Consider the following 72089-nt stretch of genomic DNA (forward strand, 5'->3'; position numbering starts at 1 on the left):
AAACACTAATAATTTGCTGCATGCAAAAAAATCGATCGATACAACAAAAAATTGTAAAAAAATAGTTGAAAAACATTTCCCAGCCAGTTTTAACAGAATATTCCACAATATTTCAGCTGAAAACAAGAAATTTTTAGTAAATTTTCTGAAAAAAATATTCTAGCAGTCGACTGCTAGAATTTTTTTCGGCCATTTAACCAACAAAAATGGCAATTCCAAGTATTTTTTTAGTTAATTTTAATTACCGGTGGTCAGCAATTTCGAGTTAACAAAATCAACAATCGATTGTTGAAAAAAAAGCTGTGTAAAAAATTAACCCATACTTTTAGTTAAATTAACCAAGATTTTCTTATATTTGCCCCGGCCGGTCTCTCCGTGTACTTTCTTCCACATGTGAACCTTCCTGTGCATGTCTCTCATGCGTTCCGACACCGCAAACTGCACTCTGCAGTTTTCCGCCGACTCTTCTCTTCTAGTGGTGTCCTCTCTTCCGGCGGATTTCATGCTTCTTCTTCCTTCCTTCCGCGTTGGTTCCAGCTGAGGGAAGCAGCTGGCACTTGGGTTTTGGTTTTTATCAGTTTCCATGTTGATAAACCTTGTTTTCAGGACTCCTACAAAATTCAACTGTGACTCGGGCCTGCAAAGACACAGAGGAGACTACACAGAAAAAAATATGTGAATTTACTCGACATGGAAAAAATGAATCACATGTGAACTCAGTTCATGTAAACTTGAGATTCGACGTAAACGGTTGAATCACACGTAAAATCATGTTTTTACGTATAATTTGTTGCAAATTTACATCAAATTGCATTTAAATTTAAATGTTTAATGACGTGCAAAAGTGATGATGTAACATTCGGAAATATTTTTTTGTGTGTACATACTGCGTGGGGCGTCTTGGTACCACGCAGGCTCCGTTCAGACCTGGATAATTCTTGCTCCTCTCCAGACATACATCCCTTGGCACGGGTCGCTTGACACTGTAGATTGGGGATTGGGATTTGGGTAAGGAATTGGGGATGGGGAATGGGACGTGGTTCTCTGTATGGCTTTTTGCGAGATGAGAGCAGAGGACAACAATCATCTCAACGTTTCCACTATACCCGGGCTAACGACCGGCAGTTTCAGTTCACGATGATTTCCCTTTATATGTTAAAAAAACCACTTATGATTTTGGCACATATTCCGTTTGTCAGCGTTTCCTGTCATTACTGGCGGGAAAAATCTACGTCGAATCAGCTGTGCAGACCTAATGTGTGACAGGAATGCAGATTGAGCGACTCCCACGCGTCGATGACGACAGCTCTAAAGATGTTGAAGGTTGAAGAAGATGCTTCTGCTGCTGCTGCCGAGTGACCTCCTCGGTCGACGCGTACATGACCTACACAGAAAAAAAAGTGTGAATTTACACGGCACTGAATTGTTGTTTTAAACGTAAACATGCGTAATGTAAATTTGAAATTCAATTTAAAAAGTTGTATTGCATTTAAACAGCCTTAATGTAAAATGAGATTGAATGTAATGCATGTTTTTTGCTGTCAACTGACAAATTTGAATTAATGAATATTATGTAAATGATAACTTCATGTAAAAGTAGCTTAACGTAAATGTTAAAGTCACACAAATTTAATTTGAACTGTTGTTAGTTCATGCCAATGACAGCTCAGTATTGTTGTCGACTGCGGGTGAGGTGCGGAAGTGTTTTGCAGACAAATATAAGTCTCGGTGTAAATTCAAGTAATTAGTCAATAAAATGATGTTAAAAAGCAACACACGATGGTTTTGTTAAAGATTATAACATGGGTTTTCAAGTCAACATTTTAAGAGCAGGAAACTGAGAAATTTCAAAACAAAACGAAGTGTTGGAGTAAATTCTAGCAAAACAATGCCAAAGGGCCGTAGCGGGTTTGTAAACAATGAGTGTATCCCTTTCATGCCAAATGTAAACATTCTCTAGCGTGAGAGGGATACACTCTTTGTTTGTTTGAAATTCAATACTAATCAAAATATTATTGGCTTTTTGAAGGCTATCATCAGCAGCACAAGTAAATTCTCCTGTCCGGTGATGTCCTCCGTTTGATCGGACGCAAATCTGTCCGGAACAATCAACAACGAGGTCTAGTCTTTGAGAACCAACGCTCGGGAGAACAAGCCAGTCCCGGTTCTGAGTATAGTTAATTCCTAATCGTCCGGAAGTCCCGGAAGAAGTTTGTTTATCTTCAAGACGAGATCAACAGCGGACTGCAAATTTTGATATTGGACTCCTTGGACTAAACGGTATCACATTCACAAAATAATATTTAATTTTCAGCATATAAAAATTCCCTTCCCGATCCTCGTCCACAACTTACTGCATCATTTTGTTACTGATCCTCGATCAAAACACGGCCCCTCCGCCGGAGTGTATTCAAATTTGCTGCTGGCTGGTTCTGGTCGTCCATCGTCGTCTTGCGGGGGAACTGAATTTGGGAAGTTGGCCATCCGAATACTGTTCCATCGAGTGTTCCGCAGCTGCTCGACGGTAAAACGGGTTTGCAGGAGAACAACACCGCCAGGAACTTTGCACACAGTCCGGAACGTTTTTGTTCGTGCACACAGCTTTTTTCGTGTTTTCGGTGACATGTTTTTTCACTTGTTGGAACAAACATTTTAAAAGGTCTCTTCCTAATAGAGTTTATCTCACTCAGTCAAACGCAGGTTGCCTTAAGGAGTGAGCAAGATGCAAGGTTTAATCCAACTGGCAGTGCCCATCTAAAATGTTCGTCGCGCAACCGAAAAATTGACAAGTGCCCAAGGTGTTGACATACCAAGGTGCATGTAGCTAGTTGTCGGAGTTAAAAATCTTCTTGGATTAGGGTGATCTTCTTGGAGATACATAAGAAATCCAGAGTTTTTTTTTAAAAAAGGTCCAATAAGGTATTGTCTTTCATATGTTTATAGGACCTTATAAAAAAAAGTCGAGACATTGAAATTGAGTCCTTAAATTGAGCTATGATTGCTTATTTTATTAAACATTATCAGAATAATTTTTCTGAGCGCAGTTACACTTCTAATATGAACAAAAAGTAGATCTTTAAATGAATTTTGAAAAAAAAAAATTGGTTGTGGTCTTCGCAATGACACTTTCCACGCCAACAGAGAGATTCTATTTATTTTTTATTTTAATTTGAATTTATTTCGATGGTTATTTTGTAACTTTTTTCCTTCATTAAATTAACAACAAAGGATTTAAAATGGATTTTTAAATCATTTTGGAAAAAATAACTTCGCAACACTTCTTGACAGAAAAGGTTTAAGGTTTAAGTATAAAAGCAACTCTTCATTGTTGATGTACCTGAAAATATTGTTTGAATAGCGAAAAATTTCAAAATTGACGAAAATGGGTCAAAAAGCTTAGTGTGACTTTTGATATATTGTAAAAAAAATCTCTTTGGTTTTCGTAGAAAATTAAAAAAAATTCTTTGAACCTAACTAAAAGATCAAAAATCAAAAGTTAAGAAGGCCGTTGCAAACATGTTTCTGGCCGAGGGGTGCGTCACTTCCGCGCTAACCGAGCGATGATGCTTCCTTTTCAAACCTTTGTAGCGTTCACTTTCACCTTTCCGCTTTAAATTGCTTTAAGGTACCACTAAAGCCGAAATCTGGTAAATTTTCTTAAATTTTGCCAACACTTCAAAAATGTCGCGCAACAAAAATTGATGTTGCAAGGTACCCAGTCAATACATTTAGATTTCTGAAACGGAATCTAACTAGAGTCGTATACGAATTCCGTTTCAAACGCAGCAACCGGTTCTGTGCTCGAACTGGTTGTTGTAGATTTGTTGAGATATCCTAGGTCGTCCTGAACTCCCTGAAGTTGAGCCCTGTGGGTCTACCGCCGTAACAAGCAAGAGGTTGATAGATTTCGACCCAGAATCATATGCGAATAGCTTCAGTGGGTATGGTTGACTACTTTGTTGATATGTTGGGATATCCAAGGTCATGAAGAACTCCCTAGAGTTGAGGCCTATTGGTCTACCGCCGAAACAAGCAAGAGGTCGATGGATTTCGACCCAGAATCATATGCGAATAGCTTCAGTGGGTATGGTAGACTACTTTGTTGATATGTTGGGATATCCTAGGTCATCCAGAACTCCCTGAAGTTGATGCCTGTGGGTCTACCACCGTAACAAGCAAGAGGTCGGTAGATTTCGATTCCGGAACATATGCGAATAGCTTCAGTGGGTATGGTTGACTACTTTGTTGATATGTTGGGATATCCTAGGTTACCAGAACTCCCTGAAGTAGAGCCCTGTTGGTCTACCGCCGTAACACGCAAGTCGATAGATTTCGACTCCTGATCATATGCGAAAAGCTTCAGTCGGTATGGTAGACTAGGTCGATAGATTTCGACTCTAGGTCATATGCGTCAATTATATTGTAGACTAATTTGTAGATTTTTAGAATATTCAATTTTGTAATTTTGTAATTTTGTAATTTTGTAATTTTGTAATTTTGTAATTTTGTAATTTTGTAATTTTGTAATTTTGTAATTTTGTAATTTTGTAATTTTGTAATTTTGTAATTTTGTAATTTTGTAATTTTGTAATTTTGTAATTTTGTAATTTTGTAATTTTGTAATTTTGTAATTTTGTAATTTTGTAATTTTGTAATTTTGTAATTTTGTAATTTTGTAATTTTGTAATTTTGTAATTTTGTAATTTTGTAATTTTGTAATTTTGTAATTTTGTAATTTTGTAATTTTGTAATTTTGTAATTTTGTAATTTTGTAATTTTGTAATTTTGTAATTTTGTAATTTTGTAATTTTGTAATTTTGTAATTTTGTAATTTTGTAATTTTGTAATTTTGTAATTTTGTAATTTTGTAATTTTGTAATTTTGTAATTTTGTAATTTTGTAATTTTGTAATTTTGTAATTTTGTAATTTTGTAATTTTGTAATTTTGTAATTTTGTAATTTTGTAATTTTGTAATTTTGTAATTTTGTAATTTTGTAATTTTGTAATTTTGTAATTTTGTAATTTTGTAATTTTGTAATTTTGTAATTTTGTAATTTTGTAATTTTGTAATTTTGTAATTTTGTAATTTTGTAATTTTGTAATTTTGTAATTTTGTAATTTTGTAATTTTGTAATTTTGTAATTTTGTAATTTTGTAATTTTGTAATTTTGTAATTTTGTAATTTTGTAATTTTGTAATTTTGTAATTTTGTAATTTTCTTATTTTCTTATTTTCTTATTTTCTTTTTCTAATTTTCTAATTTTCCTTTTTCTTATTTTCTTATTTTCTTATTTTCTTATTTTCTTATTTTCTTATTTTCTTATTTTCTTATTTTCTTATTTTCTTATTTTCTTATTTTCTTATTTTCTTATTTTCTTATTTTCTTATTTTCTTATTTTCTTATTTTCTTATTTTCTTATTTTCTTATTTTCTTATTTTCTTATTTTCTTATTTTCCTATTTTCCTATTTTCCTATTTTCTTATTTTCTTATTTTCTTATTTTCTTATTTTCCTATTTTCCTATTTTCCTATTTTCCTATTTTCCTATTTTCTTATTTTCTTATTTTCTTATTTTCCTATTTTCCTATTTTCCTATTTTCCTATTTTCCTATTTTCCTATTTTCCTATTTTCTTATTTTCTTATTTTCTTATTTTCTTATTTTCTTATTTTCTTATTTTCTTATTTTCTTATTTTCTTATTTTCTTATTTTCTTATTTTCTTATTTTCTTATTTTCTTATTTTCTTATTTTCTTATTTTCTTATTTTCTTATTTTCTTATTTTCTTATTTTCTTATTTTCTTATTTTCTTATTTTCTTATTTTCTTATTTTCTTATTTTCTTATTTTCTTATTTTCTTATTTTCTTATTTTCTTATTTTCTTATTTTCTTATTTTCTTATTTTCTTATTTTCTTATTTTCTTATTTTCTTATTTTCTTATTTTCTTATTTTCTTATTTTCTTATTTTCTTATTTTCTTATTTTCTTATTTTCTTATTTTCTTATTTTCTTATTTTCTTATTTTCTTATTTTCTTATTTTCTTATTTTCTTATTTTCTTATTTTCTTATTTTCTTATTTTCTTATTTTCTTATTTTCTTATTTTCTTATTTTCTTATTTTCTTATTTTCTTATTTTCTTATTTTCTTATTTTCTTATTTTCTTATTTTCTTATTTTCTTATTTTCTTATTTTCTTATTTTCTTATTTTCTTATTTTCTTATTTTCTTATTTTCTTATTTTCTTATTTTCTTATTTTCTTATTTTCTTATTTTCTTATTTTCTTATTTTCTTATTTTCTTATTTTCTTATTTTCTTATTTTCTTATTTTCTTATTTTCTTATTTTCTTATTTTCTTATTTTCTTATTTTCTTATTTTCTTATTTTCTTATTTTCTTATTTTCTTATTTTCTTATTTTCTTATTTTCTTATTTTCTTATTTTCTTATTTTCTTATTTTCTTATTTTCTTATTTTCTTATTTTCTTATTTTCTTATTTTCTTATTTTCTTATTTTCTTATTTTCTTATTTTCTTATTTTCTTATTTTCTTATTTTCTTATTTTCTTATTTTCTTATTTTCTTATTTTCTTATTTTCTTATTTTCTTATTTTCTTATTTTCTTATTTTCTTATTTTCTTATTTTCTTATTTTCTTATTTTCTTATTTTCTTATTTTCTTATTTTCTTATTTTCTTATTTTCTTATTTTCTTATTTTCTTATTTTCTTATTTTCTTATTTTCTTATTTTCTTATTTTCTTATTTTCTTATTTTCTTATTTTCTTATTTTCTTATTTTCTTATTTTCTTATTTTCTTATTTTCTTATTTTCTTATTTTCTTATTTTCTTATTTTCTTATTTTCTTATTTTCTTATTTTCTTATTTTCTTATTTTCTTATTTTCTTATTTTCTTATTTTGTTATTTTCTTATTTTCTTATTTTCTTATTTTCTTATTTTCTTATTTTCTTATTTTCTTATTTTCTTATTTTCTCTTTTCTTATTTTCTTATTTTCTTATTTTCTTATTTTCTTATTTTCTTATTTTCTTATTTTCTTATTTTCTTATTTTCTTATTTTCTTATTTTCTTATTTTCTTATTTTCTTATTTTCTTATTTTCTTATTTTCTTATTTTCTTATTTTCTTATTTTCTTATTTTCTTATTTTCTTATTTTCTTATTTTCTTATTTTCTTATTTTCTTATTTTCTTATTTTCTTATTTTCTTATTTTCTTATTTTCTTATTTTCTTATTTTCTTATTTTCTCTTTTCTTATTTTCTTATTTTCTTATTTTTTTTGTTATCTTTGTTTTCTTTGTTTTCTTTGTTTTGTTTGTTTTTTTTTTGTTTTCTGTTTTCTTTGTTTTCTTTGTTTTCTTCGTTTTCTTTGTTTTTTTTGTTTTCTTTATTTTCTTTGTTCTCTTTGTTTCCTTTGTATTCTTTGTTTGCTTTGTTTCCTTTGTTTCCTTTGTTTTCTTTCTTTCTTTGATTTGATTTCAATTTTACAATTTTACAATTTTAGAAAACACACAATGCGTCCGACGTGATCTGGTACCGAAATCAACGGACACTTCAAGCGTTCTTTCCACTACTATAGCAAAGAATCTAAAACTTACCTTCGGCCATCGGCCAACCCTTCTCCGGAAGTCGAGCCGCCACTAGCTTAACGGATCAATGGACACTTCTGCGTTCAAACTCCCGTGTGTGGTATAAACACTACATCTTCGTCCATCAGCCAATTATCCTCTGGAATTCCAACGACCTTCTGCTGCTGCCAACGTTGAGCTGGTACCGGAATCAACGAACACTTCAAGCTTTTTCCCCACTCCCGTTTGTAACAAACACTACATCCCATCTTCGGCCATATGCCAACTCTTCTCCTCCAACTCTTCTTCGGAACTCCAACCTCGAGCTTGTGCCGGAATCGATGGACACTTCTGTGCGTTCTTTCCACTCCAGGCGGTAATAAAGGCACTACAACCCTTCTCCGGAACTCCGACGTAGAGCCGGCACCAGCTAATCGGAAACGGACACTTCAGTGCCCTTCACTTTCCATTACCACAGGCACTACAACACATCTTCGCCAATCGGCCAATTCTTCTCCGGAACTCCGACGACCTCAGCGGCCAACGCCGTGCTGGTGCCGGAAGCAACTTATTCCTCGGCTACTGGCCAGCTCTCAAAAACTTCTCCGGAACCGTCGGCGAACATCCGATGCCGTCACTTTCCCCGTAATCAACCCGATTTTGCAAAACAACTTTGTAGATTTTGCAAAGCAACGACAAAGAGCAACATCAAAATGTTGCAAAACAGCACCTGCAACAAAACAAATCGCAGCGCAACCTAAAAGTGCACACTAAAAAGCGGTAAAGAAAAATTGGAATGTAAAAATATAATAACTTTTCAACAAATATTGCCAAAATTTTGAACATAGCAACAAACAATGTTCGTCTAATGATTTATTTTATTGCCCCCAAGACTGCAATACCATAACAGTATGATTTTCGTAAAATAAAGCACAACTTGAGCAGCCAATGTGATTTTGCGTTATTTTTTCCACAGTGCATGATACAAAATGCTAACTTGGCAAAGATGCCGACATGGCGGCTTGGTCCCGGAACACGGAATCTTTTTATTTCAAGGTGGTGGCCACTTAGGAATGGAATTCCGGCAGTTTAGAGGAACCGTTTTATTCGTTGAAATGTCTTCTTCCCGGAGACATAAATATGAGCTAGATCTATAATGCCGTTTCAGAGCAATGGAGCTTCAAATAGTTGAAGATTTTGAATCCCATACTATTTTATTTTTTTCACCGATTGAACCTTATTGATTCCAGCGTCGTGAAGAAAGTACTGGACAGATTTTCTCCGTTTTGGTGTTGATTTGTTCGTCAGACAATTCTCTACCCGTAGACGTACAAATATAAGAGTTTGACAAAACTAATGAAGAGTTCTAGCGTTTTTCGCAAAAAAAAAACTTTGCGAAATTTCCGGCTTGTGTGGAACCTTAACGCGCGTTAACCGCGATAACTTGCTTTTTGGCTTACCTTTTTTTGCGTTCACACATCAGACTGCTCGATTTTTTTGACAGCGAGAACTGTCACGAGCGAATGACAGTTCTCGTTGTCAAATCAGTCGAGCAGTTTGTTTTGATATTCGAAAAAAGCTTGACCGGTTGATGAATTACGACTAGATATTCCGGAACAGTAAGAACCGCCGCCGGAACCCATTCAACTTTCTGAGAGTGATCAGGACCGGAACATGAACCCGTAAAAAGTTATCCGTTAAGATGCGGAATAGTGAAAACAGGTGACCTACGCCCAACGCTTTCCGTTTGTCCGTAAAAGCGCTGAATCAAACCTTGACGAGTAGGCCCCACGACCGAGATCTGCTAGGCCTAGGTGACCTGGTTCCACTTCTCCGCATCTTGACGTCCGTTTCGGTGGCCATTTCGGGATCGTCCACTTTGCGAGCTTTTAGTAAGATAGTGAAATTCTGGGACAAGGCTGCTGTAATCGTAGATGGACCATTTTTGAGCCCAGAAATGGAACCGGTTTCACCGTTCCGTACAATCCACCTGCACTGACACCACCGGCCCAGAATCGTCTTGATCCGGACAGCATGCCTTATTCGATTCAGGAAATAAGCAAGAATCAGCGGTTGGCGAGTTGGGACCGATTCGATGCACGGCCTACATGTGTCCGAACATCCAGTTCATCGACGGCGGACGTTGTTCCAGTGCCCGGAACGTACGACTTTGTGATCAGGACTACTGCCGGAATAACACCCCGAAGGTACTGGCGATGGTGTTCGTGATTGACGTGTCGTACAATAAGGTCAAGTCCGGGCTGGTTCATTTGCTGTGCGTGGAGTTCAAGAACAACATTCGTCACTTGCCCGTGGATGAGGGACAGGAGCGTGCCTCGATTAAGGTCCATGAAGCTTCATCACTTACAGCCCCAGATAATGGTCGTCGGAGATGTCCAGGTAAAGGTTAACTTCTTAAAGCTTACACAGAACCTAACCTTCTCCTCCGACAGGAAATGTTCATGCCCTGCTGTTCACATCCTTCTCGGGCCAGCGCCAGCTGCGCGTGTTTAATCTGAGCCTGAAGACGTGCAACCAGTTGGCGGATTTTTTCCGCAGTAGCGACCTGGATACGATCAATCTATTCTTCGGCAAGCAGGGCCTGTTCAAGCTGCAGGTGAACAAGCCGTAGGCAATCAAGGACAGCCTGATCATGAGGGTCACCCAGATTCTGGCCTGCTACTGGAAGAACTGGGCATCGTTTAAGTCCGCCGGCCAGCTCGTCATGCCGAATTGAGTGAAATTGCTACCGCTGAGAACGACGTCTTTTCGAGGGGAATAAGGACCTCACTCTGGACGACCGATCTAACGTAATCTACTTTGTGCAGCGCAGGTGCTGACATCCGTTCCGGAATTTTACTCGCGGTTGACGCCGGTGCACGACGTCAACGTTGACGTCTCAAATGTACCCGCGGCCATCCGGTGCACGGCAGATGAGATGATGGAAGTTGGTACTTACATTTTGGGTAAGAATTGAGCACTGAGTTGTACAACAGAGTTCCAAGCAACTAATCACCATCAACTTCTAGCAGAAAACGGTATTCACATGTTTATGTGGCTCGGTATGGGCCTGTGGAGGAAGCGTCTGCATCGAGCTGGCCGACGTGATGGCTGCGTACGGAAAATACGGGTGCTGCGGTTCGATTTTGTCTTCAAAATTATATTTTATTTATTTTAAAGCGGCTTTACATTGTATGTCAATAAAGTATCTAAAACTCGTCCAGTAGTCGTCTCTTCTCCCTCTCCCTCTCCTTCTTCCGTCACCGGATCATCTAGATTCAAGTCGGATACAATCCGCGCTTTTGGCCGACTTTCATCTTCACCGCCAATTCGACGGTCCGGATGTTCTGTATGTGCAAATGTAACATCCTAGAGCAGAACCAGAAACTGTTTAAATGTAATAAAACACTAATTGAATTGGAATTGAATTTTACTTTATACAACTCGATTTATTCCAGAATGTTTTGTATTTATTGATCCTGCCGCGGCGTCCTTTATAATCCGCTCTTTGCAATCCTGCGGTGGAATTCCACACAGCTGGCGTTGGATCTCCAAATCGTGGTCCAAATTGAAGATACCATCGTGCACCGACACCACCAGGTGCCAAGTTCCGCTTCCTCCTTAATCGCGACTTTCTGCTTCCGTACTGCGGCCTCCGGCTTACTTTTCGAGCATAAAAGACGACGCCTGGAATCCGGACCGACACCCGACAAATTATCCACGCACACGGTTGGGTCGCACTGGGCGTACGTTTCACCGGTGAGCCGCACTAAAATAACAATGCCCAGCAGGATGTGTCAATCGTCTTCCGGCAAGTCAACTTCCTCCAAGTTGATCCTTCGGGGTCCTCGCGACCGGTGTTTCATTGCCTTCGTGATATTTGGTGCTGCCTGAGTATTGCGTTCACTCCCGTGCACTTGCGCAACTTGGCAAACGTTTCACGATTGGCTGGGGGACGGTCACAATCAGGGCAAAAGCTGTAGATAGATACTTTGATGGGCCCAATCTAGGCTTATCTACAGCCAAGCGCGTCGATTATCAGCCTACAAAAAAATCATAAATAAAACCTGTTAATCGCACTACTAAAAAAAACCTTACCAGAAAGCTTTCCTCCTCCTTGAGTTTGAGCCAGGATTCTCCGCCAAGCGCCAAAGTTCTTTTTCTTTGTGGTGCAGCCGCCGATCACACCCATCACACCTGAAATCCGGTCCGGTCCGGGTCCGGTCGTCAAAACGTTCCCCTTGTTCTGTGGAAGGTGGAGCCGGCGATCACACCGGCGAAACTTTTCCGTCCGTTGATAAAAATAACCACAAATTTTGCTTTGTTTTTTTTTTCTTTCTGTCAAAACTGCTTGAAAAAACAAAAACAAATACCGAGTTGCCAAACATAACCAAAAACTGCTCGACGGCAAGGTTGCAAGATAGATTTCCCTGGTTCAAAAGTCGAGCAGGCTCTGGTCGCTTTAACTCGCTTTAACGCGCGTTAACTTGCGATAACTTGCTTTAAGGTGGCGTTATGTGAAAACTCGGCACGATGAGTAGCGTTGATGCTTTTCGAGTTCGTTTTTGAGCGTTTTAGTGTGTTATCGCGGAGTGACGTCCCCCTCGTTTCTGGCCTTTGTTCAAAACGGATCGAAAAATCAAGGGGCGAATAAAATATTATTTTCCAAAACTTGCCAATTTTAATGGAACCGCCATCAGGGACAGTGGGTCTGAGGGTGAGATTGGGTCATACAAATTTCAGCATTTTTGTATGACCCAATCTCACCCCTCAGACCCAATGTCACCCCTGATGACGGAAGTAAAATTCTAAACAACTGTTAACAACGGAGTACCCGACGCGATTGGTAGTGAGCAATGTATTTCTTATGGAGCCAACTGTCAAACTACCACTCGAATCGGGTATTCCCAGTGATCCCCGTGCACCGCGTTCAACCGCGTTCTCTGTTTTCTGTACTCGATCAAACACCAGCACCGCGTGTGCACGCGTACAAGCAAACCTAAACTCTGCTGGGTACAGGCTGTACCCGTACACGAACCTCAAGTTTAAACCGAACCTTGCACCTCGGGTACAAACCCCGTGCAGGAGGACGACGCAGAAAAGAGACAAAGATATTTCCCTCACGCTCCCTCTGCTGTAAAGTGGTGTTTCATTCTCCGCTGCAGTCACACTACAGTGTTTGCCACAGAGAGAATGAGAAGCAGTCATTTTTTTGTCTCTTTATACGCTCTTCGCTCGCACGGCGTTGTACCCGAGGTGTGCACCCCGTGTTTACACCGCGTGTAAACTTGAGTGCGCCGTGCGGGGAGAACTCGAACATGGTAGCCTGATGTGTTTGAGGTTCATCTGCATTGAAAACTTGTACGGCGTGTACGGCGTGCGCGCGTTTCGGGAAGACTGGGTATTCCATTTGAAATGTGCTTTTCTGCGTTGTTTATCATAGTTAACATGTTTGGGCTCGTTTGAACATATTTTAAATTTTATTTATTTTTATAGAGGATTTAGAAAAAGATAGTAATTTGGACTATTTGGCAAGAAAGTCTTTCAAAAATTAATAAAAATTTTAGAATATACGTTAACACATCTGTTATCAACTATATAACATTTTATTTCATTGATATATACAAGGAAACTTATTTTTTCGTGTTCCGTAACATGTTTTCTAAGTTCACATGTTTTTAAGTTCACAAATTTTTGCGCGCCCAAAAATTGATGTTCATTATTTAAAAGCAAAAAAAATCTCGTCTTTTGCAACCAGTCTCATTAAAATTGATGCAGGGAATCATGAGATATAATCGATTTTGTTCTTCAATCCGGCAGAAAGGCATACGATTTTAGGCAAGTAGCCTCCTTTTGGCGCCTACATTTGAAACACAATCGCGCTGCAAAACCAATCCAATCCAAGCCAACCAATCCTTCCCAAACTTTAGGTAGTTTTTAAGGAACCCAAAAGAAACTGAAGAAATTCTCACTAAAATTGGATAACTTTATTTTTTCCATACAACCATATTACACCCTAATGCTACATTTCTTGCACTACCCTTAATTGGGTAACCGAACTCCGACAAATTCCGACACCATTCTCTTTTACCGGTCTAGAAATGGGCTACGTCATTGATTGAAAAACGTCAAATTTTGTTTATAAACAAACGTCTGAAAAGTGAGCACATATTTTCGAGAAAAAGTGAAAATCAGGTAACTAGGTAAATAATTAGAACTATTATCAATGATAACCATAAAAACTGTCTTTTGCAGAGCAAACATCTGCCAAAGAGTTCGATCCTTCACGAGCTTCGAGTGAAAGAAGATTACCAGGGCGATTCAGACCGGCATTACAGTAGTGACGGAATATAGATAGAGGTCATCACAGTAATTTGGAGGTTGATGCAGCTTGGAACCACGGAAATGATTAGCGACGGAATGAAAGGAGAATAAAAGGTAGTTGTGGCCTACGGGATCTACTTTATTGGTATGTATGTATCTGCGCTTGTCGCATTTAGGCCAAATCTTTGAAACTGACCATGAAGCCAGTTTTCCAATAGTTCTATTTGTTATCTTTTACAGAGTGAATTCCTGTCACCAACCGAACGGCAAAAAGATTTCTTCAACTAAAACGTATTTACTTAAAGTGTGCTGAATCGCAACAATTGCTCTTACGTGGTGAAATACGCTCGAGGACCGAAAATTAAAGTTGGAACAGTTGTAAGTAGGAAATATTCTTAAGAAATTTCAAATAGATTAAGTCATAAACATCAACTTACTGTTTTAGCGTGTGATATATTTCAACTTTCAAAATCTGCCGATTCAGGAAACCATTTGTCTGCATCGTCTCAGAGCTGCGGTAGTAAGATAAGAAATGTGCCAAAACTTGATACAAGCCTCTGATTCCGGCCAGATCGCTACTAATCTGTTCAACCCGGATCGAAGCAAGCAAACAGGACCAGCCGAGACGAAAGCCCAGGAAAAATTACAAGTCTTCCATCTCACATCCCCTAACAAGTGCATTAATTGTTATTGAAATCAGGTAAAAATAGCCCGTGTTGCTAAAATCACCGTCTGCTGTCACCAGATAACAGCAATCTTTGCCAACTGCACGGCTCCGTTGAATTTTGTTTTTGTTGTAATTTTCAAACACTATTTTGTTGCATTTAAATTTGAGTTTTATTTTTTCTCATATCTGATCAAACGAAAATCCAAAAGTTACCCTAAGCAACAGCAAAACGTTTGAAATTTACATCAGATTCAAAATTCAGCGGAGCCTAAAAAAAATTGTCGCTCCCGTAAATTTACATTATTCTTATCGGAAATGTACATGATTCCAAAATATTTTGCCTTGGATCATTTACATCGGATGGCATGTAAATTTCCAATGAAACTATTGTAAATTAGCATCATTAACGACATGCACTTTTGGTACATCATAAATGATGTAAATTTACCCGATTTTTTTTCTGTGTAGTCGTTGGCATCCGCCTGCTTGTCGTCCCCGCAGTAGACGGTCGAGTCGCGGAAGTCCTTGCACTCGAGACATCTTTGTTCATATCAGCGCCCCCTGGCAGACGGAACCGCTCGACGAGGTCAGCGGGATAATCAATTCGCGTTGCTCCGGTTGGCCGACGAGCCCCGGTTGAAGATACTCGCCGGCTGGGGCGTCCGTGGGTCGGCGTCGTACAGGTTGGCGTTTCGCGAGCTCAAATCGTGGCAGCCCTGCCAATAGATCGTGGGGCTGCTAGTGATGTGGATGGTCGATTCCTCCGGCCAAGAGATCTTGTGCTGGTGCAGGGTAGCCTCGATCCGAATTAGCGTCCAGGTTAATCTAACCTGCACTGCAGTTCATGCACTTTATACTGTCCGTGGCAAAAAGGGAGTGGTTACGGTTTCAGAGTTAGATTTACCGTTTCACCTAGAAATGAAAACAACATAAACAAAAATGTAATATTCATGAAGTTTCAACTTCTCATACCGGCTACGTACCTGATAACATTGATAAAGTTTGATTTCTAGTTAAAAAACTGTCTTAGACACACTAAGCTACTTATTTGCTGCAAGTTAAGAATTTTTTTCCTGGCTGTAAAATTTGACGTTTGTTTTTAATATCATTTTGACATTTATAAATCAATGACCTGTTAAAATAGTAGACTGGCTTTCTGGATTCTGTCGGAGTTGGTGTTTTTTTCGCATCTACTCAATTTCGGGTAAATATACAGCTGTTTATTGCGAGATTTAATCACTCAATTCTTTGCTTCAACTGACAGGACGTTAAACCCGCCAAACTTCAGCGGTGTAAAAATCAGCAAGATGAACTGAATTTGCAAAAAAAAAATTATAAAAATTGAAATTACAAGCCTAGGTTTGGATGAAAAAAGTGTTTTAATAGTAGTTTATGCAACAAGTTGCAAAAAGAGGATTTTTTCAGCACGAGTCGTTAATAAATACGAAGAGTGCTGAAAAAATCTAGTTTAGCAACGAGTTCCATACAACATTTTTTGCAATTCCGAAAAACACCTTTTGAGTGAAATTTCAAGTCTTCAAGTTCAAGTCATGTATTTTGTCAATAAATTGTTTAAATAAAAAAAATGTTGAAAAGTGTTACTTTTCGAAACAAGTGCTAAAAAGTTCAACTTTTCAGCAATATTTTTGAAAAGTGTTGCTATTTGATTCTGTTATTTTTGATACAGAAAAGTAGGCTACTTCGTCATTCAAGAATGACAGGAAAAATAAGTAGTTTCACGACGGAATTGCAAAAAATGCATTTCACTCGCGGCCAGCTGCTTTACAATCATTAGTTTTCAAAATTCGAGGCATCGACGGAATTTTTTTTAGGCGAAAAAAAAACTTTTAGTTTTCAAAGTAGTTCAAACATGTTAAATATGATTATAAACGCAAGAGAATTATAATTTTGAAGTTTTTTTAGAATATTTTTTTGCCCCCCCAATTTTAAAGGGGGGCGACATAAACTTTGAAAAATATTTGCAACGGCCTTACTTTGTTTCACTAGATTTGGGCCATTCTTGTAAGAAAATTAAATGAGTACAGCTGCTGACAAAAATACTTTAAAAAAAATACCGTCAACTGCAGTCTGAATAGAGACAGCATTTTCTAAAGCACTTATAGCTTAACATATGGAAAACGATGCACCATTATTGTTGTTTTGTGTCTGTTCTATCCGAAACTAGTCATATCCAAATATTGTGCAGTAACAACGCAACAAAAGTTTCCTAAAAAAATAATACTCATTATAGAATATCATCGTTGACTAACCAAATTGGGTTACTTAGCTTGTCGGAGTCGCGTGGATTAACTTTTCAGCATTTAAAGATTACCGTGCATTGTACTCCGACAGTTTTAACGCTTTGTTTCTGTGTTCTGTCCGTTCTGTCATATTCAAGTCAGTGACAAGAAACTGAGAGTGGTTTCTGTAAATTTGAAAATAAATATGAAAATTCTAATTCGTGAGTATTTATCACCGTATCGTCCCGCCCGTGTGGATCAATCGGACCGCGCACTGGTCTCACAATCCAGAGGTCGCCGGATCGAGTCCCGCGGCGAGCGCTCTAAAATTCTTTGTGTAAATATGGGTATTCGGCGCCGTCGCTCCGTGCCATAATTTCATACACTTAGGAGCCCAGGGCGGCGAAGTCCTTGTAGATAAAAAGGAAGACACTAGTGGTTGGTACTAGCAATGGTGGCCGACAGCTATAAAGTCAATTTCTTTTTTTTTTCGAGTATTTATCACCAAATTCAGCCACTAGTGCCAGGATGACCATAATACCGCGAGATATTCTTACCACCGAGCCGGGACCGTGGTGTAGGGGTAAGCGTGATTGCCTCTCACCCAGTCGGCCTGGGTTCGATCCCAGACGGTCCCGGTGGCATTTTTCGAGACGAGATTTGTCTTATCACGAATTCCGTCGGACGGGAAGTGAATGTTGGCCCCGGACTAACCTAAAAAGGTTAGGTCGTTAGCTCAGTCCAGGTGTAGGAGTCGTCTCCCTGGGTCCTGTCTCGGTGGAGTCGCTGGTAGGCAGTTGGACTAACAATCCAAAGGTCGTCAGTTCGAATCCCGGGATGGATGGAAGCTAAGGTGTAAAAAGAGGTTTGCAATTGCCTCACCAATCAAGCCTTCGAACACCTAGTTTCGAGTAGGAATCTCGCAATCGAGAACGCCAAGGCAATGCTGTAGAGCGAATAATTTGATTTTTGATTCTTACCAGTAGGAATGAGACAAGAATCTGATACGGATGTGAACCGAGGCAAAATTACCCGCAGCAACTCCATCGGTCACGATCGTGCAAAATATCATCCACCCGGTCCGGATGTTTTGATGGCTAAAGCTGAAGGAACTTTCGACCAAGCGATCTACCGGACGATGATGTGAAGCCACCGTTAAGGTGCCGTTGCCTTTGACAAACTTGCCCGTACCGTTCGTGCCTCCGCCGACGAAGAAACCCGGAAAAGGATGCTGACGGAGTTCGCGGCCACCGCAGCAAGAAGCAGCTGGTAGTCAAGGAAACTGAGACGGCACCTGCTCTCAGGGGACAGTGTCAGCAGCTGCAGAAACTAAAATTAATTTTTAAGTATTAATCAGAACCAAAATTTACTTACTCGTTCATCCCGCTGCGATTCAGCCAGGAGCATTGGAATTCTGCCCATAAACATCAGATTGCTTCGGAAGAATCAGCTTCCAGCAAGAATGTTTTGATTTTGATGAGCTCGGACCGGCACGATGAAAACAACTCTTGCATTTGCATTCCTACCGTTGTTGACAACCTCCGGAAGGCCATTCAAGTTTTGTTTACAGCAAAACATGTAATTTGTTGTACATTCAAACTTCTACAAAAAAACTGCTTTGTTTGGCATTTGTTGGCATCTTTTTCATCTATTCAAAACAAATCCATTAACAATCATAATTGAGTGTTCTTTTTTACTTATTCGTATACAAAATGATCATCCGTATAATGATTCGTAAACAAAATGATACATCCCTTATGTTTCCAGCCAAACTGGCCATTTCTCTTCAAAACACTCCAGCACCGTTCCCCACCAACCGTAAATAATAATGAACTGTCAATAACAACAGCTAAGGTTTCCACTGAAATTTGTGTTTCTTTCACTTTTACATGGGGCAAAATTTACGATGAATTATAATTTACATGCTTTTCATAATTCAAATTTTGGCAAAAGGCAACAAATTCAATATCGTTTACATGAGAAACACGCTTTACGTTTAATTTCAGTTTACATGAACCCTCTTTAGGTGTGATTTAACACTTTACGATGAATGTCAATTTTAAATTAAGGTTATTAAAATGAGAAACATCAATTCAGTGTCGTGTAATTTTACCCTTTTTTTCTGTGTAGACAGCAGTGGGAAAGGACGCAGAAACAAGGTGAGTTGTCAGACTTTAACCAAGCATTGCAATTTCTGAAAACCGAGTGCCAAGTCCTTGAACGTTCCCAAAATTTCGCGCGTCTTGAGCTCAGCAAAGGAGCAAAGCGCCACCAAGCCATCTTGCCCCAAACCAACCCCAAAATCTCATACTGCCACATCTGCAAAGGTCGCCAACCTTAACAATCCAACATGGCGAAGGGTTTCCATCGTGGTTCACTAAAGCTACCTGAAGCTATACCGATGGTTAATACACCCATATAGACCCCCGTTGATCAGGTAGATCATCCGGTCATAACTTCCGGGAGTTTCTGGAGGACCCATAACAATCCAACATGGCGAAGTGTATCCATCGTGGTTCACTGAAGCTATCTGAAGCTATACCGATGGTTAGTTCACCCAAATAGACCCGTTGATCAAGTAGATATCTAGGGCATGACTTCCGGGAGTTCTTGGATACCTAGATTTGTGGATGGTCCCTTACCCGTGTTTTGTGGATGACCCCTTATATAAATATTTCATTTATATGTAAATAAAGTACATTAAAAGAAAACGCTCCCCGATTTGCGCTCAAACCCCGAAATAACGCTCCCCCCGTTTGCGCTCAAACTCCGATATAACGCTCCCCCGAATTGCGCTCTCCCCCGGTGTGCGCCCCCCCAAAAAGAGCGCACATGGGGGATTTAGTGTACTACAAAGCAAAATAATGCGGCTGATACTAAAGTGTGATCGATTGACGCCTCGACGGAGCATGCTCGAATGTTTGCAATGGATGTCGATGAAGCAACGAATCGAGTACAATACCCTTGTGTTTGTTTATCGTATGAAAAAAAGGATGGCGCCACAATACTTGACGGAAGCCATGGTATGCGGATGGGATATCTATTGCGGGGAATCGGATAACCTCTTTTCAGCAGAGTGGACCAGTTTTACTTGGTAATTAACAGCTAAAAGCTAATATTTATTATTAATTCAGCGTTCATCAAAGTGTCTAGAGTTTTTTTACATTTGGTTTCCTGATTTGCCTATCCAATTCACCAGCTACGTGCGCGATTCCAAGTGCAGAAACTGCAGGTAAGTAATTTTATAATTTAGCGAATTCATATTGATTTTATAACCTAATTTTGTCAATAACTACTAACTTGATCTTTTCTTTCCTTTCAGGACTTTTCTCGGCCCTTCTGGACAACTTCACCGCTCGCCTGTGCAGAGCTCCTTGAGCCGCCGCTCACAACACGTTTGCAAATTAACTAAGTTTCAATAATTAGCATAATTTCACACTGGCACGATACAATTTATCTTCGAGCAAAAATCCAATTTTACGTTCCTCTTCCTACGCAATGTTTACATTCGCTCATTCCGCTCTGTCAGTCATACATACTCACAGCATGCCTGACTGTTACCCACTTTGGGTTCGGCCCATACGAGGGGTGTACGTACGAGGTATTTCAACCGAGCGCGACGTCTCAACATACCCCGACCCGTTAAGATGGTCCGGCACTTCCGGTCCATGCTTACACACCTACTACCAATGCGCGCTCGTTGTGCAGCCCGCTGCATCGCCTTATCTCGTCCATCGATCGTTCTGGATCCTGCTCGAAGATCTGGATCCTGCTTGGCCGTTCCCCCAACACCAACTGCAGTGTCCAACTCCTCAGGAATCTTTCGTTCTTCGTCATCTGCGCCGACGAATCGACACAGAATGCGTAGATCGTTGCCGAGCTGTTGTTCTTGCGAGCACCTTTGGCAACCAACTCCGAATCTAAAGCAGCTTCCTCTTCCTCCAGCATCCGCAGTCCTAACTGCTGCTGATCCAATTTCGGCACGTACTCGTACTTTCGCTTACAGCGTCGATGCGGCACCTTTTCGTACCAGTCCCACACCGTGCTGCCACGACCTGCTACAGGCCCTATCTTTCTCCACCCATCGGTGTACCTCCACCCAACTGTTCCGCGCCACGGATTGCTTCGACGAGTTTTTGTTGTGAGTGACGCTGGTTTCCTACCCATCATCAACCACCGCTCTTTCAGCAGCAAACTCCTTTCGCGCTCATCCGTGCGCACGATCAGCTTCTTCTTTTTCGCTTTCAACCAGACCACCTTCTTCGCTGCACCCGAATATCCACACCTTCGACTGGTGTCGACAAACGCGCTGTCGATCTGTGTCTGGCCAAAGCGATTGATTTCTTCCTTCACTGTCGTTCCACAGCTCAGAAGTTGCCTAGATCCTTTTTCGGTCGTCGTGAGACTGTCTTCTCCGGAATCTTGCAACGCATTGCTCTGCAACGGCTGACACGTAGGCTTCTGTGGAAGTTGCCGCTTCTGGTCTACAGTTTGTTGCCCTGAAGAAGTCCTCTGTAGTAGCGTTCCTTTTCCTTGCCCTACGAGTTCTTCTTCCTTCAACTTTAGCCGACCATCCATGATGAGGATGTGGACCGAAACTCGTCCACATCCTCATCATGTCCGTCCAGCAATATGAACGATTCCGCTTGTTCCGGACAGCAGGAGTCTTTTGGCTTTTGCAGTGAAGCGTCCTGATACACCAGATCGTTCGCAAATGAATTCCCGGAAATGCCATTCGGGGACGTTGGTACCTCAGCAGTTAGAGCGTTTGTGGCAGATGCAGGATTGAGACTACTTCCAGATCGAGTTGGTACCGTCGTTTCCTCAAGATGAACTTCTTACTAGAGCTCCTCAGATTCGCATTCCCGAGAAAAACTTGCCAACGCGCGAACTGAACCGGATGTACCAGCTGGTGGCTCCATGTCGACCACCCTAGCACCTGACCCTGATTCCGTCACGAAAAGTTTCTCCAGAACAACGTTCGTCGTCTCCGCTAGTTCCGCCATCGTACTTGGCTAGTGCTTGGCATCATAATTGGGCAAATCTTTTAGATTATATTGCGGGAATCGGATAACCTCTTTTCAGCAGAGTGGACCAGTTTTACTTGGTAACTAACAGCTAAAAGCTAATATTTATTATTAATTCAGCGTTCATCAAAGTGTCTACAGTTTAACTTACATTTGGTTTCCTGATTTGCCTATCCAATTCACCAGCTACGTGCGCGATTCCAAATGCAGAAACTGCAGGTAAGTAATTTTATAATTTAGCGAATTCATATTGATTTTATAACCTAATTTTGTCAATAACTACTAACTTGATCTTTTCTTTCCTTTCAGGACTTTTCTCGGCCCTTCTGGACTACTTCACCGCTCGCCTGTGCAGAACTCCTTGTGCCGCCGCTCACAACACGTTTGCAAATTAACTAAGTTTCAATAATTAGCATAATTTCACACCGGCACGATACAATTCAAGCGAACAAAACCAATCAAAAGCCCCACAAAACACCCAAGCTTTCTTCTTACCCATTCCAAAAAAAAAAAAAAAAAAAAAAAAAGAAAAAAAAAAATAAAAAAAAATAACATATAGAACAGCCAATTAAAGTTTCGAAGCATTTAGCACAACAATGTTTCGAAGCATTAATGGTAAGCTTTATATATCACTGTAGAGTAAGCTTTTAATGTTATGTAATATAACATTAAAGCTTGACATTTCTTAAAATGTTTCAAAACACTAACTTAACACTAGTGAGGGCAATAAAAGTTTGGCAGTATTTCGTGGTATGTTTATGTTTGCTGCAGGTAAAATCGTTCGGCGCACGGTTCAGCGTCTATAAAAATGTGAGTCAATTATACTTAGCTTAACTGGGCTTAGTATTAAACTATTATTTTTCCAGAACAGCTCCTTATCGTCGCAAGATACAATTTTCTAGTTACGATGGCTTCCTGCAAAAACAAAACTAGAAAGGCCGATCGTGACGAGGCTCCGCCCTACGCCGCTTTGTTGGCTGCTCAGGACGTCGCCGATAAGTGCAAGTCGCTCGGAATCACGCTGCGTGCCACCGGCGAAACCGCACCAAGACCCCGAGACCGGGTGCTCAGTCGACGCACCGTGCTCTGTCCTGTTCGTCAAAGATTTTTTTGATTTTTTTAGTGCTATTAGTATAAACATAAATAAATGCTCTGTTTTAATCTGGCAAGTGTTTCAGTTTTTCCTGAAGTTGTTCCTCAAGGAAGACTTAGTCGGCAAAAATCATCTGAATAAACATATTTGAGGACGGACGAGACGGTTGGCGCAGGGCATCTAGGTGAAACATCTCAGTACACGCAGTTTAGAATCTCGAAAGCAAAGCAACACAGCAAAAAAACAAACAAACTTTCAAAATCGTCATCCCAGCGTAAAAGCACTCTCCCAAGAGAGAGAAATAGCTGCGCAAAGCTTTTTGATTTTTCTATTTTTGTTCTGTCGGTAAAGTAGTATTTTGACGTTTTACCGCTGTATAACCCCTGTTTGAAAAATGTCGCACGTCGTACGAGCTGTCGCGCGGTTTTGATTTTACCGTTTCGATATCGATTGGTCGAAAGGACGACAAACGGACGACAAACACTCGACATGCCCGACATTGTTTTTTCCATCGATTTTCCTTCAATTTGACGTCACGATTTTCGTCGACGCAGTTTGACAGTTCTCTTCAGTTGGTCTTGTTTGGACTTGATCAAATCAGAGAAACTTTGAACCGAATCGAACCAGTTTACGTTGTTGAAAAGTTTCGTGTGGATTTTGGCCGGTTGATTGGTAAGTAGCGTTGCTTTTTTGCGATCGACTTTATCACAGCAATATTTATATTCCAGATTTCCTGATTTCGGCCTTCGTGGTGGAGGTGGAGGAGAACGGGTCACATCGTTGCTCCGGCGGGCCATGCCGGAAGACGGGAAGGGGAGCACTCAGTCTGTGATCGAGGAAGCGGATTGGTGTTTATTGGGAGGTGGCGATGCGTGGTTTTTATACGGTGAGTTGTGTTTTTGAAACGATAGAGGGGTGTGCATCCCATTAGGACGACGGAAAATAAATGAGGACGATGAAAGTGTGCGGGGGAGAAGGGGGTGGGGGGGGGGACTGGAGAATTAAAAACCTGAAACCATCACAAATTCTAAACAATAATATTCTATTTTTTCAATTCTGAATCTTTTCAATTCCACAATTAAAATTTTCTAAGATTCTAATAAATATAAAATAATACAATTAAAAGGTATGGTTTCGTTCAAAAATATGATAAAAATTCAAAATATATAAAAATTATAAAATTATTTCTATTCAATTCAATTCTGATTATTTCTTTGGTTATCTTGGTTATCTTTTAACACTACACTCAAACCCCGATGGTTTGACACCAACTGTTGTCAAACGAACGAGGTCACTTTTTAGTTTGACACCCCTTTTATACGAAGTTCACACACACTGCCAAACATTTGTTTTGATAGTGTGCGTGAGCCCCATGTTAAAAGTGACAGTTTGTCACTTTTTAGTTTGACTTTGAAAACATGAAAATAAAATTATAAAATTATAAAATTGTAAAATTATAAAATTATAAAATTATAAAATTGTAAAATTATAAAATTATAAAATTATAAAATTATAAAATTATAAAATTATAAAATTATAAAATTATAAAATTATAAAATTATAAAATTATAAAATTATAAAATTATAAAATTATAAAATTATAAAATTATAAAATTATAAAATTATAAAATTATAAAATTATAAAATTATAAAATTATAAAATTATAAAATTATAAAATTATAAAATTATAAAATTATAAAATTATAAAATTATAAAATTATAAAATTATAAAATTATAAAATTATAAAATTATAAAATTATAAAATTATAAAATTATAAAATTATAAAATTATAAAATTATAAAATTATAAAATTATAAAATGGTAAAAGTCAAAAATTCCTAAATTGTAAAATTTTAAAATATTTAGATTCTACAAATCATAACTTCTTATATTTTCAAATTGTATTATTCTTAAAATTCTTGATATTTTCAAAATATCAAAGATTTTATTATTATTTTAAAAATATTCAGATATTTTAAATTTTAACGATTCTAACATTAAAACATTTCAAAATTGTTTAAAAACTTTAAAGTTCATTGCTTTTTTAAAGCAAGGACTTCAGAGTCCCAAGAAACACATGCACTTTAAATTATAAAAGAAAACAAAATTCTCCATACAAATTTTTGATAAAAAATCAACATGCGTTGATGTTGATTTTTTATCTGAAATTAAAAATGTTTGAATTTTTGTTGTTGTGTTAAACAATTTTTTTCCTACAAATTTACAAGTTTAAATTGACTACATTTTTTTTATTTTACATTGAAGGTTAAATTTTACATTTCTAGTTATGTTTTTGGATGATTTAGCCGAATGACGTAATCTTTTTTCAGGTAACCAAAAATATTCCAATCGAATCCTGCTGACAACCCAGCGTTTCCGTGTTGTCCCACGGAACGGAAGCTGTAACGATCGCAAAAACACCTGCACCAGAAGTGCGTAAACTAACGTTGTCCCGTAGGCCATCAATCTGTGGGAATTGAATGGAAGCGCCGCTCCAGTGCCGTATCTACACGCTGGTGTTGACTCCAAAAGATGGCTGACAAAGTCCGGCCAAGATGCCGAAGCGACGAGATGAGCTGAAAGGCCAACCGGAAGACAACGCCAAAAACCACGTGAAGATCGCGACACACAATAAGTAAAATTAATGAATGTTTGTGAAATCGAGTGAATAAGATTAATTTACAGAAAAAATACATCTAATAATAATTAAAAATAAAAAAAACGTTTATTTTTACTGCAACATAACCTAAAAACACGATAAAAACTGCACACGACAAAGGCACGACCACCTAAATAACAAAACCGTGCGACGTCGGTCGAATGTCGTACGACAATGTCGAACAATTTCGATGATCGATCGCACGACAAATACGACATTTTGGTGCAAAAACGTATGACATTCGTGCGAAAGTCGCACGACATTGTCGTACGATTGCACGGACGACAAACGACGGACGTCCGACGGACTTTTCAGTCAGGGACTTTATATCAACTCTAGACTTCGCCACTCAATTTTACCTCCATGCGTATAAAGTGAATATAAAGTTTCAAGACTCCATAGACAAACTTTATATGTTTGTGGGGGTGTTGGCAACGGTCCAGCCAGCACTCCACATCGACCACTGGTTGACGGGAACGGGTGAGCACCGATGATGGACAATTCGGTGAGGGACTTCCAACGGGTCAAGGCAGATTACCCGGGTTCCAACCGGGCCAGGTTCCAGGTTGGTGAACGGTTTGAACAAACAAAATCACGTACAACACTTTTAGACAGGAAACCACTTATATTTCGACAAACTACATTTATTTTTCTAACACCTAACAAACTATGTTCTTATTGAACCACACGTTAAAATTTGTGCGAGGGCCTAGCTTGACCTTTTTTCATCTGGTGACCAGGAATGACTGAGAGTTTTAGTTACGTAATTTCTTAGCTTATATAATAATTGGGTCATGTTGATACGGGTCATGCAAAGCTCATCCTCGTCGATCCTCTCTGAGAATCGGCGACATCAACTCGCTCCCCCGATCTGCTGCTGCTGGTCCGTCGATGACTATCGATGACGCTGGCCATCTCGTTCCCGCTGCAGCAACCACGCAATCGCGGTCCAGAGCTCGTCGCTCGATGGACTGGCACAATAGCTCGCGGTGATCCAGGGTTGTATCCCCGAACATTCTCACCCACCCAGAAATATCCAGCATTTCTGAAAATAAATAAAAAAATCCTCTTCGAGGGTGGGAGTGGGAGGGGATGGGAAAGTGATGTTTTCATTTTTCCTCTGTAGAGTCTGTTGTTGGCTGTTCATCCGGACGTGGTAATAAACATATTTTTCCACCGGGCGTTTCAGGAATCCCGAAGCCGTCTTCAGCGTTACCACCCGTACAACCCCATCGTCCCCGGGATGTACCGTGTGTATTCTGCCGAGCTTCCAACGTATTGGTGGCAGGTTGTCGTCCACCACGACTACTAGCCGGCCAACTTCAATTGGGACTGCTGCATACAAACGTTTAGTTCTGCTCTGAAGTTGCGACAAATAGTCGCGTTTCCAACGTCTCCAGAATTCTTGGACCTTGCGTTGAACCTGCTGCCAGTAGTTGAGTCGGTTTGTGGGCACGTCGAGGTAGCTTGGATCCGGCAAAGACTGCAGCGAAGAAGTTACGAGGAAGTGTCCAGGTGTTAGGGGTTCCAAATCGTTTGGGTCGTCTGACAATTGTGTGATTGGGCGAGAATTCATGCAACTTTCGACCTGAACCAACAAAGTTGTCATGTCTTCGATGGCTAAAGTTTCCTCCCCCAACACTCGTAGCAGATGATGTTTTGCTGATCGTACAGCGGCCTCCCACAAACCGCCAAAGTGTGGTGCGCTTGGTGGGCTGAAAATCCAACGAATGCCTTGATCAGCAAACTCCTTAGCGACCTTCTCTTTGTGCTCCGAGTCTTTCATCAAAGCGAACAGTTCTTGAAGCCGATTTTTACCACCAACAAAATTTGTTCCGTTATCAGACCAGATCTCTGCGGGTCTGCCACGGCGACCTATGAACCTCCGCAGCGCTTGCAGGTACCGATCTGTAGATAAATCCGACACAAGTTCCAAATGAACTGCTTTTGTGCATAGACAAATGAATAAACAAACGTATGCCTTCACTGCTGTACGCCTCGGTCCTGGTCGCACGTAAACTGGTCCAAAAAAGTCGATTCCAGTCTTGGAGAACGGACGAGAGACCGTGACTCGCGCTGCAGGCAGATCTCCCATAAATTGTTGTACAGGTGATGGTTTGCACCTGTAGCACCGATTGCATTGGTGTACGATGAGCCGAGCCAAGCATCTGCCTCCCAACGGCCAAAAACGAAGTCTCACCGCACCAAGTAGTAGTTGTGGGCCAGCGTGGAGCAGCCGCATGTGATAGTGTTGAAGAATCATGCGTGTGAGCTGGTGACGAGCAGGCAGAACAGCTGGATGTTTCGTTTCTTCTCCTTCCTCCGAGTGCGTCAATCGCCCACCGACCCGCAGAATTTGATCACGATCGATGTACGGATGGTACCAGCGAAGCGGGGATTTCTTCGGCAGCGGTTGACTTGCTGACAGGGCCTTCCATTCTTCAGCAAACACTTCTTTCTGCACACGACGAATGAGCACATACTCAGCCTGCCTCAACTCTGCAGAAGTGATGAAACCCCTGGACCGCTCCTCATCCGGTAAAGGCAGATTCTTCATCAAGCGCAACCAGATTGCTGTTCTTCGTATCAAAATAGGGTAAGTTTCAAACTTGGACAAATAATAATCAGTAAACTCTTGCAGGTTTGATGCAACGATCGCCACTGCTGTGCGTCGACGCTCCGTCTCAACTTCATCGTGCGCCACTGTAGCTGTTGAGTTTGGCCAATGCTCCCGTCCCAACGCTAACCATGGTGGTCCGTTCCACCAGAGAAGATTGTCTACGATGTCATTTGGCATGATTCCTCTGGATATCAGATCTGCTGGATTCTGCACACCTGGAACGTGCTTCCATTGATGTCCCTCCGTGATCGTTTGGATCTTGGAAACTCGATTCGCGACGAAAGTGGCCCACGTTGTTGGAATCGCGTCAAGCCAGCTGAGAACACACGTCGAATCCGTCCAAAAATGCGCGCTCAACGGGATGTCCAGTGCCTCCTGCAGAACTTTGAAGAGTTGGGCTACCAGCGTCGCGCCACACAGCTCCAGCCGTGGAATCGTTTGTACCTTCAGCGGCGCCACTCTGGATTTGGAAGCCACCAGTCGTACCATGACGTCGCCAGCTGCATTTTCGCTTCGTACATAAACACAACCTCCGTACGCTTTCTTTGATGCATCCGAAAAGCAATGTAACTCCACCTTTTCCGCATTTGGAATGACCACACAACGAGCAAAACGAATTGAATTGAGCACTGGAAGTTGTTCCTCATACTTCCTCCAATTCTCACCCACCGTGGGTGGTAACGGGGTGTCCCAATCTAATCGCTTTCCGTCACCATCTACCAGTGTCCACAACTGCTGGAGAAAGATCTTCGCTGTTGTGATTGTTGCCCCAAACCAGCCGTGCGGGTCGAAAAGAGATGCAGCCTTTGATAAAACGACACGTTTGCAGAGTTCGTCCTCGGCAACAGTTGGTGTTATGTCGAACTGTACCTTGAACTCATCCGTGTTAGGGATCCAAGTTAAACCCAATGTTTTTACGGACGATTCCTTGTCCAGGTTGATTCCTTCTGGAAATGGAATGGCTAAATTCTCCTCAGCAACACCGCGCAAGACCTCTGCACGGTTGCACGCCCACTTTCTGAGCCGAAATCCCCCGCTGATCATCATTTCGTCCAGCTGAATTCTCAGATTGTGTGCTGCGTCCTCATCGTCCATCCCGGTTATGACGTCATCCATGTAGACGTCCTCGCTTATTGCCTTTGCCGCTAGGGAAAACGATGCTTTTCATCCATTGCCAACTGTTTCAGAGCGCGAGTGGCAAGAAACGGTGCCGATTTCGTTCCATACGTAACCGTATTCAGTTCATACGTGCACACCTCAGCGGACGGCGTTGGTCGCCAGAGTACGCACTGTAGAGCTCGATCTTCCGGGGTGATTCCAATTTGTCGGAACATCTTCTCGACGTCCGACACCAGCATAATCTGCTTGATACGGCAGCGGTAGATTAGCGACCGTAAATCTTGCTGTATGACTGGACCGCATAACAGCGCATCGTTTAGGGAAACTCCTGACGATGTTTTGCAACTTGCGTCAAATACCACGCGAACCTTGGTGGTCGTGCTGGCTTCCCTGACTACTGGATGGTGTGGGAGATAGCACCGCTTGACTGTATCAGTTTCCTCAACCTTGTGCATATGCCCCAGGCGCAGATATTCGTCCATAAATTCCGTGTATTGATCCTGAAGATGCGCGTCCCGCGCCAGCCTTCGCTCCGTACCGTGAAGGCGTCTGAGTGCGATGTTCCTCGACTCGCCGAGCTTCGAGAGAATGGCCTCGTTCTTCGGTAAAGCCACCGAGTAGCGACCGTCAGCTCCGCGCTGAACCGTTTGCGCGAAAAGAGCTTCGCAACGTGCTTCCTCCGGCGAAAAACTGCTGCCTGACTCAACCTCCTCGCAGGACCAAAACCGAGTCACCAAAGCTTCTAGTTTATCCCTCGCCGACACGTTGCATGTGATGCGAATAGATTCTCCTGAGTCTGCAATTCCTCCGCAGACTACCCAACCGAAAACTGATTCGTTGAGTGCTGGTAGTTCCTCGCCCAATGAAATCTTACGACCAGTTTCGAAGAAATCGAAGAAACTTTCAATGCCCAACACCATGTCTACGCCCTTGGAGACAGAGAAGGTTGGGTCGGCCAGGACCACGTTGTCGGGAATGGTCCAACCGGCAGTGTTGATGTTTGAAGTTGGTAAGCTAACCGTCACCTTGGGTAGTACCAGAAACCGCATGTCTCGGGAGAAGTTGGAGACACGTGAGCACAGCGTAGCTCGAATCTGCTGTTTGACCTTGGATACCGATCTTCCAATGCCCGAAACGGAAATGTCCACCTTATTCCGTCGTACGCGAAGCCTTTGGCTCAGATGCTCCGAGATGAAATTGCTTTCTGATCCGGAATCCAAGAGGGCTCGTGCCGGAAGTCGGTTGCCTTCATCGTCCTCGATGATGACAATTGCAGTTGCTAACAGGACCTGAGTTGAAAACAGCTGAGCTGAGTTCGAAACTGTTATCTCGGGAGTGACTTGATTTGACGTGCTCGAGCTGGAATGTCCTGATGCTTGAGATTCGTCCGTAGCTGCCTTAGAGTTGTCTCGCTTGTATTGGGCAGAACCTTTATCCTTCCCCGATTTGAAACACAACAGCGTGTGATGTCGCTTGTTGCAGTTTCGACACGAGAATCTCGACGAGCAGTCCTTTGCCAAGTGGCCGGATTTCAAACAGTTTCGACATAACGAATTGGTTCGGAGTAGTGCCTCTCTGTCTGACACCGTCCTTTGTTGAAACGATTTGCACTGGTGTAGAAAGTGCGTTCCAGAACATGCACAACAAGGCCCTCCAGACTCCTGTGCAGTGTTGTAACTAGCTTTCACCACCGCTGGTTTCGACCGGACTTGGTTCTGTCTAACAACCTTGCTGTCTGCCTTCTTCTTGGGTAGCGATTCGAGAATTCTAATACGCGTCTGGAGAAAGTCCGTCATGTCCTTCAAAGTATCATTATCCTTTGCTGAATACTCTTCCCAAGCTCGACGAGTAATCGAGTCAAGCCGAGATGATAAGATGTTGACCAGTAGCAAGTCCTTGAAGTTCGCTTCCTCCAAAACACGATCCAATGTTTGTACTATTCTCAAGAATCCATCCACGAGAGTGTGCAAGTCTGAAGAAGATTCCTCGGTGATTACAGGTAGTTCAAATAGCGATTGAATCTGCCGCTTCTTCAGAAGCTTATCGTTGTCGTACTCATTCAGCAGAATAGTCCAGGCCACAGTGTAGCTTTCTGCAGTGATCTTCAGATGATCGATCAAGCCGGCCGGTTTTCCATCAAGGCAACCCCTCAGGTAGTAAAACTTTTCGACGTCTGAGAGTTCAGCCTTTGAGTGAATGAGCGATACAAACAGATCTCTAAAGCTGAGCCATTCCTCAATTATTCCGGTGAACTTCTGCAACAATCTGCGGTAGCCGAATGTGATCGTTGAGCCCATGCGAAGTTTCCTCAGACCGGATGGTCTGTTCCAGAACCGCAGGAGGAGCTTGAAGTTCTCTCGATTTGGTGATTAAACGAGATTTGTTGAGAAAGTAACTCTCACTGAACTTCGCACGGTCAGCTTCATAAGTTGCGTCTTCCGTGGCCACGTACTCTCCATGAGATTGAATCTCAACCAGAGTCTCATTGAAGTCTACCCACAGCTCATCTAAAGCACCCAATCTTACTTCAACATCAGCAATCGTACAGCTCTTTTCCAAATCAGCCGAAAAGTTAAAAATGTCCTGCATTGACGCTTTCACCTGCTTGAAAACCGTCGTCAACTGTTTGAGTGACAACGTTTTGTTACTCCGGGTGGTGATCGGCATGTTGTGTTGTTGTTGCAATGAAGAGATCAGAAACGAGATGCGTGGGTGTAGTATTCTGCGGTTGGGCCTAGCTTCGCTAGACATACACTAAAATGTGTTACCTGGACAAACAGGTGTTGGTACCTCCCAACCGATGCAGACCAGCGTCAAATATTTGTCGTCACAAATCGTTCGATTCGGCTCAAGCGGCTCAATGTTACGTACAGTACACGTGGCAGAAGAGGGCGAAAGTGTGGGCATGTAGTATCCAAAGTAATGCTTCGGCTGACATATACCGTGTTGTATTACCTGTAGGAACCAACAGCAACACAGCAGCCAACAAAACGAAGATCTGATCCCACCAAAGTTCTACGAATCGTGCGAAGCCAGTCCAATAATCAGCTCAGTCGATCGTGTGTAGGGCGAAGAGGATGAAAAACCATGGATGTAGTATCACCAAGAAACTGCCTCGGCAGGCATATACTGTTGGCCTCACCTGGAGAAACTAACAGCCGATCCAAAATTCAAATGCAAATTCAAATGGGGTTGGTGGACACGCTCGAGGCGTGATGCACAGGGATGTGGTGGTACGATAGGCAATCGAAGAGGTGAAAATATGATTTAATGGCGTGTATTTCCGTTCAGGCCTCGGCAGACATATACTGCGTCTAAAGTATTTACCTGGGAAAACAACCGATGATGCTGCCTCTTCGATGCTCGCGATGTATTCCAGCTATCCAGCCGGTGATCCGCAACGACGTCGTCCAGCTCGGGCCGTCGACGTGTCGTCGATCTCTCCCGTGACGATCCTCGCGGTGTGCACCAATTAGTACATTCGTCTCCCAGTCGAAGATGGCAGCCAGCAGGCAACCGACACCATGTAGTCCCGTTCGGTCGTCGCGCAGAACGCTGCGCTGTACGTTGACTCACGTTACCGGCCTAATCCGGGTTGGCGATGGTCATCCAGTCGAGTCGTAGGTGGCACCAGATGATCGATCCGATCAGTAGCACTCACAGGTCACAGGTCACAACGTAAAGAAGAGGTCGAAATGGCGGTGTTAGATTCACGTATGTGGCGCGCCGGCCAGACATATACTGAACTCAAAGTATTTACCTGGACAAGCAGTGTCCCGCGCTGAAGTTCAGTAGCAGGCGACGATCTACGATGCCGTGCGAGGACGATCCCAAATCGCAGTCGTCCCAGGCCGTCCGATGGCCAGTCCCAAGCTACAGGTGTTGCCAAGCCAAGTTGGCGCCAAAGGCACAAAGGTGAGACGTTGTAGAGCTCCGTGAAGATAATAGATGCTTCTGCTAATTGTTTCCGCGGCTCGATGGCGGCCGATGAATAGCAGCCAGCCGTGCAATCCAATGCCGAGTCCAGATGCCGCCAAACTCGTCCTATTCAGTGTCCTAGGTTCCCGGAATATCCGGTTCGAAGGACCATAATGTGGGGGTGTTGGCAACGGTCCAGCCAGCACTCCACATCGACCACTGGTTGACGGGAACGGGTGAGCACCGATGATGGACAATTCGGTGAGGGACTTCCAACGGGTCAAGGCAGATTACCCGGGTTCCAACCGGGCCAGGTTCCAGGTTGGTGAACGGTTTGAACAAACAAAATCACGTACAACACTTTTAGACAGGAAACCACTTATATTTCGACAAACTACATTTATTTTTCTAACACCTAACAAACTATGTTCTTATTGAACCACACGTTAAAATTTGTGCGAGGGCCTAGCTTGACCTTTTTTTCATCTGGTGACCAGGAATGACTGAGAGTTTTAGTTACGTAATTTCTTAGCTTATATAATAATTGGGTCATGTTGATACGGGTCATGCAAAGCTCATCCTCGTCGATCCTCTCTGAGAATCGGCGACATCAACTCGCTCCCCCGATCTGCTGCTGCTGGTCCGTCGATGACTATCGATGACGCTGGCCATCTCGTTCCCGCTGCAGCAACCACGCAATCGCGGTCCAGAGCTCGTCGCTCGATGGACTGGCACAATAGCTCGCGGTGATCCAGGGTTGTATCCCCGAACAATGTTGATAGAGGGGGCAGCTGCAGTTCCTACAGGAAGCTCGCCTTGTCCTTTTTGAGCACTTCTCCTCGTCCCGCACCCGCACCACCCTCCTTCGAAGGCGTTCCGCTGCTGCTGTTTGGCTCACGAAGGTTTCCGCGTCCGATTCCTGGCTGCTGCCACCGTCGGCTTTGCATTGCGTCCTAGAATCACCAGCACCACCGGACCCACCAAAGTGTTTGTTTACATTTGGAACTTAGTCGTACACGGTTACACGAGAACGTCAAAATGAAAGAAATTCTACAGTCGTATTAAAAGTGAAGTTAGTAAGAAGATTTTTAAAAACTTTACCAGTAAAAGTTTTCATATTTTAAACAAGAAAAAAACTTTCCCTCAAGCTAATTTTAGCAACTTTTTAAATAAAAAATTAGTTTCTTTTGACATTACGGTAATATTTTTTTGTGTGTATGATAAACCGACCTAAGCAAACTGACAACAGTCGACGGTTGTCAAATGAGAGCCCACAACAAACTCAAATGGTAGCCCATAACAAATCATTGTTTGGGTTTTTGATTTTCAAATTTCCCGCAATTCAAACGATAAATATCTGAAAAAACGTGAATTGTGTTGCTGATGGTAAATTCTATCATATCCTTGGCTGAATATTCATATCGAAAAAAGTGATTGTTCTGTTTACCTTTTTTGCTTTTTTTCTTTGGGTCGATCAAACAGTGCACCCGTACACTAAGATTCGGCATTACACATTTTTCAGTTTGGTTTTACACATTTGCATGGCACTTTTGAGTTTAACCAAGATAACACACTTCGTGTTACCAAAGTAATATGTATAATACTGATTCTTAGTGTTTGTTATCTGAACTTCCAAGATGGTGGCTTCTTCGCTACCCCCTGGATAAACCTGATCAAAAGTAACGCGAATCTAGGCGCGGTTTAACCCTATGCGCTCATATGCGAGTGGAATAGCAAATGGTTCCAATACCCTAAATTTGATGCAACATGAGTGATAAAATACTCTACATAGGACTTGTAAGAGCGCCTTGAGACGAGATAAGAGAGAGGCATACACGGAAGTGGAGTAAGATTACAGGACACTACAAAAACTTTGTATGGGTATGAGGTGGGCCATCCAAGGAAAAAAATAGAATAGATTTTTCGTTAGAATTTCGTACCAACCTGAAATTACGTCGTCGGAAAATCCACCGGCATCCGAACCGGTACACGCTTCACAAGTCAACCTATTTGGCATCGGAAAGAGCATACAATTTCTGATCTTTTGATACCCAAACATCTAGGTTTTCTACAAAACCGTTGTTATGGTTTTTTTTTTTAAATTAAATATGTCTTTATTGAACTTTCTTATAATAATTACATTTCTTTTACATGCTAAGTGGTATGGCTTAATGCTCTTCATCTTTGTTGAATTTTTCGTTTTATTATTAACTAATCATATTTATTTTATTTACTTCAAATTGTTTTACATTATTGCATTGAATCGAATACATTTGGGTAAAAAAGAAAAATAAACACTTTAACAACTAATCCAGACGCGAACGAGAAGTGGTCGAGAACAGTCGCTTAAATAGTTAGCTCCTATCGATCTCTCCACAATTTAACAGGGGCCAAGGCCACCTGCATTGTTCGTTTTTTAAACAAAAGGAATTCAACAAAAAGGAAAGTAATGGATCGTGCGCAGAAGAAGAATACCGTGGGATTCGATTTCGGAAGAGACGGCGTAATGCCGACCTTGAAGGAAGCCATCACTTTCCTGGTGCAGGTTCTCACGATCAAGGACACAGAAGTACACTCGGTGTACCTGGACATTTCGGACAAAACGTTTTTCGTGAAGTTTACCGACGAGATGACGCTGAAAGAGACCACACAACGCTTAAGACAAACGGAAACCTTCAAGTATGCGGACGAGAGGGAAGTGCAAGTCCACGTGGCCGTGGCAGACGGGTTTTTCCGTTACGTTCGGCTGTTTGACCTTCCACCAGAGGTGACGGACGCGGAGATCGCCAAAGCGCTGGCCAAATTTAGCACGGTGCGGCAACTGGTACGCGAAAAACTGCCGTTGGAACTCGGATTCAATGCATTCAGCGGGACTAGGGGGGCGCACATGGAGGTGAAAACAGAAATCCCTCCAGCACTGTACATTGGCCACTACAAGTGTCGCATTTTCTACGAGGGACTGCGAAATCGCTGCTTTACCTGCAAGCAGGAAGGCCATGTGAAGGCGGACTGCCCACAGAAGGCCTCGGCACATCGAACTCCAGCAAGTGACGGAACCCCCAGCAATGGATGTGAACCTGTGGACTACGCAGCCGCTCTAAAGGGCCTGGGCTCCCCGTTGCCGGCACTTCCGGCACTGCCTTTGCCGGCGATACCGAATGGCGAGCGACTCAGCCCCAAAGAGGGCGGAGATTCCGAAGGAACAGTCAAGCCAGAAAACCGGATGATTGTCAGCCCCAAAGAGGGCGGAGATTCCGAGGAAACGGTGGAGGTAAAGAAGCGGAGGACTGACAGCCCCAAAGAGGGCGGGAAATCCGATGGACGGGTCGAGCCAGATCGGGCGGGCGGAGATTCTGACGGAGCAGGCGATTCAATGGAGATGTCGCCGAACGGAGTGGAACCTCCAAAACCACCACGAGGTCGGCTGACGGACAAGACACCAAAAGGAGAAAGTGGTAAGCCGCAGCCACGTTTAACGATTCCTAACCTGCTCAAGGTTCTGGATGGTCGCAGTCGATCAAGGTCGGCGCAAAAGGAGAAACCTAACCCCAAAAACTAACAACAACTAACCCCAAAAAAGAAAGAACAACTAACCCTTAACCCAACATGAACTACACGTGCATTATCGCCAGTATCAATCTAAACGCAATTCAGACCAGGCTTAAACTTTCACTTTTTCACGACTTTGTAAAGAACAGTAACGCAGATATTATTTTTTGTCAGGAAGTAGCTTTCAACAATTTTTCATTCATTTTCACCCACCATGCGATAGTTAACGTATGCAGAAATCAAGGCACGGCTATTTTGATTCGCAAAGGTTTGGATTACGATGATATCATCTGTGACCCAAACAGTAGAATTGTTTCAGTATTGGTTAATGGGATTAATTATATTAACGTTTATGGGCACGCTGGATTCCAGCTGAAAAAAGAACGGGAAACTCTTTTCGCTGAAAATATTGCCATTCACCTTAATAAGGCAGCTGCTCGAGCGCACGTACTGGGTGGGGATTTCAATTGCATATTGGATCCGACTGACACCAAAGGAAATACCAAAAATTTTGTAATAGTTTGAAAGTACTGACGTCAAAAATGGCCCTCAAGGATGTAGAAAAAGCTTTAAAAAACCAAGCAGTGCAGTACACCTTTTTGAGAGGTGATTCAGCATCTCGTATTGACAGATTTTATGCTTCAAAAGATCTTTTAAAATCTGTTTTGAATTTTGAGACCTGGCCTGTGGTCTTCTCAGATCATAGGGCGGTTTTGATGAAAATTTCCATTCAATAGTCAGACATGGGGACATCATTTGGAAGAGGTTATTGGAAGATAAACACAGCTTTTATTAATGACGATGAATGTGAAAATGAATTTTGTTTTACGTACGAAGCTCTACAACAACGGCACTCGTATGAAAATAATGTTATGAACTGGTGGACGACCCATTTCAAATCCAAGGTTAAAAACTTCTTCAATATGAAAAGTATTGAATTCAATCGGAACATAGCCATGCGCAAATCTGAATTATACAAAACGTTGATTGAATTATCCTCTAGACAAAATGATACCCAAGCAGCATTTATTGTCGCCAAGCCTTATTTGCAACTAATTCAAAACAATCCAATTTTGCTCAGGCAACATGTACGCAATACTCCTGGTGACAAAAAAAGCGCACGACACCAACGCGATTGGCAACAATAGCCAGATAGTTATGAACGTGTTGTGGCAATGTTTCCTATGCTATGCTAATATTTGTAGGAGAAATAGATGGTGTTGCAACAATGTTACAAATATGTTGCAAATGTGTTACCATTATGGTGAAATTTTTGGTTGCTTGAAATCAAACGTGCACCCGAAATGATTTCAAGCGCAACAAACTTCTAATTAATTTCTCAATAAATATGTTTCCGCTTTAGTTTCACTACAAAACAAAAATGGATAAGTCTGGAAAAATAAACCAGTCGCAATTTCCGTCGACAACAAACAAAATTGTTTTTCTTAAATGTATAGAAGGTGTATTTCTTTGGCCATTTCAAGTTTACGGAGTCAAATTGCATTCTACTCGTGATTTTTTCATGCGCCCTTAATATTTTTAAAATTTACTATGTTTTCTAGAGCTATTTTCGTTTGGAAATAAAAAAAAGTTGGCAAATATATTTGAAAATTATCTGCTTCTCAATGCAAGTTATGCAGAATGTCAATTCTGTAGAAAAACCTTTGTAAAAAATGGGTTTAAATAGCTGAAAATTGATTATGAAAATATTTTTTCCAATCTACCATCATGGCGCTCCGTACGCACAGGGGTGTATTCAGGAACCTTTTTTAAAATCAGCGATGAGAAAATTTTTATTTTTCTGCAATCTAGGAGGGCATCTTGTTTTTTAATGTATGTTAGGCGATACTTTTGTGTTAATTTTCTGATATTGGACTTGCAATTTAAAAATAAGTTGATTTTATTTTATTATAAGATCAACTAAGGGCTATCAACTATATTATAGATCAACTAAGGGGTCCCCCGAGCAAAAATGTACAACCAACAATATCACTAAACGTAAAAGTGTCTATTTAATATGTTAAACTGCCTTACCCAAAGCGTTATCAGTCTCAGATGGTAGTCCCAGATGTCCCCTACAAGCTCAAGGTCAAATCGAGTTGATATCCGGATGGAACACTTTTTGATTTGAGTTTGAAAAATGTGCTATTTTTTTCACTAACATGCCAATAGCTCCCTTCAGATTTAACCAATGGAGCACCTAATTCGAGTGGTAGAAATGACAGTTCTCCCATAAGGAATACATTGTAGAAAAAATCAAAAACTGCTCGAATGGAAATGCTCCATTGGGATGCTTTACCCAGCATTTCGTTGCATTTTTCAAGCTCATTCAGATGCATTTTGAATTTTAAATTAAATTGAATTTTGCCTAAGTTACTGCCTTTTAACAATTTTTGACGTTTTTAAACCTTCAAACTTTGTGTCCCGATTTGCCCCACTTCCCGTTGACCTAGAGTGCTCTAGCAGTTCGTCGCCGTCGTGCTAACTTGTCGTACGTGCATTTTGGGCCAAATTGAGTTAAGAACGCAATTTTGTGCAGCTCACAATGCCTCATCTTTTGACCTTCACAGATCCCCAAAATTCGATTTCAATCCTGAGATATTCAATGAAAACCAAAAAAAGCTCCGAAAATTTTTGTCACTCTACATATAAAAGAAGTTTCAATCCTGTCGTGCTATCTTGTCACTCCCTGAAAATTGATGTAAGTGCGACAAAGGGCAAAGGGATTTCAGGTCAGGATGCGTTTGACGCACGTACAAGTGAAACTACCGTAAACATTTTTAATTATAACTCGGGACTCCAGCAACCAACTTCATCCTAACTTCGGGACAATGCACAGAATGGTCAGTCAAACAAAACTTGTTTGTTATTGTTTACATTGCGTGCATTCGTTTTTGTTTATTCAAGGTCAAACATTAAAACGCGTTTTTCTCGGAACGTCAAAATGGCGGGTGCGACATGATAGCACGACGACGTCGAGTTGCTAGTTTTATATGTACAAAAAAACCCAGGCAGATTCGTGTTCGTGGACTCGTTCTTAAATTTTGTTTTTGTCAAAATATGCTGAAACCGCATCGAAATGCGGTTTTGCAAAAATCAATCATCAAAGTTTTCCCTTAGTAGGTGCAAATTACCCACTATCCCCAGGTATTTTTAGGCTTCAGTAAAAAATCTGTTTTCTGTTAGACTTCTTTTTCGTAATCCCTTCCGATTTAACATTGGAAAACCTTATTCAGAATGAAGAACAAAAACTATTAAATTGGATAAATGTCATAGGATTTCTAAATTATTCACCCTTGGTACGTCCCTGTTTACTTCTCTTTGAGCAAATTGCCAACCATCACTTCTGTTCAAACAACGTTTCAGATATGTAGCAACGATGTTGAAGCTAAATATCCAACACCCCAATTTGTGTAACATTGTGGTAACATAATGGTAACATAAAATTTGCAAACATTAATTTGTCTATTGAACTGTCAAACGAAATAAAAGTTCTCATTTTATTTCAGCGGTGGGATCGTAAATGATGTCAATTTTAACGAATCCGTGGAATGAATTGTGTTTAGAAGGTGTGTTTTAAGAATCTTAATTTCTGGATAGCGGATGTTTCTTGGTAGGTGGTTCTCCTCCCCCTTGCGAAAAATCAAGGGGTGCGAAACGTTGCGGAGTGGGTTCCGTCAGCCCTAGGCTGGTTTCGGCTGTCCCGTACCCCACGGAGGGTGTTGATTTGGGTGGTCACGTAGTGGGGCCACGGCCGGAACCGTGAAAGAGTCTCGCCGGGAAATCTCGGCGAGAAGCTAAGTGGCTTCAACTACGCTTGCCGTGTGTGTGTTGCGGAGGTCGTCCTGAAAATCACACAGACTTGTTTTGACTCATCCGCGAAATCCTCCTCGTCATAATCAGCAGAATTATATCATGAATAGTGAATTCGTTATTTGCTGATGTGTCTAATTATCGTTTTAAGTCGATAACAGAGTGGAAAAATTTAGTTAGAAGTTCTTCTTCATGTCCCAATACTTCTGACTGTAAGTCCGTTTGGACAGGTTTTTTTGGTATCTTATTCCATTTATTTAAGCGCTTGCACACTGTGGACTTCTTTTTTGTGTTTTGATGGTTGCAACAAAACGACAAACTGCATGAAATTGTTTTTTTTTTTCACTAAAGATGTGTTTATGTCATGGCCCATTGCGATGTTTACAAATAGTTTTATCAAGGAAACTTTGCTGCAACTAATTTGCAACATTTGCCGCTCAACATGAAGTATGTTTTTTGTTTGTTTCAACATTAGTACAATAATGTCACCGAATCGTTGCATCAATACACAAAATCAAATTGTTGCCACAGCATATAATGGAAACTATTGGATGAAGAACTATGTTTCGTAAACTGGGGTCAATCGGGACACTTGGGGCGAATTGGGACAGCAGTTTTAACCATGTTGGAGCACAATATTTTGATTTTTCTGGATGGTTTCGGTTAGAACAGACTCAGGCCAACAAAATGTGTACATCCATTTCCAAATTTAAAAGCTTTAAGTGCTCTAAAAACTGCTGTCCCTATTCAGACTGTAGTCCCGATCCACCCCAGATTACGGTAACATTTTTCCGAATTGCAACATTGTTGCTCCCTTGTTGTAACTTAATTTGGACTTAGACGTTTTCAAGATGTTGCGCGATGCTGCTTGGGTAATGAAGATGTTAGCAGGGAAATGGGCCTAACTAAATCATTAATTTTTAAAATAGAATCTGAAAAATTAAAATATTATGAATCAAAACTTTCCTCAAACAGTATCCTCACCAACGAAAGGACGAACATTTATCAGATTATTGCCAGGCATAAATTCAACCAAAGTAGTAGAATTGAGAAGCTTTTAGATGGGTGTAATGAAATTGTCGGCACAGAGAATATTAAAAGTTTTTATTCAACAATTTTTCTGAAAATTTCAAAAAGCACGACTTTTTAGAACCCAGTTGCAGATCAATGAATTATATTAAAAAAAGACTAAATCAGGACGACTCGAACTCGATAATTGAACCTATTACCGAAGAAGAATTAAAGAAGGTAGTATGGAGTTGTACAAAGAAGAAAACCCCGGGCCCTGACGGTATTTGCTACACCCAAAATTCAGAGTCGAGATAATCGTTCTCTCAAAATTTATTGAGGGCTCAGTGCCAGAATCGATAGAATAATGGTACCAACTCACACCATCATAACAAATGAGTTCATTCGTCAGTTGAATCAATAAATCTCCAACAAGTGTTAACATCGACTTCTGACCTCTCCATGGTCACCAAGCTGTGGTGGCCGAGGCAGCTAAGTTATTGGGTTGGTCTGTCAAAGGTCTCTGGTTCGATTCCCGTAGTCGACACTTTTGATTTTTTGTTTGACGGATGAACTTTTTTTGCAAATGAACCTCGAGAGAATAGTTCTATCGCCCATCTCGAGCTGTGTTCTCTGTGTCCGTTAATGGTACCACTATTCTCTCAAATCGAGACCATCATTCTCTCGGACTAGCGCTGCCAGTTTTGGGTGTATGAATTTTACGTTAAGCATTTTGATTTAATAAAAAATGATATGATTAAGTTATTTAACGACTTGCTGCTTGGTAATGTTGTAATTCCTTCTTCTTTTTGCGAAGGAGTAATAACATTGATACCAAAATCTGGATGTGCGGAAAACATTTCTGGTTTTCGTCCAATAAGCCTGTTGAATTGTGATTACAAGATTTTTACAAAAATACTTGCAAATCGTATTCAGAATGTTTTGGGAAATATCCTTGAGGAAGGGCAAACTGCATGCGTTAATAGCAAATCATGCGTGGACAGTCTTGACATGCTGAGAAAAATTATTGTCAAAGCTTCTGGTTCAAAAAGATTTAAAACTGCAATCGTTAGTTTCGATATGGAACGCGCATTCGACAATGTTAGTCATGATTTATTGTGGAGCATATTAGAAAAATTTAACTTTCCGGACCAGTTTATCGCATGTCTAAGAAATTTATACCGAAATGCTACCGCCAGTGTTCTATTTAACGGGCATTTGACAAATTGTTTTAAAATTGGCAGATCCATTCGACAAGGCTGCCCACTCTCGATGCTACTTTTCGTAATTTACCTGGAACCATTGATAAGAGAGCTCTATTCTTCTGTTACAGGCATATTACTAGATCATAGTAATGGACGACGTAACAATGGTTGTTAAAACAGATTATGAGTTTGATAACGTGCTGAAAATTATTGAAGAGTTTGGGAAATGTTCTGGAATTCGATTGAATAGTAAAAAATCTTCTTACGTACGGATTAACAACTGTAAATTAGGACCACAGATTCTTAGAGAGGAAACACAAATAAAGGTACTTGGGATGTTAATTGTAAATAATTGGAAAGATATGATTGATAAAAATTACAGCAAAATTATATCAGCATGCAGAGGGAAATTGAATTCAATCTGCATTAGAAATTTAAATTTTGTTCAAAAATCTTGGATTCTAAATACGTTTATTCTTTCGAAGTGCTGGTATCTTGGTCAAATTTTACCGCCAGATAAGCGCCATATTGATGAATTGAAGAAAATGGTGTTAACATATTTCTGGGGTTCTCAAATTCTTAAAGTTGAAGCAGGACAATTATATTTACCCTTCGAGAGAGGTGGATTAGCGTTAGTTGAGGCAGAGGTAAAATTCAAAGCATTATTCATTAGAAATATCTTATACAAAAATGACGTTGTTAATAGAAAACACTATCTTATAGACAATATTTCTACAAAGAATTTAACTCGGAATACATATGATTGGGTGAACATTGCTATTGAATACGAAGCCTACGATTTTTTGTATACTTCGGCACTAATTTATAGCTCGTTGTTGTCTAAACAAAGCTGTGAACCGAAAATCCAGAGTAAGGCGCCAAGTCCTGACTGGTTGAGCACGTGGGAGAATTTTAGTGAAAATTATATGGACTCTGATGCGAAATCTATAATCTATGAAATTTTAAACGATATATATCCAAACAAAGAAAAATTATGCAGCTATAATGTGAGGGGATTAAATAACGCCGAATGCGAGATTTGCCATGAACTTGATACAAACTTACATAGAATAACAAATTGTACAAATTCAAAGGAAATTTGGGAATGGTTAGTTGAAAAGTGAATGTCAATATGAAGGCAAATCTTCCGGATCCAATGGAAATCCTTTCTGCATACATAGGAACAAAAAATAGAATTTTTCAGGCCGTTTATTGGATTGTGTCAGAAGCTATAGTTTATAATATGAGGCATTACAAGAATCCATCGTTATTTGTATTTAAAAGCATTCTCAGGAATAAAAGGTGGGATCAGCAACAGTTTTTTGTTAGGAGGTTTGGAAAATATGCATTTGTTTTCTAACAGCGTTGTGTATTTAAAGATTTAGATGTACCTACATATGTAACATAAAACAAAAGTGAAATAAAATTGTATTAAAAAAAAAATCCAAACTTAAAACTAAAAAAACTAAATTTATTGAAATATTCAAAATCATTAGAACGAGTAAACTACGAACTATATTTTAGGATGAATGCTCCAAGTGTTCTTACTTGTTCCTGGCGAGTTTTGCAACCACGCAGTGTTGTAGTAATCTCGATGAAAATGTTCAGAAGTTCTTGTGGTTTAAACAGGTCACTACTGCCTTCATCCGTTGATGCTGGTTGATTTTCCCTCGGTTGCTGACTGAAGCCTGGACTAGGGGGGTGACACTTCGGTTCTGCCGGTGCTAGAACCTCGAGCTCAGAGCCAGCACCGAGCTGGTCGGAGCCAGCATCGAGCTGGAACTGTGTCTGGAACTTTGATTGAAAATTAGCCGATTTTTGAAAATAAATTAAGCGTGCACCGCACAACAGCTGTCACTGTCAAGCAAAAAATCCAAAGAAAGCCAACCCGTTTTTTTCTTCCTGCGAAAAGTTGCACACGGTTTTTTAACAGCAACAATAAAAGTGGTCCGGTAAAGCAGTCGAACAATCAAATTCTGATGACCACTCAACGGTTGTTCCGGTTGTTCCTTTGCCATACCACATGTGTCACTCCTGCGTCACGGAAGATCCTCGTACCAACTCGACCGCCACACGGGGCTCCATCGTCCGGTGCATTCGACGTCCTTCTTCGTACCCGATGTCAAGTGCATCCCCGCCGGATTCCAGCTACTGACCACGTCGATCATGATCTGCCCCAAGCACTCACTCGAGCAGTGCTCAATCAACGTCAACGGTGCTATAAGAGCGGAAGTCTCATCTGCTGCGAAACCTGCCCGACGGCCTTCCACCTCGAGTGCCTCCAGTTTAACCCGCCAGAAGGTCGCTAAATCTGCGAAGAGTGCGAATCCGGCCGAATGCCGCTGTACAACGAGATCGTCTGGGCCAAATATTCCGCGTTCAAGTTCTGGCCCGCGCTCACGATAGCCCTGCCAGTGGACCCGGACGTGGTGTACCGTTGATCTGCTGAGAGGGCGCAACGCGGGATGAGTTGGTCGAGGAGATGGTTTTCCGTATTAATTGTTAAATCTATTTTATTTCGACAGAGGACTAGATCGATGAGTACAAATCGTCGGACAAGGACCCTTGCGGGCTAGACTCGAACTGCATCAACCGAGCGCTGCTCGTGGAGTGCAATTCGAAGACTTTTCCAGCTAGCGAAAGTTGCCAGTGCTTCAAACGGAAGCAGTACTAGGCACTGGAGGCCCGGTTGGCCCGGTTCATCAACTACTCGTGCGAGTCCACTCTTCTTACTCTTTTCAACAGCAGGGCTAAGAGCTCACCTTCAACTACAACTTTGAGACGTTCGGCGACCAGAAGAAGATTTACCACTGTGGTGCGAGCAAGTGTTGCGGGCTAGGGGCTGGACAGATAGGTTAATACATTATCAGTAGACTAAGATAATTGGTCAACGCATCGACATTTCGTAATTATATTGACGAAATCCCACCATGAGATAAGAAGCGTGGCCAGTCAAAATGTCATCAAAATCAAAACAAAACAAGTTCACAATGAAACAGAAAAACAATTTTCACCGGGTTTTTGGTCGCAATGGTGGATTCGATCCAGAATATGGCAAATAAAACTCACAGAATCGGTGGCTACATGGGTGACCGTCTTCTTTTCAGATCTGTGAATGTTCCGGACTCGGTTTGGTTGAACCGGGAGAAGGAGATTCGCTGGAGAGAAAGTAATAGCGGGAGATAATTTAGTGGGTCCGGAATCTGGTACTCGAGGGCAAGGGGAGAGCGATTATAGAGGGGCGCGGCGATTACGTAAAACCTGTGATAGATTCGAGAAGAATCTTGCGAAGATTGAACATCCTGATTGAAGTGCCTGCGTAAACCGCAAACTATAACTCGCGCTGGACACCGGAGATCGGCATGCTGCTGGACGTTCTGTCAACGAGCAACGAGATCTTCATTAACCTAGAGATAAAGGAAGTCGAGTGACGGCAACTGGTACTGTGCCAAGAATCTGTGAATTATAGCTCATGCGCTGATGCTTGATGAACTTTGAATATTACGCAAAACTGTGCTAGTCTTCCGGCCAAAGAGCGGAGAACTGGAGTAAGAAGGCCACGTTTGCGCTTCTTGCAGGAATTCGAAATACGGGGACAGCGTGGCAAGATTAATACCATACTAGAAGTGTCCTCTGAAATGACCTGGTTAGAGAGCACGAAGAAACGAACATTTAGAACTAAACTGAATAAAGAGAAACCAAAATGCAGATTTTGTACACACAAAGAAAAAAATCAGGGCTGTGGAGTCGGGTCATTGTTCAAGCGACTCCGACTCCGACTCCTGCTTTCTGAGATTAGCCGACTCCGACTCCGACTCCGGCTCCAGCTTTCTAAAAATGGTTGGCTCCGACTCCGACTCCACATATTTTTAAATGTTTCAAAAGTTAGTTTAAAAACATTGATGAATAGAATTATTTATTATTTATTAATTATTGAAACAGCAATCAAAAAAATCTCCAGTTTTGAAGGCATTTTCAGAAGAACAGTTTGGTAAGTAAATTTGTATTTATTTACTTAACATCAAATTTCTAATAAACTTATTAAAAGCTGAAATATTGATATGTTATGTTTTGAATGATCATTTAAAGAAAGCTGGCCTTAATAATCGATTTACATATAAATTTAATTTGCACACTTTAAGGCTGACATTTCGTCAGATGTGTGCTATCTTGTGACATAGACAATTTTGGTCGAAAATGAGTTAATGATGACGTCTTGCTATACTTAACAAACACTACAAGATGCTTTAACCCGATTTTGGAAACTCGCTTCCGTTTCCCGGATATCGCAATACACACTTGTGACATAGACCATTTTATCATCAAAATGATCGTGCACACTTGTGACACGTCATACATGTTGTTGGAATATGTGGAAAATTTTTGTTGTTTTTCACAAATTTATGTTGATACACATTTTCTCAAGGCAATGCAATCTTTTGTTTTTGAAAATATACTGATTAAGTCAGTTAAACTATTGATTTAAGTCTATTTTAGTGTGTGTGTGTGTGTGTGTGTGTGTGTGTGGCCCAATCCAATACCCGCTAACCGGTAGCGAATCTATGGGAAAGTATAATTTGTATCAGACTTTGTATATGCCGAATGTTGATACAACTTATCTCAGTCCCGGGTATTAGGTGGTGATAGCCCTCGCGCTGCTTCCAACGACCCATTTCAGAATAGCAGAGATCCTAGCGGCCCAATTCCGAGGTCGTTGGGCATTGTCTGGCCCCGCCTTAACATAGAAGCAAGCACCAGACGGATCCTTGATCTATCTTAAGACTCCCAATCCCTTCAGGCAAATCAGGGATCAGAGCGTATTTAATATGAGAAGAATACAACATGTTTTATAACCTTCAGATGGCCGACTGGTAAGAGTGACAGACCATCAATCCAAAAGTGTGAGTTCGAATCCCACCTGATTCAGTTTCGTTTTTGTTAATATTCAAAGTTCCAATTACTGATTCCAAATTTCAAAGGTACCGACCGAGATTTGATCCCTGAACCTTCTGCTTGTGAGGCAGAAGTTGTAACCATTAAGCCACGGAGCCGGTGATTTAAGTCTATTTTAGTTTGTATGGAAATTCTGTGCACACTTGTGACACGTGCTTTTCAGATTTTTGATAACATAATTTACTGTATCTTTTAACTGGTGTAACCAAATTAGCTAAGCGATAGTATACGAACCGATTGCTTCAAAATGTTTGGCTCTACCATTCATAGTTTTGAAAATATTTATCATCAAACTTTAAAAATCGATTTTCTCGAAAAGTACTAAATCAGGGTGGCCACCTCGGGAAAAACCGGGAAAACCGGGAAAAACCGGGATTTTTATCCACCGGGAGAAAACCGGGAAAAACTCGGAAATTCGACTGACAAACCGGGAAAATATTTTAAGTTTAGTTAAAATTTGACAAAAGCCTCTTTAATTTATTCAATATGTTCTTTTCTCAATTAGAATATTATTCCTGTTATTATAAATGAAGAATTCGCGAAAACTATGTTTGAATTTGTGTAGTAGACTCATGCTTCTTGGTTATGGATGTTTTTTGTATCCTATTATATTTTTACATGGCGATTTTTTTTTTTTAATAAAGCAAAATGTTTCCTCTACCAGCGATTCTCAACCTGGGGTACATGTAGCCCCGGGGGGTACCACGAGCGGTCTCAGGGGGTCCGAAGGACAAACCCCGCAATGGCGAACATTTGTCCCAAACAAAATATTTGAGAGAATAAAAAAACAAATTGCTTTGAATCAAAAAAATAACAACCATGCTTAAGGTGCAATGAATTACGGACGAATTGTTTTTGACCAATCAGAAAATGTTTAAAAAATATTTGAATGATAAATCTATAATTTGCATTCGTTTAGAAATTTTATGAATTTAAAGTAAAGTGCACCGTTTTTGAGTTTTTGTTTTTTTCTACAATTATTTGTTTCAAATTTGTACATGCAACAAAAGAAAGGATCAAAAATGTTCAACCCGGGCAGACGGTAATAACAAAATTAATAATATTTCAATAACAAATCCTGTTAAAATAACAAAAAGTGTTATTATTTTAACCTGAAGTTCAACTTCAAGAAGAAAAAATAATAACAGTTTCTGATAAAATAACAATATTTGGTATTGAAGTGATATTATATTGAAAATGTTTAATAACACGCCAATAAGAGGAAATGTTATACATTTCAAAAACTCTCCTAATAACAAAATTTGTTATTCGTTCGGTATACTGACTTAGAAATAAAATTACCACAAATCGCACAAATGGAAAAGTTTCTAAGTGTCCATAACACAATCTGTTATTATTTTTTCTTCTGTTAAATATGTTTAGATCTTTGGGATAATTTTGTCTAATTTCGTCGGGGTCAATATTTTGGCCATGAAATGGGGTCCTTAAGGTGCAAGTAAATGTGGGGGATTTTCGAACATGGTAAGGTTTTCTCAAATCTTATTACATGCAAAATTCAAGTACTCTTTGCTGAACATTTTGCACTAAAAAGTTTTGAATTTTTTTTGTAATGCCGGGAAACTCTCTTTGACAACTTTGACTCAAAATATCTCCTAATAGTTGTTAGAAAAGGTACCTTTTTTACGACATACGAAATTCGAGCAACTCATCCTCTACATTTTGTTCTTTGGGACCGAATCTCTAGGATGAATAGTTTGGAGAAAATCTCCTAGACAAATGCAAACTTTTGAAAATTTGCATCATTTTTGGTGTTTGTTTGTTTGTGTGTGCGCGCATCTCATGGCCTGCCTCCAACGCGCGTTCACAGCCGCCCGCCTGCAGCGCACCTCGCTGGTCAGCAGGAGTGTTGTTGTTCAAGCCATGCGTGACTTTACTGATGTTGCGCGGTGGGAGAAGTTTGGTGATAAATTAATTAAATTTTTTTTTCGTTTTTGTTTCTTTTGATGGATTATGATGTAGTATATTGTATAGTATATTTTTTTAAATGTTTTGCGCATGTGGTGCGGCCAGCCAAACAAATGGTTATGATTTTTCTAAGCGCTTTGAATGAAAAAGCATGGGATAAGAAGCTTGTAATCATTTTCAAAAGGTTGGTCATCCATGAACCCCAAAACCTCTTTTGGACCGATCTGGCCACTTTGGAACCGGTTCCCGGTACTCCGGTGAAACCCGGAATAGGGCAAATTATGTGATTATTATGGACCCAGCCATTTGGGGGTCAAAGTTCATCATTTTTAAAAGATAGCACAACCATGAACTCCAAAACCTCTTTTGGCACAATCTGACCACTTTGGAACCGGTTCCTGGTACTCCGGTAAAACCCGGAATATGGCAAATTATGTGATTATTATGGACTCAGCCATTTGGGAGTCAAAGTTCATCATTTTCAAAAGATAGCACAACCATGAATCCCAAAACCTCTTTTGGCACAATCTGGCCACTTTAGAACCGGTTCCTTGTACTCCGGTAAAACCCGGAATATGGCAAATCATGTGATTTTTATAGACCCGGCCATTTGAGAGTCAAAGTTCATCATTTTCAAAAGATAGGACATCCATGAACCCCAAAACCTCTTTTGGACCAATCTGACCACTTTGGAACCGGTTCCCGGTACTCCGGTGAAACCCGGAATATGGCAAATCATGTGATTATTATAGACCCAGCCATTTGGGAGTCAAAGTTCATCATTTTCAAAAGATAGGACATCCATGAACCCCAAAACCTCTTTTGGACCAATCTGACCACTTTGGAACCGGTTCCCGGTACTCCGGTGAAACCCGGAACAGGGCAAATTATGTGATTATTATGGACCCAGCCATTTGGGGTCAAAGTTCATTATTTTTAAAAGATAGCACAACCATGAACTCCAAAACATCTTTTGGCACAATCTGACCACTTTGGAACCGGTTCCTGGTACTCCGGTAAAACCCGGGATATGGCAAATTATGTGATTATTATGGACTCAGCCATTTGGGAGTCAAAGTTCATCATTTTCAAAAGATAGCACAACCATGAATCCCAAAACCTCTTTTGGCACAATCTGGCCACTTTGGAACCGGTTCCTTGTACTCCGGTAAAACCCGGAATATGGCAAATCATGTGATTATTATAGACCCAGCCATTTGGGAGTCAAAGTTCATCATTTTCAAAAGATAGGACATCCATGAACCCCAAAACCTCTTTTGGACCAATCTGACCACTTTGGAACCGGTTCCCGGTACTCCGGTGAAACCCGGAACAGGGCAAATTATGTGATTATTATGGACCCAGCCATTTGGGGTCAAAGTTCATTATTTTTAAAAGATAGCACAACCATGAACTCCAAAACATCTTTTGGCACAATCTGACCACTTTGGAACCGGTTCCTGGTACTCCGGTAAAACCCGGGATATGGCAAATTATGTGATTATTATGGACTCAGCCATTTGGGAGTCAAAGTTCATCATTTTCAAAAGATAGCACAACCATGAATCCCAAAACCTCTTTTGGCACAATCTGGCCACTTTAGAACCGGTTCCTTGTACTCCGGTAAAACCCGGAATATGGCAAATCATGTGATTATTATAGACCCAGCCATTTGGGAGTCAAAGTTCATCATTTTCAAAAGATAGGACATCCATGAACCCCAAAACCTCTTTTGGACCAATCTGGCCACTTTGGAACCGGTTCCCGGTACTCCGGTGAAACCCGGAACAGGGCAAATTATGTGATTATTATGGACCCAGCCATTTGGGGGTCAAAGTTCATTATTTTTAAAAGATAGCACAACCATGAACTCCAAAACATCTTTTGGCACAATCTGACCACTTTGGAACCGGTTCCTGGTACTCCGGTAAAACCCGGAATATGGCAAATTATGTGATTATTATGGACTCAGCCATTTGGGAGTCAATGTTCATCATTTTCAAAATGTCGGGCATCCAAAAACTCTAAAATTACTTTTGGATCGATCTGGTCACTTGGTGATTGATTTTAGTAACTCCGGTGCAATCCGAAATATGAAAAATTACGGGATTATTTCAGAACAGTTTGCGACAAGGCAATATGGATGTCAATGATCATCATTTTAAAGATCAAGCTTATTCATGATCCCCACAAATATTTTTTACCGATCTGGTCACTGGGTCGATTCTGGAAACTACGGTGAAACTTGGAATATTGAAAATATGGGATTATTTCAGAACGATTTTTGACTAGGCATAGGCAAGATGATTGTCAAAGTTCATCATTTTCAAAAACAGGCTCATTCATGATCACAATAACTTGTTTTGTACAGATCTGGCAACTATTGAATCGGTTCCGGGGCTCCTTCAGAAAAAAGTAACTAGCCAATGTAGATGTGAAATTATATATGATAATGTTTTACACCAAAATTGCCTGATCGAAAATTGCTTTGAAAAAGGGACCAGATTGGTAAAAATGCTTGTGGGGATCATCAATGAGCTTGATTTTAAAAATAATGAACATAGGCACATATATTGCCTCGTCGAAAATTAATTTAAAATAAATGCGTCATTAGTTATATTTCGAATTGCATAAAAGTTTCAAGAACCGGTCCCAAAGTGGCCAGATTGGTCAAAAATGATTTTGGGGTTCCTGGATGAGCTCGATTTGAAAATTATGAACTTTGACACCCAAATTGCTGGGTCCACAATTTTACTGAAATAATCCCATTATTTGACATATCCCGGGTTTCACCGGAGAACCAGGAACCGGTCCCAAAGTAGCCCGATCCTAAAGTAGGGTTCATGGATGACCTACCATTTGAAAATGCATGGCCAAAACTGTCTGGTAGAACAACGATCATAACTTGAAAAAAAGTATTTTTTCAAAGATTGCTGTTTAAAATTTATGCGAGACCCCAAAATCGCCCAGTTGACCCACCAGAAAATTTCCGGGTTTTCCGGCTCATTTTCGAAAAATAGACATTCAAACGAGTCCAATTAAAAAAGAAGGATGCAAATTGGATGAGTTATGGCCTTTTTTATGATTTCAGTTTCACCCAGGCCTGTACGGGTTAACCAACAAAAAATAAAATAAAATAAAAAGATCCAGTTAAAAACTTTCCAGAAAAATAAAATATCAAATATTCAAAATAAATTATTAATAAAAAAATCCCCCTGGGATGGGAGTCTGATTCAATCCAGTTCAAGTTAGTAATATAAATTTGTTATTCTATATACAAGGAGTATAATCTAATCTAATCTAATCTAATCTAACACAAACGCAGCCAGTCCGATGAAAGCATGCTGGAAAGTCTTGTGATTAGATTACGCCCCAAGCACTTTTCTTGTCATTATTAATAATTGCAGTACATCCGAGAACACCCGAAAATGTATTGCAAAAATTAAAGCGGCCAGCCCTACTACGTTGTGTTTACCGCAGAGAGGATTCTGAGAACGGATCACATTTCACAGAATCTACAGGGGAGGAAGGATGCGTGGGCATACCGTACCAAACGCTCCTGTTCACAGTTTCATATGTGTTTTGTATGATGTGTTAAGTTTAAAATATAGTGTGGTTATATAATCAAATAAATATAATAATGCAATATAATGATCATTTAATAAAATCCCTTCACCTATATATGATAACGAAGCACCCAAGCACACAAACAGCGACACAAAAGAAATGAAAATGAGCATGCAAAAACAAGACAGCGCGTCCCCGTGGTCAGCGCACTAATGATGCCATTATTTAATTATAATAACCACGCACCCAAGCACACAAACAGCGAAACAATAGAAATGAAAATGAGCATGCAAAAACAAGACAGCGCGTCTCCGTGGGCAGCGCATTAATCATATGGTTTGAATCATAAGCCAAAATCCAATTAAAATCTGTCACAACTTTACAAAACCAAGCAAGGAAATAATTTGAAACGTCACAAAAAAATACCTTGCATACAAATACCACATTGCTGGCAGCAAAACAACAAAAAATCCAACGTTCATTGCCTTGATTTCGCAATGTTTATATTTCCTAGTCAGAACTGCGACGTCGACGAGGACGTATTGCTCTTCTATGCAGCAGCCCGGCGTTCAGAGCGGGGTGACTTTTCTGGCACTTTGGGGTTATGTGATATTTGTGCAGATTCCGCGAGACGTGCCAACTATTTTTAGCCTTCCACTCCACCGCAGCGCAAACACACACGGAAAAGGGCCTTCGGTTTTGATGACTCTCCTGGCCGGTTCTGATTCGCTTGTCCGTCGTCCGAAGTCACGTTTTTGCCCGCTGGCTCGATGAAGTGGAAACTAACAAACGGCGTCAAAGCAGAACAAAAAATTCTGTCACATTTTAGAGCAGCGCCATCTGCGGCAGAGCGCCGAAGGGGGAATCATCGTGAACGGAAAGTATAGCAACGAGTTTGAAAGTAAACAAAACCGACCCACAAAAAATGGGGGTTTTGTTTGTAAACAGAGTGCGCAAATGACGTCGAGTTTTGAAAATCGTTATTAAAATTCTATTTTTAGATTGATCGTGCATTTCATCGCCAAGGAGTATATTTCGAAAACAAATTATTCTAACTTTGCGGGAGATGAAACCTAAGCAATTTAAAGTTCTTAATCTCACCTCAATCGCACAGCGACAATGCAAGCAACACGAAGTAAATGGACCGATTAAATTAGTTAACAAACAGTGAATATTTATTTTTATTTTTTGTATTCTTTTATTTGACTCAAACTTTGTGGGGGTCCCTATGACTAGGCTTAGTGATTTTTCACGCTCGAAAATTTCAAATTTCACGGGGACCTCAATTTCAAAACACCAAATTTCACGCAAATTTCGCGGAACTTGAAAAATGTTAAAATAACTGGGAAAATCCTATGTTTAAATCACAGAAACTATTTTTTATGCTTCATTATATTTTATTATGCATAAAAATCTTTACTAAATTTGAATGCGACAAAAAAATTCTTTCAATTTCCAAAAAAAAATCCTCCTGGTTATTGGATGGGCTCTATATATATTTTGAAACAAAATGTAGGGCACGCGTATTCTCATTTACTGAACTGCTCTTTTAATATTCGACTAACAAAGCTCAAATGTTTTCGCTAATTTGCTTCCGTTATATAATTTTACATTTTATTTAGGGTTAGTGAAATTTCACGATTTCGCGGACAGCGTGAAATCCGCGAAATTTGGCTTTTTCCGCGAAATCCCGTGAAATTTTATGTTTGTGTGAAACTGCAACGATTTTTCTCAAAATATTTTATAAAACTCAAATAGGAATGAAAATAATCTTAAGTACTAGAGTAGAATTAAGCAAGTGGATACCCTTGTTCAATTACTAATATAGGGTTATTGAATTTTGTCGATTTCGCGGATGGTGTCAAATTCTTGAAATTTATCAATTTTCAGCAATATTTTTTTTAATATGAGATCGTAATTAATATTTCTACCACAGAGGTTATTTATGTAATTTCAATTGATAAGCTAAGTTTGAACCATTTGAAGAATTATTCAGATTTTTCAGTTTTTTAGAAACTAACTAAATTTAGTATTATTTTCATTCGCTGTATTAAAAAAGTTTCTACTATTTTATTTGAAAAGTATAATTTCAAAATCCACAGCACCTAAAAGGACCTAATAAAACAAGTTATGAATAGCAGAAAAAATTATTTCAAAAGAGTTTTAAAGATTCAAGATTTGTTCAAATCAAAATAAAATGAAGAGTATTTTTTATCTTCAAAATCACATTTGAAAAACATTTCAGATTTTTTTCAGAGTCTTGTTTAATTTTAACGTTATTTGATTATTTGGGTGGATGGTTCCCGTGAAAGTTAAAAATTCCACCTTTTTTGTTTTCTGTTCTCATTTTGATTACAAATTTCGATTTCGTTACAAATTATTGTATTTTTGTCTATTGATTTTAAATTAACTTTTTGAAATGAGATGAATTCCATAAAAATTATTTTGATTGGGTTAAATGTCGCAGAAAATTCAAACTGTTTTATTCATTTTGGCTGGACAAGATTGTCAAATCTTGTTTTGATATGAAATTCAAACAAATGTAAACTGATAAAACAGAAGAAAATCAGCTAAAACTTTTTAGCTTTATTCGAATATTAAAAAAAGCCCTACATTATGTTTCAAAATATATAAAGAGCCATAAACTAGTTGAGAACTTTTTTGAAAATTGGGAGATTTTTTTTGAGTCACGTTCAAATTTAGTTAAGATTTTTTTAGTTTAGTGAAGAATAATGTAGAATGAAGCTTAAAGAGTAGTTTCTGTGATTTAGACTTAAGATTTTCAGAGTTATTTTAACATTTTCCACGTTCCGCGAAATTTGCGTGAAATTTGGTGTTTTGAATTTGAGGTCCCCGTGAAATTTGCTATTTTCGAGCGTGAAAAATCACTAAGTCTAATTTTATTGAATTTCCTATCATAGCTATATTTGTCCAGTCAAAATGAGTAAAATAAATTGAATTTTCTGCGTCATTTAGCCCATTAAACATATTTTTAAAGGGTCTTAGCTCATTTTTCAAAAACTAAATTTATAAACATTTTTCAAAAATAATATAATTTTTAAGAAATCGAAATTTAAATTCTAAATGAGAAGAGAAAACAAAAAGTAGTATTTTTTAACTTCCACGGGAATTATCCACCCAAATAAACAAATATCGTTAAAATTTAACAGGCACAAAAAAAAATTGTTGTGTTTTAAAAATATGATTCCAAAGATAAAAATACTCTTAATTTTATTTTGAATAAAACAAAGCTTGATTCTTTTAATTTCTTTCAAAACTATGCCTTTCAGATAAAATAGCACTAAAATTTTTAATACAGCGAATGAAAATATTGCTAAACTTTGATAGATTCTGAAAAACTCAAAAATCTCAACATTTCTTCAAATAGTTCATATCAACTTGACACACATATAAAATCAAGCTTTTTAATTGAAAACTAATAAAATTTCTTTTCTTTTTGGATGAAATATTTATTAAGTTGTTAGGCTGGTACAAATTTTATTAAAAGTTTTTGTTCCTCCCTCCTCCCCTTCCCTTCGAAGTTGGCCCGAAAAATCAGGGGATGAAAAAAATATTTTTTCGAAAAACTTAAAAATTTCAATGGATCAGCTGAAATAAATTTAAAATTCCATTCCATTTTTAAGAAGGTTTGGGATTATTTCAAAAATGTTTGGGTTGATTTGAAAATCTTTCGAATTTTTGAAAATGTTCGATGTTATCGCAAAATGTTTTTTTTTTTGCTAAAATTTTTGTTTTCGTCAAATCTTACATTTTTTGAAAACTAATAAATGCAAAACTACTGAACTAGTGTAAAATGCATTTTTAAACACTTTTTCCATGCAAATTTTGAAACTATGGCTTGTTATTTCAATATTTATATTTTTTTATTTTTTTGGCCCATATTTGCATTCAATGATTTGAGAAAATTGATAAATTTCACGAATTTCACGCCGTCTACGAAACCGTCAAAAATCATTAAATCATTAATATTAGTAATAAAACCAGGATATTCACTCGCTCAATTCTACAGTAGTTCATAACATTATTTTTATTCCTTTTTGAGTTTGATAAGTTATTTTATGAAAAATTGTTACATTTTCACACAAACATAAAATTTCACGGAATTTCGCGGACAATGCCCAATTTCGCGGATTTCACGCTGTCCGCGAAATCGTGAAATTTCACTAACCCTACCTATGACCAAAGAAGCTATTTTGTGTCATTGGTTCACCCATACAAGTCTCCATACAATTTTGGCAGCTGTTCATAAAAAAATGGGTCGTAAATTTGAATGAATAAATTTTCTGATCAATTTGGTGTCTTCGGCAAAGTTGTAGGTATTGTTGAGGACTATTGAGAAAAAAATAGGTACACGGAAAAAAATTGCCGATTTTTTTATTAAAATTGTTTTTAAAAAACTCAATTTCCCAAAATACGTATTTTTTGATTTTCGAGATTTTTCGAGATTTTTATATATGAGCGATAGAGAAACATGGTCAAAAAATCTGCCGCCGAGTTATGAATTTTTGAAAAAATGATGATTTTTGGATAAAAGCTGAAATTTCATGCAAAAACGATTTTTCGTTTGCTGTCATTTTCGACCTTCCGATAATTTTTAAATATTCTTTAAAAGGAGTGAAATAAGTTAAAATACGAAGATCTCGATACTTCTCGAGTGCCAGTTATTTACAGTGGAAGTGGTGGAACCAATTTGGAATCTTTTTTTATGGAACATGAGAAATTTGGTCCTACGACAACGGAACAAGAAAGGCAGGCCGCAGGAACAACAATTGCGAAGTGGCCATTAACTCAAGCGTTCCTGTGGGTCAAGTTCCTGCAACATAACATCCAGGACGGCGTTGGGGACGTGTTTGATGGCTGATCCTTACCGACAACAACGTCAATCAAGAATAACTGACGAAGGTAGGGATGATGATCATCGTCCAAGCACTTCAAACTATATACAAGGAGTATAAATTAATAAATCGGCATTAGGTCATGTCAAATATCTTATTATTATGTATCAAAATTTCTAGAAACTCAGTTTTTTCTTAAATAAATAATTAAATAAAATAAAAACTTTTTAAAGGGGCGGACTCAAGGAAATTTAGTTCTTTTGAAATAAATAAAGAAATAATTTAAAAAACCTTCTGGGATGGCAGACTAATTCAGTTCCTGCTTATCAGAATTTTCAGTTCTAAAGCCCTGAAATATGCCTTTACAACTTGACATAAGGAAGAAATAAAAATTGTTTAATTATTAAAATGTATATAAAATTATCTAAATTATTAATAAATATTTATAATAAATTATATAAACATTCTGAAATCCTTCTTGGATATAAATTCACAATTTGGAGTAAGGCAACGTGAAATAAAAAAAATAGAGTAAAATTAAATACATGAAATAATTTATAAAAAAAATCTTAAATCCTTCTGAGATGCGAATCTAAGTCAGTTCCTGCACAAGAAAGCCATGATTACTTTTTCAAAACAACCAATGCGCTATGGGTTTCAAATGTACATAGGACCTTTTGAAAAAGTAAGCGAGAAATATCCTAGAAACATTTACATTTACTTCCCCGTCCGACGGAAGACGAGTCGTGGGACCTTCTGGGATCGAACCCAGGCAGACTTTGTGAGAGGCAACCATGCTTACCCCTACACCACGGGTACCGTAATTTAAAAAAAATCCTTCTGGGATGGGAGTCTGATTTAGTTCAAGGTTCCTGGTCCTGTTAGTGGTCAGAACTTGTTGTTTTTATTCCAAAAATATTTATTAATCGAATAAAGTCATGTTGATTTTTTAATTCTATGAATCAAGTAAAATTAATTTATTGAAATATATTATTGAAAAAATACCTTCTGGGATGAAAGTCTGAATCAGTTCCTTTTCATGTTAGTAATCAGAATTTGTTTTTCTATTACCCAAAGGAAAACATTTATAAATCCTTAGAAACTCAGTATGTTTAAAACAGGGGTGCTCAAAGTTTTTGCAGGCCGAGCTAAGCTTGAAGCTCAAATGCACTTGCGGGCCAAATTTACAAAAAAAGGTTATTGAAAAAAAAATTACTTTATTAAAATTTAAAAAATTTAATTTGTTATTTAAAAAAATCAATTCAAAATAATAGAAACCACAAAATAACGGTTTTCTATCGGTTTCGTTGTTTTTATTGTTTCTGGTATTTGAAAAAAAAAACTTTTTAGTTGAATGTACTTGTGTTTTCAAAAAAAAACAAAGTTTTGTATTTATGTTTCGAAAATGGTGACATTACATGTTGAACAATTCATCTGAAGGCGTAATTTTATCTATTAATTAAGTGTGGCTAATGAAAAGTCGTTCAAAGCCAGAATTTCAATGTTTCAATGAAAATGTTTTAAGCTTCCGTATAGTATTTTCAAAAAAAAAAAAAATGATTCGACAAAAAAAAACATTTAAGCGACAAAACATTATGATGAAATAAGAAAATTATCGAAAAATTATTTCTATCCTAAAGTGGGGATCAAAATATTGATAAATCATAAGTTTTTTTTTCAACAAATAATAAAATAGATTAGCATATAAAAGTTTAAAATAAACCTTAATTTTGAAAAAGTATAAAATCACTTTACAAGTGGTCAACGGGCCATTTTATAAGAACATTCAGAATGGGTCAGCGGGCCACAAAATATCACCTCGCGGGCCACGTTTGTGTTTAAAGTAAATTTGTGAAAAACAAGAAGAATTTCAATATTTTCCAACAATTTCTATGACGTGTTGCAAGATAGCAAGACGATTTTTGATGAGGATTCGGTCTATGGCACAAGTGTGTCAAGTGTGATCCGAGAAACAGAAGTGAATATAAATCGGGTTATAGCATCTTGTAGAGTTTGTTAATTATAACAAAACGTTATCAATAACTAATTTTTGACCAAAATGGTCTATGTCACAAGGTAGCACACATCAGACAATTTGTTATTATCATATTGTCTCAGAAGTATAAGTTTATAAATTGGTAAGACCGGGATGGGAGATTGATACAGTTACTGGTTATGTTAGTAATCAATATTTGTATTTCTACATCCCACAAGTAAAAATTAACAAATCGGCAAACGGCCATGTCAAATTTATTAATATCTAAAAACTTAGAAACTCTTATATTTATAATTAATAATTGAATGACGTCTGGCATGAAATTCAGTTTCAGTTTTTGTCATGTAGGTGATCAGAATTTCTAGATTTTTTTTTTGATTAGGTCCTATAAACATATAAAACACAATAGCTAACAATGACCTACAAAAATTTAATTAAAAAATCATGCACAGTCTCATCAAGAGGGAAAAATAAACTTTGAATTGATTTTTTCGAAAATATTCAGACAGAACTGATTAGATTTTCTCTAAAGTTTGTATGGAGAACTAGGGTGTTTGTCGGTGTTGCATAATTTAAAAATGTCATGCTTGAATTGGAATTAACAAATTTCGAAGTGGAATTTGTAAAAAAGTTTTCTCAGTCGGGAGGCCAATTTTTGTCTGTGTTTTTTTTTTAGTTTTTACCATTTTTTTCTGAAACTTTTGACTAATTTTGACACGGTCATAAATTTTTCATCAAAATGACAATTCAAAATTAATGTTTTATAGGAGTTGGAAAATTTTTCGAGACAGACCACCCGACCTGTTCGGCTCAATTTTCACATTAATGATCGTTAGAATAACAGTTCTACATTTTTTCATGGTTTATTTGGTGGAATCAGTTTTCAGATGACCAGTGAACATTCCTTTGGCAAAAGATCGGAAAAAATTTAAGTCATTTTTGTGTAAGTTTTAAGTAAAAAAGTGATCTAGATGCAGTTAACATGACTTGTGAAAATTAAGCCGAAAAGGTTGGGTAAGCCTGCCTGCTCATAGGATATCGGAGAAAGCGTTGAAAATGTTTTTTTCGGGATACCAAACGTTAATAATTTTTGTAGCTTTTAATTATATTTTTTTATTAAATTTATAAACAAAACATACAAAATAACTTTTTTCTAATGGTACGTACTTAGATTGACGAATCTTTTTATAGTTTTGATGAATCTATTGGTGCAACTTTTATCCAGTTTCGTTTTAATATCTTTTTTTCAATCTTTGTTATTTCATATCCTTGGCACAGAAAGAACTTCAAACATATGCCGTTCATCAAAGTATTGAAGTTGTGAAAAATATCACTGTTCTAAAAAACACCAAATGTTGTTTTTCTTGTGCAAATAACAACGACCGAAATGTTCCGCTGGTTGCCCAGTAATAGATGATCAAATTCAATCAACATGGTCAAAACAAACCAAAATCATGTATGTGGAAGACCACACAATACCTAAATCTGATCACCGAAAGGTGTGGGAATAGCAAAAAAAACATGGCAATGCCATGTTTTGGTAAGGAATATATGTGTAAAAATCTAGAATACCTCAACTAGGTATAATAATATTTTTTGTGGAATTGTTTTACCCTTTCAATTACATGTTTTGGCTATGTTGTGGTCTTTCACGTGTAAAAATTGGAATGATTTCATAATATTACTTGACATCTAGGTATTACTTGAGATCCAAGGTCTCATTTAGATCGCTGTTATTTACCCAAATAGGTATATCCAAAATTTGGTATTTCTGTGTTCTTTACCTCTGCTCAGGTATAACAGTATGCACATTTTGTGATGAAGCATGCAAACAATTTATAATTCGACATAAACCTAGGTTTTGTTCGGAAACTACGTTTTGTTCGGAAACTCTTGCCGAACATTTTGCTACGAAAAGCTCATAAAAAAATATTCCTGCAAAAAGTTCTATAATAAATACTAATACAAAAATCAAAAAAAGGTGCAACAAAAGTTTTTACACCTTTCGAAAAATTAACATAAATACAGTTATTTGTTTACAAATCACCATAAATCCAGTGTCACAACTCCAAATAGGCATCCATGACAGATTAAACAAAAATTCTGTACCAACTCGGAATCACGACGTCGGAAAATCCTCCGGCATCTGAACCGGTCCACCATTCACAGGTCAACCTATGTGTCATTGGAAAGGGCATAAAATTTCAGATCTTTTGATACCCAAACATCTAATTTTCTATGAAACCCACGTTTTAAAATTTTAAACAAACGTTCCTGGCCAAACTAGTGATCATAAAAAAATGTTTCATATCCCTGAAGTATAAATCAAAAACCTTCAAAATTGCCAAGTGAAATTTAAAATAGTTTAATATTCTTGGAATGTCAGTTATTTCCAATAAATTATTAAATAATTTTAAAAAAAATCAGTGATGGCAGTTTGGGCAAGTTCCCGGTCAAACTAGTGATCGATAATTATTGTTTTTTTTTATCCATATAAAACAATAAACAATGCAAATGCATAACTATGAATACAAAGAGATGTGTTGTTCCTCGAGAGTCGAGAACAGAACACAGAGTGTCTGTCAAGATATTATAATAATAGCAGAATTAAAAGGAACATCTAGTCTCTTTGCATTCATAGTAATGCATTCTGCAAAAAACGCTCAACCAAACCACAAAGTACTAGGTTTCTGTTAAACTTTAAATTGTTTGCATGTTTTATTACAAAATGTGCATAGTGACCAAGGGATGTAAATACTCTATCTAAAAAAATATATATATAAATATGAAACAACCAATTCTGATCACTAATATGACTAGGTACTTAATCAGACACCCATCCAAGAAGGGGGTTTAAATTATTCATATTTTTTCTATTAAATAATAAAAAAAAATCATAAAATTTTAAATTCGACGGAAAACGATATCTGATCAATAACATAACTAGAAACTGACTCAGACTGTTATCCCAAAAGTATTTTTTTAATTAATAAATAATTATTTTCAAACAACTATTTGTTATTTTTTTATTTGGCATGGTATTATACCAATTTGTGAATTTATACTATAAGGTTTAAAAAAAATCTGATCGCTTACATTTTCATTAATATTAATATTAAAATAAGATTTATAATTTATTTAAGGGTGCACAGCAACGAAGGATGTTGTTGTCTTCTTATTCCAAAATTGTCAAACTTACGGACCCAATCCTGCAACTATGGGATTGTAAAATTAGTGAAACTTTGTTGTAAATTACTTTGTGGACAGTATTTTAGGGGAAGAATTAAAAAATATTTCGATAGTACCCGTAGTTTTAAAGATACTAAAATGTCTGTAACAAAAATCTGGGTGCAAAAGTTCTGGTTGCTGTGCACCGTTAAATTTACTAGTTTTATCAGATTTAAAGATTTTTGAAATTCAACATGGCCTTATGCTAAGTTGTGATTTTATACTCCAGGGACAACCAGTTTTTATCACTAACCTGATTTGGATTCCAATCTCAGAAAGTTTTTTTTTATATTAAAAAACTTAATTCAAACAACTGAGTTTCCAAGCTTTTGTCAACTTTTGTAATTTGACACTGCAAGAATATAACAAATCAAATTATATTTCCAAGAACTGACTCTCAGACTCCCTTCCCATTTTTTTACAAATGTCTGACGTTCCAAGATATTTTAATAATTTTAAATTTCATATCCGTTATATTATTTTACTTCAGGGATCTAAAACAATAGATTCTGATTACTAGTTTGACCAGGAACAAATTCAGACTTCCATCGCAGAGAGTTTTTTGAATTATTTAATAATTTACTAGAAATGACTAACCTTCTAAGAATTTTTTTAACAATTTTAAATTTCACATGGCAATTTGGCAAAATTTAAATTTATGCTTCACAGATATGAAACAATAAAATTTAAATACTAGTTTGACCAGGAACTGACTCGCCTTCGCAGAGAGTTTTTTTTATATTTTTTTTAATAATTTACTAGAAGTGACTAACCTTCTAAGATTTTTTTTATCAATTTTAAATTTAACTTGGCAATTTGGCAAAATTTTAATTAATGCTTCAGGGATATAAAACAATAATTTCTGATCACTAGTTTGACCAGGAACTTACCCAAACTGCCATCACTAAATGTTTTTAAATTATTTAATAATTAATTGGAAATAACTGACGTTCTAAGATTTTTAAACAAATTTGAATTTCACTTGCTAATTTGGCAAAATATGAATTTATACTTCAGAGATATAAAACAACAATTTTAAATTTCACTAGGTAATTTAGCAAAATTTGAATTTATACTTTAGAGATATAAAACAATAAATTCTGATCACTAGTTTTACCAGGAACTGACTCAGACTGCCATCGCAGAGAGTTTTTTTATTTATTTTAAAATTTACTAGAAATATCTGACCTTTCAAGATGTTTATCAATTATAAAATATTTAATTTCATTAGGTAGTTTGGCAAAATTTAAATTCATACTTCTGAGATATAAAACAATAAATTTTGATCACTGGTTTTACCAGAAACTGACTCACACTGCCATCGCAATGAGTTTTTAAAATTATTTAATAATTTACTAGAAATGACTAACCTTCCAAGATTTTTTTTATCAATTTTAAATTTCATTAGGTAGTTTGGCAAAATTAGAATTTATACTTCAGAGATATAAAACAATAAATTTTGATCACTAGTTTGACCAGGAACTTACCTAACTGCCATCACTAAAATTTGTTTAAATTATTTAAAAATTATTGGAAATAACTGACGTTCCGAGATTTTTTTACTATTTTAAATTTCGCTTGGTAATTTGGCAAAATTTTAATTAATAATTCAGAGATATAGAACAATAAATTTTTAATACTAGTTTGACCAGGAGCTGGCTCAGACTGCCATCGCAGAGAGTTTTTAAAATTATTAAATAATTTACTAGGAATGACTAACCTTCCAAGATATTTTTATCAATTTTAAGTTTCACTAAGTAATTCAGCAAAATTTGAATTTATGCTTTAGAGTTGTAAAACAATCCATTCTGATCACTAGTTTACCAGGATTTTACCCAAACTGCCATCACCGAAAGTTCCAAGATTTTTAAACATTTTTAAATTTCACTTGGTAATTTGGCAAAATTTGAATTTATATTTCAGAGATATAAAACACTCAATTCTGATCACTAGTTTTATCAGGAGCTAACCCAAACTGCCATCGCAGAGAGTTTTTTATCAATTTCAAATTTTACTTGATATTTCTAATTTATACTTCAGGGATATGAAACAATAAATTCTGATCACCAGTTTAATCAGGAACTGACTCAAAATGCCATTATCGATATAACGCTCCTTACCGTTTACGTTGCGTTCGTTTAGATTATTGCAATATTTTGCTAGCAATTATTTTTGTAACCCATATTTTTGTTAAAGGAAAAAGGAAATTATTTAATTTTTTTTTTTCATAAACCAGATTACGAATTCAATTAAATTATTTTACTATGAAAAACGGAGGAATGAAACCCGCTTTTTCAAATTATTTGAAAGTTATCTTGACATTAGCAATTTATTTTTTTAAATTTAGTTGACTTTGTCGATCCTCCCACGATTCAGCTTCTTTTTATAATAAATTTCTAGCAATTAGAAGAACTAACATTGATTTTATAATACAAATTGAATAAATTAATGTTATTCATTTCATTTGCCATTTGAAAATAAATGGGCTTCCTGTTTTTATCAGAACATTTTTCTTGACTTTGAAGTTGATATTGCCTCAACGGGCGTCTAATAAAAAAAATATAGAAAATTATGTTTGCTTATTCCAAACAACAAAATTAATTTCGAAATTTATTTAATTCTTCATTTTGATGACATTGAAAGCGTACAATGTATTTTGTTAGAGATAATAGAAAAATGTTTATATCAGGGATTGATGTTTTTGTATAACATTCCTCAAATTGTTTAATTATTTGACTCGTCTTCATCACTCGGTAAGGCACTGTTCAAAATATATTTTGATGTTTATGTCCCTCAACACATACACAATTTCAAATCACTACATTTGAATGAAAAAAGTGTTTTAAAATGTATTTTACACTACGTCAGTTGATTAGCAATTAGCCTTCGAAGTATGTTTCGTGAGGCTGAGTTTTTGTGTTTTTGAGTTACTGTAAATCGAAATAACGAGTCATTTTACTTATATTCGAATCATGCTTATCAATGTTTTTGTAAATCAAACCTTACTAAAATATTTACCAAAACAATATTTGTACAACAAATAAAAATAAATAAAATATTAGCAGTTCGATATATTTCACAAAAACTGTCAATCCAAAATGATTATTTTTTTCATATTTCGAAAAACCCGTTTACGCTTTACTTACACCAACCACACTGCTTGAAACTATTTAAAAAATATTTGTTTTGAAAAAATATTGATTTCTTTATTTTCATACTGATTACAATACTTTCCACTGCACGCAGTTCGTGCGAACAGTAACTGAGCCACGCCAGCATTCAAAACGAGAGCACGTGGCGCGCGCGCATCGCAGTAACCTATGAGATTTTTCGCGCCAACTAGGCGGCCCCGCGGCTTTGCCTTTCACCTTAACGGTGCACATCAACCAGAGCTTTTGCACCAAGATTTTAGTTACAGATATTTTAGTATTTTCAAAACTACGAGAACTATCGAAATATTTTTTTATTCTTCCCCTAAAGAAGTGTCCATAAAGTAAATTACAACAAAGTATGATTAGTTTTACAATTCCGTTATTGCAGGATTGGGTCCGTAAGTTTGACAATTTTGGAATAAGAAGACAGCAACTTCCTTCGTTGCTGTGCACCCTTAAGCTTTATTCTAAAAGTTGAAATTTTGAAAGTTGATTTTTTAATTATTTGATATACCCCTAAGGGACTTTGTTAAAATTGGCTAGAACTATGGGATAATTTTGACCAATTTCGTCGGGGTCATTATTTTGGTCATGAAGTGGGGTCCTGAAGCTAAAATTATTATAAAAAGTTGAAATTTTGAAAGTTGATTTTTTTAATTATTAAATAATTAAAAAAATCAACTTTCAAAATTTCAACTTTTTATAATAATTTTAGCTTAAGGACCCCACTTCATGACCAAAATAATGACCCCGACGAAATTGGTCAAAATTATCCCATAGTTCTAGCCAATTTTAACAAAGTCCCTTAGGGGTATATCAAATAATTAAAAAATCAACTTCCAAAATTTCAACTTTTTAGAATAATTTTAGCTTAAGGACCCCATTTCATGGCCAAAATAATGACCCTGACGAAATTGGTCAAAATTATCCCATAGTTCTAACCATTTTAAACAAAGTCCTTTAGGGGGTATATCAAATTTTGATATACCCCCTAAAGGACTTTGTTTAAAATCAGGGCCCCGGCGATGGCCTGAAAAAAGCTACCGAACAACATTGGCAATATGGCGGCGTTTGTTTATAAACATTGCGAAGTGTAAACACGATTTTTTTCTTGATTCAAAAGTAATAATAGTTTTAGTTGCTGCTGCTAAATGTAAAATGCGTTGTATTTATGTGGAAACTTCGCAGAATCACAAGATACTGCCGGTGATTGCGACTGCAGCAAGTCTTCTCCTAGCAGGTATGTTCTTTTGGTCGATTGTTGAGTATATTATGAGTACATTGAAAATAAATCTTTGTAGCGCTGGTTTGCAGCAAAAACTACCTGCTGGACGCGACAGATCTCTGATGCGGGAGCTGGAGAATGTTCCTCAAAAGCGAACGAGCCTGTGCAGTGCTGCGTCCACCGGACAAGGAATGGTTTCGCTGGAGGATTTGGAGCACGTTCTGGGCAAGTTGCCGCTGCGGAAGCTGGAGAATGAGACAAACAGTGAACGGGCCGGGTCAAGAACGCCCTTGTTCGGTGCTGCTTCCATCGGCCGAAGCAACGTTCCGCTTGAAGAGCAGGAGAATGAGACAAGAACGCCCTTGCACAGAGCTGCGCCCTCCGAACGAGGCAACGTTTCGCTGAAAGAGTTGAATCACGTTCCGGGGATGTTCCGTTGCGGAAGCTGGAGAAGTTCCAACACAAGAATGTACTTATTTCAAGAAAATTAAAACTGTAAAAGATAATAGTTTGTCTACGTTTTTTTTTTTTTTCAAACATTCGCTCCGAATATACGTATTTCGAACAACAAGAAATCATTGCAAAGCCACATACATCCGACTACAACTCCCGCTTCTGGAGATTTACGACTCCAGCACTCCAAAAAGATCCGACTTAGAAACCTACTCTGACTCCAACAACAGCGTCCATACAAAATTGACAAAAAGTAAGCCTACTATGGCTCCGACTGCAGATAATTTAGCGATTTTGACTCCAGCTTCTCAGAATTCGTCGATTCCAACTCCAACGCACTAAAAAGACCCGATTCCATCGGTTCCAACCCCTTAGCACTGATATATTTATTTTATTTTAGGCAATAAAATACAAAATAAGTTTTCCAAAAGTGTATGAAATGATGAATGCCTCCCAAATTCAGATAAAACAAAATTTAATTATTGAATTTATACTGGTATAACGCTACCAAACTATAATAGCAATTTATTATAATGTTAAATTCGAATAAAAACACTTTTTAAAAGTAATTTCCATAAAAAGGCACAAGTTGACAAATTAGCAAATTACCCCGAATCAGTATTTATGATGTTTGATATTAGGGTAATTCATCCGTTCCAGACTGTCAAAATTCCAAAACGTCAACGCGTCCACCGCCATTCTTCGGTACGCAGCTTTTGTTCCTGTATGACGTTTCGAGGCGAGGCCCTGTTTAAAATGGTTAGAACTATGGGATAATTTTGAACAATTTCGTCAGGGTCATTATTTTGGCCATGAAATGGGGTCCTTAAGCTAAAATTATTCTAAAAAGTTGAAATTTTGAAAGTTGATTTTTTTAATTATTTGATATACCCCCTAAGGGATTTTACTAAAATTGGCTAGAACTATGAAATAATTTTGACCAATTTCATCGGGGTCATTATTTCACCATGAAATGGGGTTTCAAGCTAAAATTAATCCGATAAATTAACTTTTGAGAGTTCTTTTTTTTTATTTTGTTATATTCCCTAACGGAATTGATTTATTTATTGAGAATTTTTGAACAAAAACTGTTATTATTTTCACAGAGCCAGGAAGTCGGAGCTGACGTTGAAGTTCGAGCTGGAGTGTGACCTCGGAGACTGCATCGGATTCATCTAATTTTCAGCAACTTTTACTTGGAGTCGGAATCTGTGAAGTCGGGTATTTTGGAGAGCTAAAGTCGTCGTTGACGTCATATCCTGCATCCAGAGTCGGAGTTGTCTCCAAAGTATGGATTCAAAGTCGCTTGGAGGTACCCGACTCTGCAGCCCTGACTAGTGCAGAGGAGTTATGGCAACTGCAGGTTTATTCGCAAACTACAAATAAACCAAAACAATAACTTTTTTTTGTTATGGAGACATACCAGTTCAATAACATTTTTTGTTATTATGCTGCTCCACCTCTCCGCACAAAATAACAAATCTTGTTATTCCTTCATGATTCCTTCTGTGTTATTGGTTTGTTATTGCAATAACAACATAATAACAGTTTAAGTTATTCTTCGAACAAATCTTTGTTATTGATTTTTGTTATTTTAACAACTAATCCGATCATCCCAATAACATATTTCGATCTTCTCACAATATCAAAAACTGACCTTCCCAAATTATTTCCGTCTGCTCGGGAAAAAAGAAAGCAGAAAAGAATTTTCTCAACCATTTAATACAGGGGTGACCAAAGTATGGCCAGCGGGCCAAACGTGGTCCGCGAGCACTATGGGGTTTCAGGCGGCCATAAATCGAAAAACCGATATACTCTAATTATTTTTTTGGTATTTTTTTTCGAAAATAAACATTCTAACTAAGAAAAATCCGGAGTTTGAAAGTAGTAGGTTCAAAATTCACTGAATTGCAAACCTTCAAAGGCGAAAATGGTAAGAAAAAACATGTTTTTTGACAAAAAAATTATTATTTTTCATAGTTGTACTGTGTAGCTGTTTATGTTTTTTTTCCTGCATCATTATATATATTCGGAAAGGTAATTGATTTAACTTTTCAATAATATTTTACAAAACACACTTTTACAGGCTAAAAAAAAATGAAAATAAAAAAAGATGGATTTTTATTCAAAATTTAGTTTTTTTCAACTTTGTTAATGGAGTACTTTTTTTGTGTGCATTTGTGCGATCTGAAAATTTTGCAGCTTAAAATTTGAACCATGTCCTAACTTGTCTCCAAATTTCAAAGTGCACTTATGTGCACTTTTGAGTTATGCCATTTTGAACATTTTGATTCATGCAAGGAAATTAATGATTTCGCGTATACGCTTGGTTAAAATCACATTGTTTACCTGCGGAGGCAGAAATGACGTACCTGTTATGTATGTTTTGAAATTGATTTGATATTCATGACTTTGTTGGTACTTGGGTACGTTTAATAAAATTAGAAATTCCTATTCTAAGTATTTTACAGAAACGATTCGTCGAATATCCATATCAGTTCGTTGTTGTGTTCTTTTGAAAGTATGGATAATAATACCGTAGTGTCCCTGTACGATATAACGAAGCACTATTCTGAAAACGTGAGAACTGCTTTCGAGAATATTTGTAAGAATTACAACATTGCAGAACCATCACATGATCAACTCAGGGAAAACCCACAGAGGAAAAACTACGCACGTTGTTCTGTAGCTTCAAAACGAGGTATACAAAAGCCCATAGAAGAAGAGAGGTGGATTTTAACTCAAGAAAAAGGGGAGGGAGATTGAACGTAAATCTGAAACTTTAACAAGCATAAACCGCCATTCCGTGCATCAAATAGACAGAGCAAGAATATTAAAATTCACCACTTTAATGCATGTGGCCTCAAATATATGAAAAAATCGATAATTAAACTTGTTTTTTGGAAAAATATCAAATTTTATTTGTTTTCATTATACTAAGTACAAACAACACAAAAAAGTCACAGAAAAGCAAAAAAATATTTTTGGCCGCTCGCTTATATGGAAATACCCCATAGTGGCGAGGTGATATTTTGTGGCCCGCGGACCCATTTTGAATGATCCTGTAAAATGGCCCGTTGACCACTTGTAAAGTGATTTTATACTTTTTCAAAAATAAGGTTTATTTTAAACTTTTATATACTAATCTTTTTTATTTTTTCTTAATAAAAAAACTTATGATTTATCAATATTTTGATCCCCACTTTAGGATACAAATACTTTGTTCAAAATATTTTATAATTAAAACAATTTCATACGTTTCAATGTGAGTGAAGCTAGTAAATATCGTCAAAATTTTCATCAAACGTTTTTAGAAATATTAAAAAACGTTCAAGATTGACTTAGGTAGAATTCTGTAATAGTTGCAAAAATGTAAGTTTTCTTTATTAATTTGCAAGTCATAATGACACTTTATGAACTGACCCTCAAACATACATTGCGCACTTCCTTCGGGATTCGAACTCATTACAGTTAGATAACGAATCTGATTGACTACCAACTGATTCAGGCGGACAAAATGTGGAAATCGGAGGATCAAGTTTGTTGCAAATATTATACAAAGCTTTCGTCGATCAACCCACCCCTCCACCATTATCAAAAATTGGCTCAAAAACAAGGAGCAAAAATATATTTTCAAAAAACTTCAAAAATTCAAAAAATGAAATGTAAGTGCAATCAGCTGAAAATTATTAAATATGCATGCATTAAAATCAGTTGAGTTTATTAAAAAATGAATTTTAGTGAATTTTCGATGAAATAAATAAATGTTTTTCGCTAGAATGTTTTTTTCGAATCTTTTTTTTTTGAAAATAATGATTGCAGTTTAAGTATACGGAAGCTTAAATCATTTTCTAACATTTTTTCCATTGAATTGTTGAAATTCTGGCTCTCAACGATTTTTCATTAGCCAC

General features: G+C 37.9%; 2 protein-coding genes and 1 long non-coding RNA gene across 4 annotated transcripts; 1 reads left to right on the plus strand and 2 right to left on the minus strand.

The window, feature by feature from the left end:
• Window positions 1-17658: 17658 nt before the first annotated feature.
• LOC119770197 lies at window positions 17659-22356 on the minus strand. Of its 2 annotated transcripts, XM_038264643.1 has the most exons (4): window positions 21987-22356; window positions 20109-21933; window positions 19973-20034; window positions 17659-19920 (listed from the first exon to the last, which is right to left on the minus strand). In XM_038264643.1, exon 2 carries the CDS (start codon window positions 21384-21386, stop codon window positions 20481-20483), a length of 906 nt encoding a protein of 301 aa, XP_038120571.1. In that variant the 5' UTR covers window positions 21387-21933; window positions 21987-22356; the 3' UTR covers window positions 17659-19920; window positions 19973-20034; window positions 20109-20480. The 2 variants fall into 2 exon arrangements, with proteins under 2 accessions (XP_038120571.1, XP_038120570.1); XM_038264642.1 differs by having other exon boundaries at window positions 20109-22356.
• Window positions 22357-23434: 1078 nt separating this feature from the next.
• On the plus strand, window positions 23435-25499 carry LOC119770205. The gene is made up of 3 exons (XR_005278709.1): window positions 23435-23600; window positions 23657-23814; window positions 25262-25499. It is a non-coding gene; the product is annotated as an uncharacterized LOC119770205 (long non-coding RNA).
• A 1440-nt stretch (window positions 25500-26939) lies between these two features.
• On the minus strand, window positions 26940-34194 carry LOC119769097. The gene is made up of 6 exons (XM_038260999.1): window positions 34052-34194; window positions 29443-31651; window positions 27791-29347; window positions 27566-27713; window positions 27280-27498; window positions 26940-27073 (listed from the first exon to the last, which is right to left on the minus strand). The coding sequence occupies exons 1-6, from the start codon at window positions 34192-34194 to the stop codon at window positions 26940-26942; spliced, it is 4410 nt and encodes a 1469-aa protein (XP_038116927.1).
• Between the last annotated feature and the right edge of the window lie 37895 nt (window positions 34195-72089).

Source organism: Culex quinquefasciatus, chromosome 3, assembly GCF_015732765.1.
Source record: "Culex quinquefasciatus strain JHB chromosome 3, VPISU_Cqui_1.0_pri_paternal, whole genome shotgun sequence".
In the NCBI taxonomy this organism is placed as follows: Eukaryota; Metazoa; Arthropoda; class Insecta; order Diptera; family Culicidae; genus Culex; species Culex quinquefasciatus.

What these genes read in the sequence shown, in the direction of transcription:
- LOC119770197 (XM_038264643.1), bottom strand. Translation starts at nt 21,386, where the DNA reads ATGGATGGTCGGCTAAAGTTGAAGGAAGAAGAACTCGTAGGGCAAGGA.
- LOC119769097 (XM_038260999.1), bottom strand. Translation starts at nt 34,194, where the DNA reads ATGCAAAGCCGACGGTGGCAGCAGCCAGGAATCGGACGCGGAAACCTT. An exon ending in GCACGTATGAACTGAATACG is followed by an intron (nt 29,348 to 29,442) that starts GTTACGTATGGA and finishes CTAGCGGCAAAG; the next exon opens with GCAATAAGCGAGGACGTCTA. An exon ending in AAGCGCACCACACTTTGGCG is followed by an intron (nt 27,074 to 27,279) that starts GTTTGTGGGAGG and finishes TCTTCGCTGCAG; the next exon opens with TCTTTGCCGGATCCAAGCTA.